The sequence below is a fragment of the Lepisosteus platostomus genome, chromosome 28, assembly GCF_059453375.1.
Source record: "Lepisosteus platostomus isolate fLepPlt1 chromosome 28, fLepPlt1.hap1, whole genome shotgun sequence".
NCBI classification, from domain to species: Eukaryota; Metazoa; Chordata; class Actinopteri; order Semionotiformes; family Lepisosteidae; genus Lepisosteus; species Lepisosteus platostomus.
The window spans coordinates 168861-240766 of record NC_142638.1 but is presented as its reverse complement, the minus strand read 5'-3'; the positions used below and the strand labels follow the sequence as shown (position 1 = coordinate 240766).

At 40.9% G+C, this 71906-nt stretch overlaps 2 protein-coding genes across 6 annotated transcripts; one reads left to right on the top strand and one right to left on the bottom strand.

Moving 5' to 3' along the window:
• Positions 1 to 11973: 11973 nt before the first annotated feature.
• Positions 11974 to 61363, bottom strand: LOC148638497 (breast cancer type 1 susceptibility protein homolog). 3 transcript variants are annotated; one of them, XM_088622719.1, is made up of 21 exons: positions 61269 to 61363; positions 60537 to 60635; positions 58503 to 58556; positions 58031 to 58111; positions 57480 to 57568; positions 57050 to 57198; positions 56433 to 56520; positions 55636 to 55675; positions 55097 to 55242; positions 51501 to 54656; positions 51309 to 51391; positions 47503 to 47653; positions 36225 to 36490; positions 33857 to 33944; positions 29745 to 29822; positions 28788 to 28828; positions 26444 to 26527; positions 23261 to 23318; positions 16665 to 16738; positions 15010 to 15070; positions 11974 to 12606 (listed from the first exon to the last, which is right to left on the bottom strand). In XM_088622719.1, exons 2-21 carry the CDS (start codon positions 60614 to 60616, stop codon positions 12494 to 12496), a joined length of 4980 nt encoding a protein of 1659 aa, XP_088478845.1. In that variant the 5' UTR covers positions 60617 to 60635; positions 61269 to 61363; the 3' UTR covers positions 11974 to 12493. The 3 variants fall into 3 exon arrangements, with proteins under 3 accessions (XP_088478845.1, XP_088478847.1, XP_088478846.1); XM_088622721.1 differs by having other exon boundaries at positions 56433 to 56516; positions 57076 to 57198; XM_088622720.1 differs by having other exon boundaries at positions 61138 to 61275.
• Positions 61364 to 62845: 1482 nt separating this feature from the next.
• becn1 (beclin 1, autophagy related) lies at positions 62846 to 71269 on the top strand. 3 transcript variants are annotated; one of them, XM_088623245.1, is made up of 12 exons: positions 62846 to 63050; positions 63907 to 63949; positions 64485 to 64549; positions 65610 to 65668; positions 66050 to 66140; positions 66657 to 66793; positions 67543 to 67737; positions 68321 to 68467; positions 68926 to 69075; positions 69317 to 69377; positions 69814 to 69992; positions 70457 to 71269. In XM_088623245.1, exons 5-12 carry the CDS (start codon positions 66051 to 66053, stop codon positions 70623 to 70625), a joined length of 1128 nt encoding a protein of 375 aa, XP_088479371.1. In that variant the 5' UTR covers positions 62846 to 63050; positions 63907 to 63949; positions 64485 to 64549; positions 65610 to 65668; position 66050; the 3' UTR covers positions 70626 to 71269. The 3 variants fall into 3 exon arrangements, with proteins under 3 accessions (XP_088479371.1, XP_088479369.1, XP_088479368.1); XM_088623243.1 differs by having other exon boundaries at positions 63907 to 64040; positions 69850 to 69992; XM_088623242.1 differs by having other exon boundaries at positions 63907 to 64040.
• Positions 71270 to 71906: the final 637 nt, after the last annotated feature.

Sequence of the window (71906 nt, the reverse complement as noted above, 5' to 3'; positions counted from 1 at the left end):
GCGACTGTGCCTGTATTAATGCCACATGATGACGCAGATGCTCCACAAAATCAAAGTGCTTCTGCTTGCAAAACAATTTATAATTACTAATAATCCGGCTGCTCAACACCAGCCACAAAACCTTCAGAATTGTGATTTTTGTCTGCTTTGATTTTTTTCTCAGAGATGGGCTTCCAAATACCTAGTAATAAAATGTATAATAGAATGTACAGATGACAAATAAACTGAAATGACATTGAATGAATTGTTACCCTTTAAAGTGCTAGATATTCTCTTCCAACTCGTACCTTTACAATCTTTTCATGAACATATCTGGCATTGTATATCAGAACCTCTGTCCTTTTACCTACTGTAGGACAAAGTCATTAATTTAATAAGAAGGAGACGAAGAAGAAGAATAACTGCATCATTTAAGTTGCTTCCTCTTAAAAAAACTAAATTGCTTAAGAAAGGTTACAAATGGAGACCATTCAGCCTCATTTTGTTCTAGTAGTGAAGTCATTCAAGGATTTAATCCAACCCTTTCTTGAAAGCAGCTAGAGCTGGGTAACTTGTTCCAGACTCCCACGACCCTTTTTCAGTTTGTTATACAAACAACTTTATACCAAGTCTGAGGCTAACTCATGTCTCACACATGAGACTCAAAAGAAAGAGAAAACAGTGAGTAATGTTTCTGCTGAGAGACATCCATCTGTGCTGTGCTCCAGAGAAGACACGTGTGTGACAAACTCTTTTACTGAATTCAGAGAAAAAACAGCGCTTAACTACCTTAACAGCTCTCAGGCTTGTGTTCAGGCTCACCCTGTCTGAATGAGTGCTCTCGAATCTGTGAATGGCAGCTGGTATGATTAAAAAGATTTGGCTGGCAGGCCTAAACGGAGGGTAGACAAGGTTGTCGAAGATGATAAGCAAACTCTGTGCTTAGAAAACATTTTCCTGGCCTGCAAGGCCTAAAAACGCCTGTCTCCTCTGCCCAGGACGACAAACTGGTGTCAATACTAATTAACCACTCAGCAAAATGTGACGCCGGTCACGAGGAAGAAATCAAATATACCCCAGAACACAATGAATATTTCATTGGATTTGATGTTTTTCTTTCCTTTGGAGTTATCTGACTGCTGAATTTTTACTGGACCTCAGCAGTGGGTTTATGGTGTTCAGGAAATCTGTCAATCACTAGTTGTAAAAAAGGGTAAATCATTTCTCACTTTAATCAATCTCATTTCCCTGTAATAAATGCTTGTATCAAGCAATAGTATTTTGCAATGGTGGAACTCTATTATTAAATGGCAAAGGTTAGTTTAGCAGAGATCTGAAAAATGTTATTTAACTCTCCACAATGCTAGTGTCTTTCTCTTTGGTTTATGTTAGTTTAAAGATGTAGTTACAAAAACATGTATCGATGTCTTGACAGCAGCAAGCCTGTTTAGCACTGTGGAGCTCAGTATTCAAAATAGTTAAATCTGTTATTCAGCAGGCATCCATCAGCTGAAGAAGGTCTCATTCCATCAGCTCATTAAAACATCAGCAGGGGAGAAGGGGGAATCGTTAATCTTGATTTGTGATGATTATAATGAGTGTTGTAAGAGGTCTAACTCTAACAAATCGAGGGTCTTACTGTTCCCAGCTTTCCTGTTGCTCTCCCTCTATCTCTGTGTCTGTAGTCATTAACACCTGATGACGCTGGAAATCAACCAAGCCTTGATGGGATGACCCCTCGCCAGCAGCATGACTCTGAAAAAACAGTTAAGACTCAGAGGACAGAATTTAAATACATTCAGGGAAAAACAACATGAGAACATAAACCTTTTATACTTGCCACAAACAGCGCTCTGGACTGCACAATGACTGAGAGGTTGAGGTTTCAAAATGTTTCAGTAGGACATATTATGAACGCCTTCACCTCCAGAGGGATGCCGTGATTTGGAAGGCAGATACTACTGTTCTCATGCTCTTTAATCTTCTCCCCAGATCATCCGTTTTCAATACCTGCAACACACTTTATATTCTATAAATGCCCGAGCTAGGGTTAGGGTTAGGGCTTCAACAACACCTAGACATTTCTTGATGCTGTGCTTTAGGATGCATCTGAAATGCAGTTAAAGTGTTATTTTGTTGTTTCCTCAAAAAATAAATGTTGCCTCAGTTTTTGCTCACCTGTGAGCATGCCAATCAAAAATGGTCAAAAATCAAAAGTTTGAAAATAGACATTCTACAGTACATGCTAAACTCTTCATTATTTTTAGCATTTATAAGCCAAACTAAATGACACATCTGTGGCTCAGGATCTGCGCCTGTGGCTAAAAGGTTGCCGGTTCAAATCCCGCAGCCGGCAGAGGAATCCTGCTCCATTGGGCTCCTGAGCAAGGTCCTTAACCCCAACTGCTCCAGGGGCGCTGTACAATGGCAGACCCTGCGCTCTGACCCCAAGCTCTCTCCCTGTCTGTGTGTCTCATGGAGAGCAAGCTGGGGTCTGTGAAAAGATAATTCCTAATGCAAGAAACTGTAAAGGGTTAATAAAGTAATGTAATGTTAAAGCAAAAAACAAAATACTGGAAATGTGAAACAGATTCTCAACAGATAAATTTAAAATACCTTTAAACTGCTACATTAAAATGTTTCTGTTGGATTTGCAATAACGGTTAACTTTTTGAAGTTTTATTAAGCAGAGTTTTGATCATTAGAAAGTGTTAATTAGTCATCCTTGAGTTCAAGGGATTTAGTTGAAAACTTCTTCCTGAATTTGTGTTAAATGCTTTGAAACAGTTTTACACAGGGAGCCCGAGTCCTGGTTGTCACAGACATGAGGCCTCCAGGTTTTCAGGGTCTGATTCCATCACCAGCAGCACAAGACTTGCAGAGATGGATTACACTGGTTGAATGAAGCCTTTATCAGACCAATTCAACCTGCTGGTAATTTGCAGGGATTTAGGACCCCCTGCCCTCAAAGATATTCGCTTTTATTGGTGATGAAAACAACATGTTCTACAAAAGGCCACTACTGTGTAACACACTGCATTTAATTGTTTGCCAACACTGATATATAAATTGTGCTGTCAATTTTGAAAATAAAAGAGCAAACTGCTGTTTGTTCTTGCTTTTAAACGTGAGTGATATTAAAATTCACTCTATCTTGTATCACAGGAGTAATTACAACAGCTCTGTCCCTCTTCCCTGCAGCCTTATTACAGGAGAACATTATTCATCCCCGGGTGTCATTATCGTCTGCTCGGCAGATAAAGCCCCAACATGGGGCAGAGAGATAAGACGGCAACATAACCAAAGACCAAGGTGACGCCGTCCTTCCTGCGCTTCAGCAGAGATGGAGCACATCCTGCGGCACGGGCCTTGAGCGCAGGTGTTACTCTGTTTTCTCTCGCCAACAGGGTGTTGACGTTGTGGGGGAGCAGTTGTAAGGCCTCTGGACTCAGAATAGGAAGGTTGTGGGTTTAAACTGCAGGGATTAAACCCACAAATGTTGTACCCTTGAGCAAAATACTTCTCTGGAATTGTTAAAAAAAAATACCCAGCTCTATAAATAGTTGCAAATATAAATTGCTTTGAATCAAGTGTCAACCACAAAAAAACTGCCTTTTGTATTTAGTTCTTACTAGTTCATTTTGCTTGCATAGCTTTGCTTCTCAGTGTCTTATTACTTTACTGTACTGTACTCAATTAACCTAATCTCATCACAAATACAGTGACAGATAAGTATCCCTGTCCATCAAGAAAGACTTACTTCAGAGAGCAGAAAGTGATTCACACATAAAGTGAATCACTTTGTGAATGGAAATGTGTCTCTCTGGAATGTAGTGTTTTTTGTTGTAGATATTATGTTTTCAACAACCTATTCATGTTGATATGCAAATTGTGATTAATTCCACTTTTCAATATTCTGCAGGATATTCTTTTGTAACGTTATGGGCTTTTTAAATGTTTTGGCAGCAGAAGTGATAGTAATGGTTGGCAGCTTTTTGTAGACAGATGTGTAGGGAGAGGATGGCAGAGGAAACATGGCCTCAGATCAGGATGACAGCAGGCTGCACAATATAATCCCAAAGGAACATGGAAATAAGGCTTTAATTATGCAGGCACACCACTGTAACAAGAAATCAGCGAAGACTTTGATGCACATAAAAACAAGAGAAGCTGAAACAATGACACCTGCATTAATAATGCTTGGTAGCAAAGTCTCCTCTGCTTAGATATCTGTGGGTGGACTTCACACAGAAACCTCTCTTAAAGCACGAGGAGTGCCATGTCCTGCCCCCCCCAACAGGCCGCTATCCAAGCTACAGTTGTGCAGAGGGAGAAGAAGTCCACCAGAGAGCTGGAATTTACCTCCCTGTCCCAGGACCTGAAACTGGCCAAGTGGCAAGAAGGGGCATTTGAAGTTGCTGTCTGATTTGAACAACTTTTAATCTCCGCAACTCAATGTTTAAAACACCGAGGTGGATGAGCTCGCCACCGCCTCTGAAGAGCTGCAGAGTGCATGGCAGCCCGTCCTGCCGGGGATCGCCATCGACCCCAGCCACAGGGGAAACTCCACCCAGGCCACACAAACAAGCAGGTTATCATTTTAATAAACGTACTTACCTCTTCATTCCATGGACTGGGAGTCTGCTAGGATTTCTTGAGCTGTTGGCACTTCAAGGAACACAGAACTGGGTACAGCTAATTGTGTACATGCAGGTTTTATTTTCTTTGTTCTTTTTTTATTTACCTGCATGTAAACCTTCCTCTCTCCGGCGCTTTCATCTCCCTGGTGCCTGGAAAAGAAAAGCCAGGAAGCTGCAGGGGAGTCAGGACAGAAACAGAAGGAGCAGAACGTGCAGCAGGAAGGCAGGAGGGGGAGCGAATAACGTGGCCCCTCTGGCATCTCACAGGACTGCCACCCCATCGGGTAATGAGACAAAACGCTTGAAGGATGACTACTCTGGTGAACTGCAGGACGGCAGAGCTGGGCTTGATTCGAGAGATATGAAGCGAGTGTAGAGAGATAAGGAGCTGCAGTAAACACTTGACAGGCAGGAAAATTAAAGCCGCTGACGGTTAAGATGTCACGGGAGAAGTGTTACCTGGGAGTGCTCTCGCATGTTCGCAGCTGCAGCCAGAGAATCATTGTTAATTCAAACCTTTTTTTCTATTTCATTAACCCTCGTTCTCTCACAGGGAGTTTTTTTTTTCCCCAAAACTACACATACAGTGATGAATGAATATTGCTTTTGAATCTCCTTGGTCTAGGAAATAATGAGAATGACGTTTGAAAAGCAATTCTGAACAAATTGTTTGAACTTAGTGCTGGGCTACATCAAAATGAAAATGATCTAATATTCTTATTTCCTGATTCCGTATGTAAGTGGTTGTTATTAGAAGTGTAAAGATTCTGTCTAAAATGTTCTATTTTTTTTTATTTGTAGTAAAAGAGTATGAGTAATTTTGGACTAAAGCAAAACAGGCACAAAAAGGAAAGGTTTTGCTGACTTGATGTTTTGTTGAGTTACAAACAAAATGAAATAAGTTACAACTCCAAATCTGATTCTAGGTCTTAGTTTTACAGGTGTGTGGATTTAATAATACAAATATCTTGAGGAAATTAAATAGTATGGAGTCCTGTGAGGATTGAATGTACACGGGTGGTGACAAGAGAGGAGTACGTGTCCCCAGTACAACTGGTATTCTAAGAGGAAAGGTACTCTTGTAGCTAAAACTCATATACAGTATTCTTCATCTAAACAAGAGCTTTTCAAAGGGAGTATAGTGAGCGGACGACTGTGACTTTACAGTTATTTCATGCCCCTCACCTGTTTTGTAGGATCCCTTATTAGGAAAACTCCCTCAAATGTAACCAAAAGATGTCAATGTGCTGGAAGGAAAAAAATGACATTTGAAATCAGGGCTGATTCAGCAAAATACAGAAATAGATTTTTTTTTAAAAAAAATAACAGAGCAGTCTCTCTCTCTGCAGAAACTATTAAAGCATCAGATCCCTCAATTCTACTGTCGACATCATTAAAGTAACCCAGCTAAATTTCTCAAGAATCTTTTCAGCTCACAGTGTATTTTCTCCTGGAATGCTCACGTAGTAGGGCATTTGGGAATAGTCTTTTTATTTCCACAAGAGCAATCTCTCAAATGAAGACCTCCTCACTTCGATTTCATCCAGTTTCTTTCATTATGACAATGTCTAGACATTGTAAGAGTCCTGCACATTTGCAAAGCCTCACACAATGCTGAGGGCCGCTCTGTGAAATCATGGGTTAACATTTCTGTTCCCGTGCAAAAGAAGGCTGCCTTGCTCAGACTGGTGTGTGCAGTGCTGGACTGGGACAGCACAGAGTGTCAGAAGTGTTTGAACAGGGACAACCTCTTTACTAGCAGGAGGTTTCTAGCAGTTGAATAGGTGATATTACGGAACATTGAATGTTGTTACTACACATTGTAGTATTCATGCTTTGACACTTACTCGTGACCAGCATAATAGTAATTCATCACTGATATAAGAAGATCTGAACAGGAAACCAGGGGAGATGTGTCAAGACAGGAGTTCATCATTAAAATGATCTGACTTTGAAATCGCAAAAGCATTCCTACATTTTTGTCATGTGATAAACTATCATTATAGTTTTGATTTCCGCAAAGTTCCATAAGAAAAGAAGAAATATCTCAAGAAGCGTCTAAAACATATTGCTTAGAGAACAGATCTTGATGACAAATAATACTTAGTTCTTTGATTTTATACTTCCAGTTAACAGCAAAACCAGTTAACAATTGTGTTATTAAAATTGCTGAAATTGTGAAAAGGCAAAAACCGAACAAATCAAGAATAAGCCTCTGTAGAAAAGACTGAGGTGTTTTCCTCAATATAAAAAAATCAAAAACCTACTGGAGAGAGGACTGAAGCCAAAGCAATACATACATTTGACAACCCAACTTGTTTTTCAAGATTACTAATCAAAATAGAATGGTCAATTGTATTAAACGGTGCGATTAGATGTAATAATAAACAGGAGATGCCCATTACAAGTCGCTCTGCTGTACTCCCTTTCTTACTAATGTCGTTAATGTATTAAGAAACTTCATATACCACCAATTCACTGCACTTCCGTCTCTTTTCAAGACTCCAAAAGGTAGGTGGTTCATGGATTAGTTTGTTCTGGAAATGAAAAAAATATATAGTACACAGCAAAATTTAACATTAAAACATTCTTCTTCCTGAAGACAATGCTGTTAGACTTAGATTATGAATTATTATACCCTAGTATAATGATTAACATAATATAACATAACAAAGTTGAGTTCTTACACCATGCACTGTATTGCTGATCCAACTAGTACATCAAGCTGCAATCATGCTCAATTTAAATGCATGAACAGTGTGGGGGAAATCTACCCTGAAGCAGGGAATGACTTTCTTGGTTTTGACAAGACCACAGATTGAAAGGTGTAGATAAAGCTTTTTATGGTAAATGCTTTTAGGTGAATTGCTTTTTATGGATAACCGTATGGATATAGATATTTATTTATAGATTTAGAACCATAGGATCTAACCCACTTTTTAAGCAGTGACATGATAACAATAACCACTGGTAGTGATGGAAATATTTCCAGATGACCTTGAAACATAGACAATACTTAAAGTAAATTATTAATTTTTAAGAACTACAGCCTTGAACAGTTGTAGTACATTGAATCTTCATGACTTCATATTTCTGAAAATTATGCTTCTAAGCTAAGTGTGTTTTGGTATTTTGCCATGAACCCTCTGATGTGCAACAGAGATGTTTAAGACTGCAATTGGTAGTCAATGCATCAAGTCTTTCAGAAGTCATTTTACTAATTACCAACTGCAGTACACTTAGAGTAGCACTGTAATTATCAAACCGTTATTCAACTGAGCCTGAAAGTAAGACAGAGTAAGCTGTTCCTCGGGTCATTTTTCTAGTTGATGAACTATAAGACCATGTCTTATTGTAACAAGCTGATGCTTAATGGGGCTAGGCAACATTCACTCGGAAAGAACTTTGTAATGATCAGACAAGGTAAGTTGGCAAGTAAAATAATCAGAATATCTAAAGAACGGGAAATTAGTAAATCATGGTAATATACATGATGTACAGTATATAAGTCCCCATCTAGTATAATTCTATCCTGTATAACTAATAATTAACATGTTATAAGATTGCTAATTTCATATTAAAAAGAACTTTAGTGATACAACATTAAAACAGGCTCCCTGCCCCAGACACTCCTGCTCAACACCTCCTTCTCGCCCTGTTGGATGGGCCCATCTCACAGAGGGCAGGACAAGCACCTGCCAGAGGAGTGCTCAAGTTCTGTCAGTGTTAGAGAGATGTTCTTTATTATCGCCATTTCAGTCACCAAACATATAATTTAACTTTTTTCGCTGTTACCTTCGTTAGCATTAATATCTCTTTGTATTCAAAATAAGACAATGCTGTAACAACCCTCCCTAGTAACTATTGCCCAGGTCGGCTTTCGAAAAATGTTCGCTAGACTGTAGAAGCTGGTAAACAGATAAGCAGGTGTTTCATTAAGTGACCAAGAGACTTATGTACTATTTGACAATATTGGATTCTAACAAAATAATTGTTCTCACTCTCACACTTACCAGAAAATGATTAGTCCCTAAACAAATTCAGAAGAGCAAGTGTTTCTTCTCTTCTTATGCTTGTAAAAAAGAATAAATAATAATTAACGAAAGTAATACAGGAGAATAAAAATGTAATTCTTATTCTTCCTGGGCACAAAGGAGTCTCAGATCCTCTGAAAGAGGCTTTCCAATTAAGTTAATAGAAACACGACCTCCTTTGTGTTCAATGTCCAGTATCCCAGTGAGTATTTCAAACATACAGTACATCCAAAATTCAAAGTCCATGGAGTAAAAGATTCCCTCAGTGTAGACATACTTTTCTACCAAAACAGGACTCTTAAAAAAAATCTTTATTGGAAGACAGAAAGAACTGACCTGTCTCATTTGGTTCCTTCTCTCCAGGATCCAGCTTTGTTTAAGAAACAGGCTATTTCTGCTCTTACCTGGGCTCAATTATCACTGATACAAATCAGGTGCAAACAGGGTGACCGAATTACCTTTTTAATTAACTGAAATGTCTTAGTGATACGTGCCCTGGCATTATTATAGGATAATAAAATATTTTTTATTTAGTGGCTGCTGTCATGACATAACCATGAAAAGTCAGAACCGACACAAGATCAGTTTGTTGTGATAAAACTATGACACACACAGCGCAGTAAATACATTCAGCATCGGCCGGCTGCCTGCCTTGCCAGGCTAGCGATTCCCCATTCTGTCTGGGAATCTTCGGGCCTGTGGAGACAGACTCCCTCTAACGTCCCGGGGCGGCATGTCCCCCCGTTTTGATCCGGAGTCCCGTCTGCATCTGGGCTGAATTCTCCTTCCAGAATGTGGGAGCTGGCAGAGTGACCAGTCGAAACGCACGTGCAACTTTCATGACCAAGTTGGAAAAGTGATAGAACCTCTAACCTCTGTCTGTGGAAGAGGCAAAATTTAACCTTAAAAATAATGTATGTCCGAGGTAAGAACTACAGTAAATTAAAATTAGATTCCAAAGTAAAATCATTGATTATATTTCCCTATTATAGGGAAATTATTGTCTACACTCACAAGACATCGATTCAGTGATTGTGAAGGTAAAGCTCTGCTTGGCGCATTGACTATCGTATTTATAATGTTAAAGTTCTGTGGTGAATACGTTAAAAGGTAGCAATTAAATTAAATCACTCTGCAACACGTAAAAACACAAAAAGCATAGCCTTTTGAGATTTTGGATTAAAATAAACCTAGCGTCAGAGAGTTTTATCAAAAGCTTTATCTGTATTTACATTAATCAAAAGTAATAATAATGGAATGGAATAATAATTCTTCTTGTACAAAGTGTTCATTTTACCGAAGCTGTATGCAGAAGTCTGAATTAGAACCTTCCACAGCCTCACAAATACCATCCTACTTCTTTTGCTCCTTCTAAAGCAGCCAAGTCTGAAACCTGCAGCAAACTGGACAGAATATTTGTCTTGGTATCAGCTGTTACAGGCCTTGATCTAAGACACACAGAGCACAAAACCTCAGCCTGATGAAAGGCTTACGCTCTTCATTTCTGTCTCACTCGACACCCATATCTCACCAAACGCCATGGCCATCAGCTTTTGTTTGTTAGAACTTCAACGCCATTGAAGCTGCACATATTTGTACGCCCTGGCAGTGAAAGAGAAGAAGGATCCAGATAAAAGTCAGTGGTTTCTATTATCAGTGACAGCTGAGAACCATTCTGAACTGAGAAACTCTCCTATACTGTAGGTCCTCCCTGCTGCCCAGATACTGTAGCTCTGACTGGAAACCCCATGGAGGAGATCCTTGCACTACAGAACACAGGGGTTCTGTAAGGCTTTACGACAGACCTAGCCTAATTATTCCTAGAAGTGAACATGAAATTCAGACCCTTCCTTTTCTTTTTTGAATGTCCATGTGACAGGCAGTCAACATGTGTCACTACCTAAGAGGAGCCAGCCATTGATCATTCCACTCCCTGACTCCTTCCTTATTCAATGTGCTGCATTTCCTTACCGTGTGTGTGAGGTAGCTGGTGGGAGGCACAGTACTGTGAACACCAGGAGCTCTGAGGGAAAGTACTGTGAAAACCAGGAGCTCTGAGGGACAGTGCTGAACACCAGGAGCCCTGAGGGACAGTGCTGAACACCAGGAGCTCTGAGGGACAGTGCTGTGAACACCAGGAGCTCTGAGGGACCGTACTGTGAACACCAGGAGCTCTGAGGGACAGTACTGTGAACACCAGGAGCTCTGAAGGACCGTGCTGAACACCAGGAGCTCTGAGGGACAGTGCTGAACACCAGGAGCTCTGAGGGACAGTACTGTGAACACCAGGAGCTCTGAGGGACAGTACTGTGAACACCAGGAGCTCTGAGGACAGTGCTGAACACCAGGAGCTCTGAGGGACAGTGCTGAACACCAGGAGCTCTGAGGGACAGTGCTGTGAACACCAGGAGCTCTAAGGGACAGTGCTGAACACCAGGAACTCTGAGGGACAGTGCTGTGAACACCAGGAGCTCTGAGGGACAGTGCTGTGAACACCAGGAGCTCTGAGGGACCGTACTGAACAGCAGGAGCTCTGAGGGACCATGCTGAACAGCAGGAGCTCTGAGGGACAGTGCTGAACACCAGGAGCTCTGAGGGACAGTGCTGAAAACCAGGAGCTCTGAGGGACAGTACTGAACACCAGGAGCTCTGAGGGACAGTTCTGCAATGTGGAGGACCAGCTGTATGAGTGATCAGACAACTGGCCAAATGGGCTGATAAGAAACAAACTGGGAAGTTTCTGAGGTGCAGAAGAATTAACTCAATTTCTACTATTTAAACATTTTTCCTCTGAACTATTTTGTTTAAAGAATAAAGGGTGCTACAGTAATCTCTTATTGCTCAGCTTGCAACAACCCATAAGCAAAACAAAACAACTTTTTCCAAGGTTTATGTATCCGAAAAAAACACTTTGGTACAAAACCAAAATTTCAGTTGTGCAAAAAGACTAGTAGAATTAACAACAGTATGCCTGCTTTTATCCAGCCATATCATAAAAAGAGGAATATTCTGAAAAGTCGCATTGGTGCCACTTTATATTATTTTTCAAAATGACTGATTGTATATTCACAATGAGGCTAAATAATTGTTTTTTGTCATTGTTTATGATTTATTTCAGCTAAGCCTACGGCATCTCCGACGTTTAATTAATAGAGGGCTTGGGTTTCCTGCTGAGTTTTCATTAACTCCCAACAAAGCACACTACAGGACTGCAGGATAACAGGCATCCCCAGGTCTAAATGTACAGCAGCACCTCTTTTAGGCAGATACTATCGCTGATGTTTCTTCACTGCCTCATAACACATAAAACAGACATTAAACCATTTTACAACCCTTTATTCTCAATAATTAATTTTAATTGGACAATTATACATATTTTCACATAGTGTAGGAAAAAAGGATAAAAATAAAATTCTCCCCAGATGATCTACTACGTGAAAGGTCCAAGATCACAACCGAAGGATTTTTTTTAACCTTTTTTTTTAAATGCACTAGGTCTGATAATAATGAAAAATGTTTGGATTGTAATGCTATGAGTTGTACAGAAATATCACAACAGCTCATGAATGTGCATCTTCTACAGTAGAATACAATTATTGTTAGAAGATGTACAGAAGTACTGGATTCAACTACTGAATATTATCAACTACACTGAGGCTGAAAGAAGAACAAAAGCAGTCTCTTACCTCTCTTCACAACCAATTTCACTGGACTACTGGACAAGAAAAGAACTCTTTAATTGCTAACTGGTTTAGAAGACTCCTAGCCCAGAGCTGGCTTGAGCTGCTGTATGTGCACTGTGCTGGGGTCCAGGCAGCCTCTCCAGGTCTCACCAGTTCCTCAGCTGAGTGGCTTCACCAAGTAAGAGTCCAAGGCCTGGCAGCTGTAAAGAGCCACACTGTCCAGCACCCACTCCCTTGTCACGACTCTGGCACTGTACTTCCTCTGGAGAGCTGTGGAGAGTCAGAAAAACAGGGGTCTGATTTTCCACTGTGAGAAACTACAGAGCTGCGTGTGTAAAGAGATGCCCCCTCTACAACTTCTGAAATCAAGTTAAGCCACTTTTATGTCAATATTTTTGTTTCAACTTAGGAATCAATCATTTCTCCCAATATGGTACCACCAAGCTGCCAATCTAGTCACCTCACTGCAAGTGAGTCTCATCCAGCACAGAAGCAGTGAGGACAGATCACTGCCATTAAGCCACCTGCCATTTTTTACACTGTGAACCTCACAGCCACACTTCAGACTGGGCACCGGTCACGGGAAGCATGCATTTCTTATAGACAGCACTTTACAATCTTTAGAGTGAGCACTGGCTGAAGAGGTGATGCAGCTCCCATAAGCAACACTCCAGGGTCAACATGTCCTGGGAAAGCTGCTCACTCTTGTGGAACGTCAAGGTTACGTTCTACCCCCCAATTACACTGGGCTGGAGAACCCCCGTCAGTACCAGCTGCTGACAGAAGCTACACTTGAATGAGTGGTGTCTGCACTGTAGGGTTCAATCTAAGTGCTAGTGCCATTACAGACTGAGCCACTTCAAAGCCACTAAATATACTTGAGGCCTCCATAAACAAGAGATTCTTGTTTAGGCAGTTTCCTGTTAAAGCCAGCCCCAGCACTCTTAAGTTATGCATTGGGAAGTGTCCCTTGTATTCAAAGCTCACTGTTGAAAAGTGTGCCAATCTGACCTCTTATCACTTGAACAGAAGAAAAGGTGACTTGAGATCAGCAAAAATTGAAAGCACAAGCTACCCAATCTATTTCTACAGAGCGTAATCATAGAAGTATAACCCATGAATATGGAACAAAAGACATTGAGGATTGCAGTGCAGAGCTACTAGTTCATTACATATTTATCATGCTACAGGTTAGTGCTCTGGTTTGACAATGAAAATATAAATTATACAGCAGGATAATGCAGAGTGCTCTGACAAAATAAGAGTGAGAGCAAACAAGGTATAAATGTCAATACCCAAAGGGTAGGTGAAATTATGTAAGTGGCATTTGCCCACATGAAGAAAATCTGTGTGTTTTCGTAAATTCATGGAAAGAAATGCACGGAGTAAAAATGTCACCTGCTGTAGACAGACAACAGCACATTCCCCATGGCTGATCCCAGAGGTGAAGTGAATGTGGGCAGAAATTGAAGATTAGTGCCAGGGATACATTCTGCACCTCCCAGCATTGTACTTGTGTTTAAAATGAGATAATTTCCCTTTGTGTCGTTTTCCCAGCTTGTTCTTTGGCCTTTTGGACAAGAGAAGAGACTGAATCCATGTCCATGCAGCCCCTCTGTCGTCAAGCCCCGCTGAGTAAGACAGTAAGACAGTAAGACAGTGATGCCTGCAGGCCGCCCCCTTGGCTGGGCTGCTGCTCTGCTGGGGCTTGCTGTGAATGTGCTTGGGATCATGGATAGAAAGGTATGCCTTGACACAAGCGGTTTACAAAAGAAAGGATGAAGTTGAATGGTGACTAGTTTTTAATGTACTAGCTGCCCTGAAATGTGTTTCTTTGACATACTAGATGTGTAGCAGTGTGTTACTTTTATATGCTAGTAGGCCCTTTTTCGGTGTCAACATAAATCATAGCAGTCTGTTAGCTCTGATGTCACTGTGGTGGATTTTACCAGCTACACCACACAGAGGACTGACACAAATTGATGTTAATCTCATTTTGAGAAGTATGTCACGTAAAATTATAGATGCTCCAGAGGAATAGCAATGGCCTTTTTCTACTTTGTCTTTTTTTGTCAACAAGTCTTAATTATCAATGGTCAGGTTTCACAGAAACACAAATGAATATAATCTTACTCACTTCTAAATATGAAATCTTTCAATTGGTTGTTAAACTTAAAAAAAAGAAGCAGTGCTCCTGAATCCTGTTTGGGAAGCTGTTTTTTATAGTCTTATTTTCAACCATTTATTCATCAAACAGCAAAAAGAGTCCTGAGATGCATATCAGTGAGCTGACTGGATACTGCTGGGAACAGAATGCAGTGAGCCCTGACAGATCGCACTGCGAGAAAGCTTACATAAGTCAATGGGTCACAAGGAATGCAAGAACCAGCAGACAGCTTTGTACAACAAGGGCCTTAACTTTAGATCAGACCACAAGCAGTCAATTCATTTAACAGTGGTTTGCTGTAATTGCTAAAAAGCTGAGCAATTCCACATGTTGTTTTTGGAATACTTAAACCTGTTGGCTGTGAATATGGTACATGGAACAACTGAGAGTGCTATCCGTTAGTCTTTGAAGGTCCTTTGTGACATACTGTAAGCTGCCCAATTTGCCAACCCTTTGGGAGCAGAATGCTGAAACTAGGAAGAAGGGTGCATGAACTTACTCCTCACCTTTGTAATCTGTCTGTGATTCCTCTGCTTCGGGCTGCACCACAACCACTTGGATGAGCTCCTGGAGCGGACATGGTGAAAGAGGTAAATACACACAAGCCACATGTCAGACCCCCAAGAAAACATAACCAGCTGCAAAGCACACAGTCTCATTGCACACCCAAACCTGTATGGTATACTAAAAGGTTACTGTCCCTTTAACGTAACATTAACAGGTGTACTGTTGTGTCCTTTTCTGGGACAGAGTTCAATTTCATTCCAAAAGTACGCGGGACTGAGGGAGCCACTGACAGACCCTATCAGGAGTGAAATAACCAGCTGAGTCAGTATCCAACGGCTAAGACCTTGTCCACCTGCAGGCGGTAAGGAGCACTCACTACAGCTCCCAACCCTGATGATAACTCAAATAAACTAGTTCAAACATCTCTCCACGTTCGGCCTTTTAAAACTAAGAGTTAACTTTAGTTATGACCTCTAGCACAAAACTCAAGACAAAATGACTTAAAATAATGTGTAGTAATTAAATACGACATGCAGGAGGTCACATCAAGAACCCTGTTTATATGTAACCTTTCTTCCTCCCAATCTAAGAAATGCTGCATGAAAAGCACCATTAGATTTTTTTCTGGTTTTATTTATTTTTTCTTCCCTAAAACAAGTAAAACAAATCCCTTTGAAGTATCCCTTAAATCCATTTAAATCAATTTCGCCCTAAACTGCAAGCTGTCTTGGATAAAAATGTTTTGGTGTTGCTTTTACTTAGTTATTGCAGTATTTGTAACATAAAACAAATGTATTTACTCATGAATAAGCTGTGCAGCTCAATACATTCAGATTTTTAAAATATTTTAATTTTAAATACAGAAATGTTCTAAAGTTATAATTTTGTTCAGCAAACCTTTAGAATACTAACAAAGGTAATCAGCAGTTTTATTAACTTAAGATGATTAAATAGCCAGCTTCTATCCCAGCACATCATTTTTAAAGTGCAGAGAATGGTCCCTTTCTGTGTCATTTAATGTTGTCTTACACATGATCAGTCCACTGACAAGAGACCTTCTGTAAAGATCCTCAAAAAATGTTTGCAAAGCAAATTAACAATCCCTAATGTTCTGAATCATTAGAATTAAAACCTGCTCCTTGATTTACAGACCCTACAGTACCTAGCTATTCTCACCTAGTCTCAAAGTATACATAAGGAGCTCATTTCAGTAGAACATCTATCATGGACTAACTAGACACAAACAAGAAGGGGTATTCACAGCGAAGGAGAAATACATATTATATTCTAATTATATTCTATATTCTAAATATACTATTTAAGATTTTTTTTAATAAAAAAGCTGTACAATATCTAATAATTATCCCCAGAACATCCAGATGTCCAAACAGAAACTTATTTTTAAGAGTAAAAGTTAGAGATTTCATAGAACTCTATAATAACTCCTTTTAGAATTCCAACTTTCCCCATTCACTTAAATCTATGACTAAAATCCCTAATACGTATCCTAACAGAAGCACCAGAAATTGCTATTGAAATAAATAAACAGGAGCTCAGTTCTCCCGGTGACTGGCAGACAGATTTCTTTACAAAGCTGGGCCCCAGCTAAGGGAGGGCTCTGCAGGTGGGAAGGGTCCCTGCTGTGTGGGCTTACCGGGTTATAGGTGAAGAGGAAGGGTTCTTTAGCCACAGTTGCTCCACAGAGCTCCACCATCCACTCCAGCTGCCCTGAAACACAAAGAAGCACATGGCTGTTACAAACAAGGGATCGTAAGGAGCTTAGCAAGCAAACAGGAATTCCAAGAGTTAAGCCAGAGGGTCTGTCAACAGGTTTCCAGTTGATGTCCTGGCTGTGCCACTGGTTCAGTGTCACCATGAGTGAGGTACTGGACCCTGCTGTACCACATTCTTCAGCTGAGATCCAGAACAAAGCTCCTGTTAAAAGTGTCTTTACTGCAGCACTTACTACTGAATAGAATATTTCATGCTTTATCATCTGGAGCGCTTGCAAAAAAACAAGTATTATTAATACCAGACAAAAGTCTGACTGGAATACAGAGTTCCACAGCCTGGAGAGTTTTAATCAAGACTCCACGTCCTGTCACCAGCGGTTGGGAGATCCTGTGGGTACTGACTGGCCGCGACAAGACAAGAATGTCTCGTGACCAACATTAACTCCTGGCTCCTCCAAAAGAGTAGAATGAGGAACATGTCTATTAACTCGCTAATATAATTGGAGCACATGATGCTGCATAACAGTGTATACTGTAAGTAATTCTGAGCTTCTGAAGTGTCTTCTTCACCCATCTGGAGATTCTCATTAGGTATCGGAATTTCTGGCTGCACCAAGCTGGTGTGATTTATTGCAGTCTATAAAAAAAAACACTTTCAGTTCAAAACAGCATCAACAAGCATGGAGTTAAGATGCTACTCAAATATATGTGAATGTGAAGTATCAGTATATTTAATTCAAGATACAGAAATGTTCAATTTATCTTTATATAGCGACTTTCACAACAAGGTTGCCCCAAGGCACTTAACAAAGCTAATATCTCCATCTACTGTGAAGTTGGACTCCCACTTTTACACCTGTTTAGACTACTGAAACTCTGCCAGCCTCTGGTGTGCCCTTTGCCCACTATGAGTGTAAAAGTACAGCTACAGGGAACCCTATGGTCAGGGGCATCCCCAAAACATTCACCTCTCCCTATGAATAGTTTGTGGGAATAAATAAAGGAACAGAGAAGCTAGTAATGGGCAGCGCTGGAGAAACAAAGCGTCAGCATGCTTGAGAGAAGGATTCCATTTATTTTTTTAATATATGAGACTTAACTTTCTATTCCATGGCTATCGGTCAAAATAGTGCCCCTGGGACTTCAATAATCTACAAAACATATAATTAGTTTCAGCTCTTCTTTTCCTTAAGACCAGTGAAAAATAGAATTTTGAAGAAAGCTCATTATACATAAGGATTATTGATCACTGAAAGAGAAATCCATTGGGAGAATTAAAAATTGTATGGCAGTACAGACATGCTCAGCAATTAAAGCTAACAATGCAATTTGTCTCCCCAGATCTACGATCTGTTTGCAGATTCTCTCTGCATTGGCAGTGACACACTCTGACACCTCTGGCAGGAACTGGGGAAGAGCGAATCTTTTATAGATTATTAGCTACATTTATCTCTGTTATAGCTGCTCTATCTGAAAATAAAAAAAACAATGTCTGTTAAAATCATGTGCCAAGACATTTTCCTTTTCTGGGTACCTACTGTATAAAGATAGAATCTCAGAGATGTTTTAAGTGCATATTAAAATTATTTAATTTTAAGTCAGCTTGCATTTCTACAAAAAGCACGTAGGGTAAAAACACTGAAGAGTAATAGAAATCTAAATGTTCAAATCCAGTCTTGTAGCAATGCTGAAAGGAAAAGTGATCTAACAATTATCCTAATGATAAAGATCACATGTTCTCTTCCCAGGGGGCCATCTAGACTTGCATCTGCAGATAAAGAGCTCCAAATGAGCAGTGTATACTGATCTAAAATGTCTTATAAGAGACCAAAAAGCATTCTAACACAATCCCCAGAGAGTGATCAGCAAAGATGCACATCATTGTAAGAAGATATGGAAAACCTATCTGTATCTCTGCATTACATTTGCCACACTGAACAATTAAAGACTACGTCAAGTTGGGTTTAAGGGCAAAGCAGAAAAATAAAACAAGTCATGACTGACTGTGGACAATGTACAGGCACCAAAAGGCAACCGAATTCTGAACAAAGGTTCTTACCACACCACGTAGGCTGCAAAGAAACAAGTAATAGGTTTATTCCATGCTGAAAAGAGAAGAAAGAAAACACAACGTTTCGGCTGTGGAGCCTTCTTCACAGCTGAAACGTTGTTTTCTTTTTTCTCTTTTCATCATGGAATAAACCTATTACTTCTTCCTTTACATTATTAAATGCTATGTGTGCTTGAGAATGTATTAGCTTTCTGCTATAGTGCATAATTTCAAGGACCTTTAAGCTTTTGAAAAAAGTACAACCAATCTGTAATGCAGACACTAAGATGTAGCATTAGATTCCCTAACATTTTCCTTCCAACAAAATCCAACTGTCCATTTTAAAAGGCGTGCAGCAGCACTTTTCATTCACTTCCCAGCCCCGTGTCCCGGCTGAATTCGCACACAAAATCCATTTCAAAGGCCTGCAGGATCCTGTCTCTGGTGGAGACAGGATTAATTTTTGAATAAAATGTTCAATCCACCTGCAAGATGGCTTTTCATAAATTAATGTACCTTGCTTGACATTTTCAATCTGTGCAAACAAATGCATTATCTCTTTACAGCCAGCACATTCCTTGCATTCATTAAAGTGGTGTTAACAGCTTATACTCAACTCTGCACTATTTTCCATGCAAATAACAGGGAAATTAATCCGCAAAAAAGAAATCAGAATGAAAAAAATAAGGAGCCCATTCCAAAAGCAAAAGAGATTTCTTTGAAAAGTAACTCCTGCCATGTCTGAAACAGTAGAAAATCCAAGTATGGTTGTCAATAGAGACAGACGTGCTGTGAGGCTCTCATGTGCAAAGTGTCTTCCAGTTCCAGATTTTCATTTTTCTCAATCTGTCTTGTTTTGCCCTCTTTCAAAATTGCACAAGCTCAAATTGCCCCTTACTGCACGGCAAAAAACACAAACCCTGCAGAAAGAGGACACTTCAAAATACATGCAGAGAGGCTACAACCTAATTTGGTTTAGTCTGCATTACCCCCAGTCAAATTACCTTCTATGTGATTTCTTCAGTAATCCCCAGTTGTTGGGAATTAAAATATCAAAGCAATCAAAACCTTGCTGATCTGAGCAATGAGCTGCAAAGGGGAACAACAGCGGTCAGCAGTGATTTTGCTGTCATGACCATTGGGAATTCTGTAATTCACTGACCTTTCAAAATCATGAGACTTGGACAAAGATAATCCAATAGGCCAGTGGTGGCCAGCCCCTATGAATACATGATAAACAAACATTCTCTACAGTACCAAAGATTCCTACAATTACAAGTACAGTTAGTTGCATTGCAGCAAACACACCTGAAAGAAGGAGATCTAAAACAGAAAATGGTACAGGGTGGATGTCAATTACCAACCATTCAACATTTTTAAGAGATTAAAGCAAATCTAAAAATCCTTATCAAACACAACAGGAAGATTAGTCTGCACTTTAGAACTCAGCTGAAACAATAATCAGAGGAGACAGCCTGTTGACAGACTATTGCAGTAGCCACATTGAAGTCACGATGACCTGAGGACAAAAATGAAAATCAAGGGAATATTAATTCAGGACACAGAACAGGAAGCACTTCTTTATACAAAGCTGCCCAGTCATGTTGTTCAAAACAAGACACTGACATCCCATAAGAATTGTCTGGATGGGATTATTAGTTCAATAATGTTTTGGCCTTCTGCTCATACCTGAAGAAAACTCAACCAAAACACTGTGTTTTCCTTTCTATTTACTTTTCAGTTTGACTGGAAAAGCAGGACTTTAAAGGTATGTGAACATACGAACATCCTGTGGGATAACATAAATGTCAAAACTAATTACATACTGTAAATGCACACTACTTAAAATATTTTAACTTTTTGAAAATAAATCCTAATGTTTTTATTTAACCTAATGTTTTTATTTAGCCAGTACTTACACAAAGCCTCAGAAAGTAGAACCTTCTGGTAGTCTTTAACATTGTTACTGTGCATTAATATCAGTACCATATCATCATGGAGAAAATCAGATATTGTCCACAGATCTAAGGTACAGGACTACCGATCTCAACTACTGTAGTGATCCATAAAATCCATAAAAAGGTATGGTTAAAGTGTGGTGAACGACCCACTGGGAAAAGGAAGAAAGAACATTTTACCCAAGAATTGCGGTCTGAAAAGTGGCTATGGAGGCTAACTCACATGAGGGCCACAGCTGTGACTCTTCCAAGACTCCAACATCACCGAGATACAATCGGCCAAGACCGCTATTTTGAGGCCGAGCTCATGAATCTAGTGAGAGAACACGTGAATTTGCCAGACTCCAGCTGATTGACTCCTGCTCCAAACTGAGCTACTGACTGGAACACGGATTGAGTTTTTGGACATGTGGTGTGGTTAGCATAGGAAGGTGAAGCGAATGTTGGTGAGTACAGAGTGTTCTATTTGGGTGATATTCTGCAACCTCTGGCCACGGGTCCTTGACAGAATTGAGCAATGCGTGGGTTATCAATGTATATCCTAATATCTTATACAAAAGTCTGGTTTAATACTGGTTGCAATGGGACTTTCCAGCAGGCTACAAATCTGTAGGACTAATCCAAATGGTTTCACAATACCCAGACTTGAGAAGTGTATGAACCTATTAAAAGACTGGAGCAAGCACCTTTCATCCTCTCAACAAAGACACAGAGATTCAAAGAAATATTGATTTCTGGGGTGTGAATAATGCTGAATTTACAATTATAAAACATCTACAATTATGCTGTTCAGGTTTGCTTTTGTGACATCCAATTCAGAGAGTCTTTAAATTTGTCATGTTTCATTTATTAATGCAACACATACTTTTCATTTTTCTTTTGCCAAAACAACTTACAGTTTCATTGCCAAGAGTATACAGTAAATGAATTTGGAAGCTACTATACTATGCAATCAATAAGTTCAGACTAGATGAGAGGACAAATACCATTAAGAAACCAGTGAAATTATACAGGCATAATTTGTATCAGCTGCTCCAACAAGACTACCATATTTCAGTCTCCTAGGCAATGTGTTCAATATTTATTGTGTGCATCAGAAAAGAAATGTTTTATACAGTAAGATTTGTGCGTCATTATTAGTCCAGTTCTGGGGACAATACATCAATGAATGCTTTCAGGGCAGTCATAAAAAACATTGCTATGTCTAGTTTAAAAGATACCGTTTGCGTATTTTAACCACATCCATTTATTTTATTCTACGACTCCTCAGGCCTCGTGATCAATACTGTCGCTCTACCATAAGACACAGTGAAGACAATCTGAGAAAACACACAGGCATGGAGAAGCACTGGCTGAGTTCAGCCAAGGAAAGAAGTCCTCTCAGAGGCAAGAAGGATGACAACAGAAAAACAACTGTTTGACAGCAGAATTGGGAAGGCCTTCATCCAGGAGCGCAACCCTCTGCTGGAGGCGGAAATTCATTTGTCCTGCAAGAACGGGAGCTTTTCACAAAGCCTTCAAACACCACAGCTTTTAGGATCACAAATCAAAAATAAAAAAGCATTGTTATGCCAAACTGAAAGGTTGCTGTGGAATGCAAAAACCTTACATAAAAAAAAAATCTCTGAATCTTATGATTCAGAGCAAGAGATGACCAGTCTTGCTCTGATTTTTAAAAATCTATTTGGCAAAAAGGCTTGAATTATGAAGTTGATGGTGAACGTTGGAGTAGAACAGATGAGAAAGATAACACCCTCATCTGTAATAAACTTGTTACAACTACACGTTCAAATACAGAACATAACTGATGGCCAAGTCTCTCTACAGAATATTCCCTCATAGTTTCGCGTGAAATCATTTTTTTTCCAAAACCTATACACTCAATTACACAATATATTCACATGTTCTCTGTAGCCCCTAGTTCTGTCACTAGTGTTCTATTATCCTGTAAATCCATCCACCCTGATGACCAAGTGGATATGTGAGTGAGCTTGTGGGCCCCTGGCCCCGAGGAGCCTCCAGCTGCTCACTGTGAGCCACTGCGAGATGAAGCATCTTCAGCCCTTTGTGCAAAACTGCTGATGACTTTTGCACAATCTGCTGGAGATTCTGATGATTCAGTTTATGTCTACGTTCAACCAAGATAATTAAAAACCCAGGTGGAGTTAAAGTCACAATATCAGGCAGCAATGGAGGCTGTGTTCTGCATCCCTTTCCTAATTACATTAAAGACTCTTGCCACATGGGGTCCAATTCAGGCACTGTGCTGCTCATCTGGGCCCAGTTCTTTCCCTGTATTACTTTCCTCATGGGTAATTCCCAAACTCAAGGTTTTCACATTGAAATTCCAAATTAACTGTGGCTCCTTTAAAACTCTCTCTCAGAGGCTTAGAGTCAGGTATAATACAATAGTGAGAACTGACTGCAAAGTGTTTGGCTTTGACAGGGCAGGTAACATCCCATCTGTCTTTAAAACCTCACAGCGCACTTTCCCTCCAGTAGCTCTTACCTGTGGTCATATCTGTAAATGATCCATGGCAGCAGATCTCATAGTTGCTCAGAAGAAGCTAAAAACACAAAAAGAGAGAGAGGAGAGAGAACACTACATTAAAACTTTATTTGGAGTGGAAATAAAAGTGGGTAATAAACTAAAATGAGATTTAGACTGTTCCTGATCTGTCTGTTCAATAACTCTCCAAAAAGCACTCACTGCTCTGGCTGTATTTCCATTGCAGATAAATTATAGTCTCGTACGTGCCCGTTAAATTGAGCCCAGATCAAGAGTAAAAAGAAACTGAAGCTCATTTGCTTTCTACTGATATTGAGTATCATATATTCTGGGATGCTGTATGGCACTAAAGAAGCTTAAAACTACTCAAATCATCTTGAGGTTTCCAGATCACGTCCCTCGGGATGTGCAGTTTAAAACTTTTCAGGTATTTTTTACTGTGTTCATAAGTCAGATAGCAGCCTCCTAGACGCATATCAATAGGAATGCACGCTGACAAACAGAACATTAGGTATTTTAACTCATAGTCTGCAAAGTTACAAAGGGAGTAATTATTTAAGGTGTGTTGGCGGAGGAAGTTAAACAGTCAGGATCTGTGTGAAAACAACTTAAAGGTCAGAGGGAAAAGACATCTGGTCTCGTTTTGCTTCCGTGCTCCTGAACAGACATCTGACTTGGTGACAGATAGAGCAGGGAGGGAGGATAGAGAATAAAGTGCAACAGTCATAAGTGAAGCCTGATCTCAAAGCCACTGAAAGTTCACCATCCTGGATACAGAGATGTGCAGCCCTGGGCACAGCTCGTCACAAATGGTGGCAGAGTGAGATATCGCCCTCTAGTGGTTTGCATAAGAATAAAAAAGCCACTGATGGTCTGAACTAAAGCAGTGGTTCCTAGTCCTGGTCCTGGAAACCCACACACAAGTTGGTTTTTAGTCCAACTGAGCTCTGAGTTACACGATCATACCGTTCATAGACTTAATAACAGTAAGGATTGATTACAACTGCTTATTCTCAGCTCTTAAACATCTTCGGAGCTTTAACTGCTGCATTTTATAAGTGAAATAAAACCTCAAACTTGTGACTGGAAACAAAAATATTATAATAAAATATGTACATATTCAATTAAAGCAACTTCCTAAACCAAGCAAGGCTTCTGGTATCTACTGAAGGTGGTCGAGAATGAAAACCAGCAGGTGTGGGGCACCAGGACTGGGAAGCACTGCTCTAAAGCAGGCCCACAGAGTGCAACAAGTGCAGCAGCACAACCCACAGGCACCAATTTACAGCAATGTGTCAGTAATTAAGATTGATAAAATTAAAACCATGAAAAACTCTAGTACCTGCCAAAAATCCATGTAAACATACGAAGAACAGGGAAACTCAAACAACCACCTCAAACTGCAATCGAACCCGAGATACAGGTTTTCCAGCTGGGCAGTGGAGGTAAGAGAAGAGCACAGATTTGCTGTACACAGGCACACGGCACATGCAGAAAGAAACCAAAGCAAACGCCAGATGACATCAGATAACTATTAATGTGCAGACAGGATGAGGAAGCTTAACCTTAAAGTCAGACTTTTAACAGAGTGTGTGCAAATACAGGAGCATGTTTCTGTGTATTGAAAGGTTTAACAGTGACAAAATAACAAACCCAAAAAAATAGTTTATCATTTATGTCATCAGCAGTGTTAAGCTTCATATGCCAGTCACAGACCCAAAATATTGTTTTTGCTGTAGATTATTTCAAAAAGTCATTGCAGCAGTCATTTGAGCAGAGTCATTGCAAAAAGGCATTTGTTTGGCTCTAGTCCATGTACAGTATATCCCTAATTCCCAAAAATGGGATGTTTTTTAAACCGCGCACAGCCCAACTCAGCTCAGAGAAGCTTTTGTGGCATAACAGTGGATTTATACCTGATTCTAAATGTTTCTCCAAAAACAGGCAAAAGTATTAGAATTGAGGATAGTAATTACCAGGACAGAAGATGTTTATATCTTTCGCTGCTTATGTGCAATATTGTACAGGACAGTCAATTCCCAGGACAATGGTACTTTTCTTCTACAAAGCAGCTCGCAACTCCCACATCCTCCACTTGTGCCTTGTCACCTCAGACTGAGCGTGTAAACCACAGCTCCTGGCAGCTGTTTAATGGCAGGATACCCTCCAGTAACAAACTCAAAGTGTTGGACTTACTTAACAGTCCAAGAAATTTTAACTGACTTTGATGTGGGACTTAACTGACTGCTTTGTCTTCGTCTTGGTACACAAGCTTCTCTGCTCCATCCAAGAGTCGCACGCTAACCATGAAATAAATACAATATTCCTGCCTTCTCTTTCCACCCCCTTCGCCTGCACTCAACAGAAGACACTAGAGACTCGCCTCTCGTGAAATGCAGGATCAGTCTGCAAACACACACAATCCAATCTGTCTTGTTCTGCACGTTGGGTTTTTAATCATCTCCTTCATAGATAGGAGGACCAATTCCAATTTCTAAATTCATTAGCTTTCAGATATCAAATACAAAAAAACCAAATACCAAAATAATTTTTCATATCAGAATGCCTGATTTAGGCAAGGTACTTAAATAAAGTAAATGCCATTTGTCTTGCCTTTACACTAACTATAACAAAAAAAGGCTTTACAACATCTTAACCTAAGAGCAAACATTGTATTTTAGATCATGGAGCTGGCTTGTCAACATAAAAGAACCTTTTATGAGCTGAAAACCTAACTGATATTTTGATTTGTTTTAAAATATGGAATTATTTAATCAAGAAAACCTCAAAGCAATTATGCATTTTCCTTTGCTTTTATCTGTAATTTCTTCTAAACTGTTGGGTCCATATGAAGATTAAGAATTCTGTTTGAAATATGTAGGAAGAAGAACAGACAGCTGGCATCAAATACTTTAACTTCTGTATCAGTGTGACTAAAAGGAAGACGGCAGATTAAGATCAGCTACATATCTCTGATATTTGATTTACTGATTATTGTGTCATTTTGAGAACACAGACTTTGTAATGATTAAAGTTTACACAGCTTTTCTGTCCAATTAATTTCTGCTACAGAATTAGCTAAAAGATCCAAAACTGTCTCTATGGTGATTCTTGAAACAGATGTATTTAGATATTTTTATATTTACAGCTAGATCCCACAACGCAATACTCTGAGGTTCTTACTTCTTCCCTTGTGGCTGTCCGAGCTCTTCTGGGTCCCTGGTGATTTCTGCCATTGATCACGTCTCCTTTCACCTCGAAGGCAGCCTGCACCACAGAGAGAGCAAAGGATTTCACTTTGCAAGGAAAGATAGATGTCAGCTTACAAGCACATTCTTCTTGTCTCACAAGAAGGCCCTGATGTGGGCGGCCTCCATTTTGCACCAGAGCACCAAGCTCTAGCCAGCACATAGAGGGAAATGGGAGAAAATTACTGCAGCATTTCTAAATATCAGTCTACTGCATTCTTAAAATGTCACCTGAAAAGCATCACCTCTTGTTGAGGCAGTGTTTTCTTTTCAACAGTATAGTCTGTGGTGATGGTCCCTCTAGGTACTAGCTAGGTCTTTTCTTCTCACTTCAGGCACAAAGCTGGCTTTTGCTCACATGAAGCAAAGAAATGCTGGTGACATGTAAGCATCTTGCTATGATCCAAAGACTATTTTCGTTTTTGAGGAACACAGCATAGTGCAGAAAGCAGGTTCTCAGCAGGCCCAGTTATCTCTCTATTTCAACCTGAAACCGCCCTCAGGCCATTGTCAAAAGAACTACACAGTCTTTTTGTCCAAGCTCTCCAGATGCTACATGACTGAAGTGACATTTTCCGTACTGATGGCACTGTGGAGCTCAAAGATTCACAGCTCTTGGAGTCGAGAGCCTGACTGTGTCCTTGCCACCTAAAGTGACAGGAAAACAGGTGTATTTGTACAGCCCAGTGACTTGTTCTACAAACCACTATCCAAATAAATTGTGAGCAGGGGTATTTACTGGTTAGTTCAAATAAAAATTACCTATATTAGCAAAAAAGCTAAACAAAATAGATGTCCTAGATATCTAAATTAGATGTAGCATGGGGATTCATACTAGAGGCACACAGCTTTTACTGTGTAACTGTTCATTGTATTAACCTTCAGCAACTCTATGTAATTGTTTCACCTAAAAGTGCTTTCACTGTGTTCTCTTTTTGTTTCACTACTGACATTTTGAAAATGTCCAATGGGTTGGCAATATCTCTGAAGATTTTAAATACACCTAGTGATCAGAAAGGTTATGGTTTTGTAGCCTGTAAGTACAGGACATTCCTTTAAGCTCTCAAATACAACTGGTTACTCTTCTTTTGATTATTTCCAAACCAGAAGTAAAATTATTCTGAATGAGAAGATTTTACTAGTGCACTGCATTAAACCAACCTTTTAATTAAATTCAACACCTTTGACTATATAGTCTAACATTGTTTGCCTCTTTTATTGCTTCTTCACATTGTCCAGAAGATGAAAATTATGTGGCAACCTAAACACCTATGATTATGAACAAATGCCTTCTTTCATGAATAACTTCAAGCTCAGCCTATCCCATCTTTTAAAGCTCATATTTCTGTTACTAGTATATAACACTCTGCACTACATTAAATGTCAGCTGGCAGATATTTATGCAGTCTTGAATTTTCCCTAAACCTCTTCGAATTTCCTTTTCAAGCCTTTATACTGTTTGCTGATCTTTCTATTTTGTTATGTGTGAACCTGACTAGTATACTAACAGAATCTACATCAATGGTGTAAATTAGAAAGAGCTGTGGTCCTTTACAAATCCTTGTGATTCTCTACTAATCACCTTATTTCAGCATTTTTATGTGTACTCTGCTTATTAACCATTGAACAGTTTTAATCTAAACAGATGCATTACATTAGAAGTCTAACATTTTCACTTTAAGAAATAATCTTTTGTGCAAATCAAACCCTTTTGTAAAATCGAAATGTGCCATATCACATGTTCTATGTGCATCTGTTTGTGATATTGATTGTAAAAAGTACCAGCTTGTACCAGCACAGAAGAAAGACGCAAAGTACATTCCTCTCTGAACAGGTACACTACCTGGCCCTCTGCTGCTGCGCCACACTGTGAGAACAGGACAGCTGGACACGTGCCGCAGTTGGACACCGGCTGTGTCATTTGAGAGGCCCTGACAGACCAGTCTAACACACGCTGTAGTGCAAAGGCTCTCTGGATCAGGACTGTTGACTACATATTAGTGGATCAGGACTTTTTTCTTCACACAAATGGTAGTAAATTAAAACGATCAATGGGAACTAGCGGGGGGGATCTCTGGTTCTGCATCCCGAATACTTAAGTACAGACTTAAACCAATACTCCCTGCTGTGAAGAGTTTGACTGATTGACTAACTAGACATCAACACAGTGCAAGTCTTGGAATGGCAGCTTTGGTCTCTGAAGGTCTGGCTCAGGTGCTCCTAATGTAAAGAGAGTTTTGCAATTGAAAACATCACTACTCTGGTAAGCAATCACCCACCTCATCCAGCAGCTGTCCTTGCCTGAAGCACTCCCTGATCCCTGAGAGGCAGAACACAAGCAAAGAGTGAGCAGGACACAACCAGCGACATCCTGCACTACCAGGCAGCAGGACAGCAGGCACCTTACACAGAGGAATTAAGGGCTCTTGCCAAATGCATAATGGAGACAGTTTTTAAGACAGGAGTGGTCTCAGTTAAAAAAGCAACATGCTCTGCAGTGTCATCAATATTCACTGAGCTAAGACCAAGGTACATACTGTATTAATCAGGCCAGACCCTGCCAGGTTATCATCCCTATAATTTACACCCCTAAATTATTTGATTGAAGAAGTTTTTTTACTTTTTTATTTTTATTAAATAAATGTTATATATTTTAGATTCACACTTTTTATAAAGGGGAGGCATATTTACCTAGCACAAAATGACTTTGCTCAATTCTCATGCATATCTCATGCTTTTTTGAAGACTCACATTCTCAAGCACAGCTCACTGTTGCAACATACTGTGTTAACAAACTCATAGCCTCAATTGTTAAACTCCTTCCTGGGGATTAAAATATTAAACTGCGCTTTCATGGGACATTATCATCATGTTCCAAAGCTATGGACAGGCACCGTGTGTTTTGGAAAGTTGTGAGTAAGCGATGGGGCACAGATCTGGCACAGACCCGGCCTGAGCCGAGGAGCTGGGGAGGCGGGAGGGAAGAGAGAGGAGCTCTGCTGGGAAGATGGGTCTGTCCTTTCACTCTCACACACTGTTTATTGATCCGCCATTTCATTTTGTGATGAATTTGCAGCCGCGCTGCAGAAGAATGGAAAGTGAGAAGGAAAGATTGCAGCTGGCCTCCTGGGTGGATATAGAGCAGGCGACTAGAACAGCGTGGATGGGGAGCGTCCTAGGAGACAGTGAACATCTGCTGGCAGGGCAATGGGACGCAGAAAGCGATTTTTACTCACACAGGAAGCTGACCACCCACATCCGCCCAGCGATTCCCAGGAAGTACTTCAGTGTCCTCTCGCAGACCAGCTCCGGATCTGGGAAGACCAATCAGCAACTCTGGTTAGCAAGGCCAGTAGCCCACAGCAATGACAACTGACAATAGTCACTTCTCTATTCATTCTGAGAGGTTCTGAGAGGTCAGACATTAGCGCCCCCCTGTCTCAGGAAAAACAGGACGTATAGTCTACATCCCTGTTAAAAATGTTAACATTTTGGTGCCTTATAGCTTGGAATTAAAATTAAACATTTTTCATTTATCTACACATCCCACCCCATAACCTCAAGTGAAAGTTTTGTTGGATAAGAGACCACCTCCCTTGTAATAGTCTTTCTAATTAAGCTTTTGTATAAGCAATTGCTTTCAAAATCACAGACTAAGTTAACTGGTCTTCATTTATGTTAAACTGCAGTGAGCAACATCTCTTCAGGATTAATTCAGCATCAGGATTAATTCAGCAGTTCCTGTAGGTTCCATGTGCTGGGAAGTGTATTTCAAAGATTGCAAAGACGCAACCATGAGCCCCAAAGAGCTTTCAAAAGACATCTGGGACAAAGATGTGGAAAGGCACAGATCAGGGGACATATTTCCTGAAGCATGGTCATGACTATTATTAAGACTTGGCAGGTATATGGCATCGCCAAGACCCAGTGCAGATCAGGTCATCCCTCCAAACTGAATAACTGAGCAAAGAGTCTACCAAGAGTACAGTTTTCACAGGCACCTTTGAAAGAGTTACAGGTTTGTATGGTCAAGTCTGTCAGACTAGTCAAACTCAAAGTGCATTCCAAGCACTGTATAAATCTGTCCTCTATGATAGGATGGCAGGAAGGAAGCCGTTACTGAAATACACAACAACAATGCATTTAAGTGATACTGCCAGATTAACCTGTAGGCTCAAAGGTGGACTCTACTCTTTTTACTTTGATAACACAGTCACTAGCAAAAATGACAATTTTGAAATCTGCTGTTAAATACTTGTGGGCAAAAGAAAGAGACTCCTCTTTCTAGTGTTTCCCCAATCAAGAGCGAGAAAATACACTTGCCTGTTGCCACGGAAACAGTTCCGCAAAAAGTGCATAGAACTTAATGCCGTCTGAACAAATGTGTCTCTGTAGAAAACAGCATTAAAAACCCCAGACAAATTAGTATGGAAGTCAGCACTGTAACAGAAGAGGGAGGAGGTTCATCAGGCTTTAGGCACAGGACTCACTGAGCTAAGGCACTGGACAGAAGAGTAATGCAGCTGTCCATGATAAACTAGGCTGTGCTGGAATCTCTTAACAACATCCACAAATGCTAATGAGTTAATTATTATTAGGGCGAGGATGTTTATCACAGAAAATGTGGAAGAAAATCACAAAACAGTTACAGCAGATTTGCTGAAAATCACTGAAGATTCTAGTGGGAGAATAAAGTAATGGGAAAAAACTTTTTTTTCAATAAAACACAGGGCCTAGAATATGCAGATTCTACTTTTTAAGAATGAGATTTCTTTGGGGTCTTTATTTGACACTGTGATTAAAACTTCTGACTTACACACAGTGCTGAGAAGTTTGTAAATCATATACTTGTACATTTTGAACCTAAAACATAATTAGATCTTCATGAAAGTTTTAATAACAGAAGGCGATAACCTGATTAAACATTATAACATATAAAAGGCATAAAATATAGCTTTTTTTAATTTTATAAATCTGTTACAGCACTGCTTCTGTCTGTCTCACATCTGTGACATTTGAGGGCATCCTTGCTTGAACATCTTGCTTCAGGTCCTGCCATGACACTTAGGCAGGGGTTGGTCCAGACTTTGCCAAGCCAAAATGAAAAAAAGTCTTCTTTTTCAGCGATCCTGTTGTAGATCTTTGTTACAGGAACAGTGAAAGAAATTGTAGTTTTATTCATTTAAAAATAAATCTTCCCCACATTCACACTATGAACTGGCAGACAACCTCTTCATCTGCCTGGCACCTCAGGTATCGGGCACAGCGACTCGGGCCATCAGTCTGTTCGTCCACTCTCTGGCCAGCCCCTTGTCCCTTTCAGTCAGACGCATTTCCTTCCAGGCTCATTGCCCGTTTCACTTGTTCGGTCTCAGCTCCTTATCTCTCCCGCCGAGGCCCGTCAGCGGCCGACTTGCGTGCGTTCTAACAAGGAGAGCATGTTTAAACGGAGAGGAGCTCTGCTGTCGGGCACCGGGAAGGACCTGATCCCTCAGACGGTGACCAGGCTGACTGGCTGTCTCAATCTGCTCCAATGTTTAGGAGTGCTGTTTTGAGGAGTTACCCACTTTTGGCTCAGCTTCAGGTGACCTTAAATTCCCCTCCAGAGTTTGCTGATGCAGCTCTGAATTCACGGTTGCGAAGCGGCCAGGTGCCATGAGTCTGCCATCAGCGTGCTGGTGTACTCACAGCTATGGGCTCCTGTGTCTTATTATTTACGTTGTGCTACACTGCCGTCTTCAAACAATGGAATGTCCCGAAACACTTGAACATCCACGTTTAGGTTTCTTGCTCCAAGTGGATCAAATACTCGACAGTCTTTCAGAAAAACAGAGGCAGTTGATAAAACTGATTGAGCTGTACAGGGCTGAACTGCACGTTTAGATGCTTTCAGTGCTGTCACGAAGTGCTGCTTTTCTAGTTGGGTGACCACATTCATTGGCATCCTCTCAGAAGGTCTCTCATGTCATTTGTGACAACATGTTAATGAATAAGACTCTGTTTGGACAAGCCTGTGTGATGTGAGGTGTACAGTGCTGCAGGATGCTCTGTTGCTCATAAACACCAGGTGACTGCAAAGAAAAACTGGTTTCGCTGTGCATGAACTGTGAGACTGATAATATTCTTTAAAGAATGAGAGACCATCCTCTGCATGGTGTGTGTGTGTGAAACAAGGCTGCCTTGAAGCAGATGTTCCTGTGTTATTTCTGGAAGTGGTGGAATGCAGGACAGGCTTTAAAAACTTGTTTCACATCTACAGCCAGGTAGTTTGCTATCATTTTTTTATACGACAGGTGACCAACCATGTGCAACAGATCAAGGTGCCAAGAAAACAAGGGTGTCAAACCCCATTCCAGAGTCTTTCCTCATGTACGTAAGGTGCATTGTCTGGCACAACAGCAGTGATTCAGCGGAAGGAAGTCTTGTATTTAGTTAATGTTTCCTGTATAGCATGGCTCACAGTTTTAAGGTTCACCAGCTTCTAGAACAGAAGCACATCCAATTTCAGTTCTTACTCACACTCCAGTTCACTCAGAACTGCTGGTATGTTGAAAACCTAGGTGTCTTCTGCACAATTCTCATCCCATCGCAGGATTTACATTTTTCCTTTAATTCCATTATATGCGTTTCAGAAACCTTCAGTAAATGTAATTTTTGCAGCTGAGAAGCAGTTGGCACAATTCAGCTGTTTTTTAGATTACATTTAAAACACTCTTTTAAGAGCCAGCTGTCAGCAGTGTACAGGGGAATGTTTCCTGCACAGAAAGTTTCAGTAAGTTTTTAAATGTCTGTTCTCAAGTTATTCATCAGTTTTGGTCTAAAACATCTCTGACACTGTTTTCTGCAGTTTTCATTCACTCCACTTGCAGATTAAAGCACTCCTGATTCATACTTATGGGACTATGCTTCTAAGCGTTTGTCAAAGTTTGTCATCAACTGGTGCATGAAGAGAACAGCAGAAAACCTCTCCTTTCATGGAAGGTATTTGGGGAATGTTGTGCAGATCATGCTTGTATGCAGATATTTGCTGTTTTACCCATTTAACAGGTGTCAATGTCAGACTGCCATTAGCTCAACAACAACAGTAAGTCTGTTGGGCTGGTTCACAATATGTAGGCATAACTGCTGGATTGCAAAACACGCTTCTCTTGAAAGCCATGGGGATGAAACTGAAAGTCATGGACACGAGCAAAAATCATGGTTTTCACAAAGTCTGTGACCTCCATGCCAATATCCCAGCCTTCACCATTATTCATATTCAGCAAATCTAATTTTGGGTATCTCTCATGTTTTCAACAACCGAAAACTCAAAAATCAATCTATGCAAACTACACACACAAGGACTTACCAGTTTTCATGATGACGTGTGTGGTCCCAGGGGTCACCTGGGCTGCGAGGGTTCCATCCATTTTCCTTGCAAATTTCTGCACCATGATCTGCAGTGTGCACAGAAATAACACTTATGTACATATACACTGATTTTGTTTCTGCTTTACACATTTCCATGGTAAAACCCCCCAGCCTGCTGTAACTCCTAGCTGCACAGGCCTTTGCGTGCAGAGCGGATCCTTGTCCGCTGAGCTGGGAACAGCAGGGGGATAACGACATTAGCGATAAAGTCTCATCATCGACGCATCAAAGCTAACGATGACAAACTACTTCACAGCATGCAGGAACATAGATATAAAATGTATAGAGCTGGCTTTTTAAAGAAGTGACAGTGAATAACTGTATAGATAAATACTGCGTGTTATTTGAGACAGAAGAGCGTCTTACAGGGTCAGTGATGTTTATACAACTGTGACTCCTCAGACCCACATATAGTCTTGCTCATCAGTTGCACTAAGAGGTTGGTTTTAATAAAAAAACAGGACATATCCTGAGTACATTTTACATTTATAAAACGGGGTGGAACCTTTAGTAAATGAAAGAACAAAAGAGGTTTAAAGTAAAACATACATAAATGTACATTTTTACACTTTACCATTTCACTGATTTATAACAGTAACCGTTACAGTAATAGTGCTTTAACAACATTATCTGTTCAGCTGGCATTCAAGTTTTATTTTAATAAAGACCTACTAGATACTTTTTACTTGATTTCCTTAACATGTTTGTTTAAAGACTTAAGTTTCCCACTGTATTTCTGTGCAAACTGATTAAACAGTTTGAACCGTCACAAGCCTCAAAACTGCAAAAGCTGCATTTGCAATGAAAAAGTACTGTAGATTATTTGAAATAAATGCTGTTCTTCATTTTTGTGAGCTCAGATACCTGCACATCCGCTCCGGTCACAACCTTTTCAAAATAAAGTTAAATAGTAGCATCAATTAATTTTGAACACCTAGGTCAAAGCAAAGAAGATTTTACTTTTATGTTTAATTAAAACCTGGCTTTTAATTTGGAAAAAGTACACTAATTTACTAACCAGGTTCCTCTCCTTGGTTGCCTTGTTTAAACACCCCACGTGTCAGGTTGAGGAAGTGGGTAGGGAAATCTACATTGACTTAACTCTGCAGTCGACATTGACTGAAACCTTTACCTGTGTCAGGTTTTATATCATTTGAACACAGAGCATTGCTTCTAACTTGCCTCTAGTAATTATGCTCGTATGTAGGCCACCGAAGCATAATTCTGTTTTATTAAGAGTTTTTGGCTCTGTAGTCATATTTGGTGCATGACTTTATAAGGATTATAATTTTAGGTGAATTTAATACTAATCTGGACTCTCAGTACTGTTCTCTGGCAGAAGTTGAAATTGAATGTGAACTTTATTGCCATACAGTATGTAACTGGTACATGTACTGGTACAATGGAATTGTTACTTACAGAAAGTCTTTTGATTGTTAAAACAAGTGTAAAAACACAAAGTGCAGACAGTCCATCAAGACAATATACAAACAAACAGTAGACAAGTTTGTTCCTTGATTCCGATTTGTGTTACAGCTATGGAAGTGTCTCTAAGAATCTAGATACAATAGTTCATTTAAGGGAAAACAGCAGACTTGCAACTTACACGCTCTCAATTTATGCGGTTGGCTCTGGAAAATAAACAATATTGAAAAAATCTTTATTCTCTGAAAAAATTTGTCAAGAACACCTATGAGAGCAAGTTTGTGAGCCTATACAGTCGTCTTATTTACTTTTATTTACTATTTTGATACTGATATTTTACATCTTATCAAAGGTCATCAGAGGTCAGAAGGGTTTTTTTTTTAATGTTAATAGGGTAATATTTTAGTATCCGCAATATGGCAGCTCATTCCAGGACTTCTGTGGGAATCCATCTCCGTAGATTTAATCACCGGTTATCCCCAGTCTTGAAGCCATTCTGTGATTCTCGCTGTTGTTCTCTAAAGCCCCACACTTCATTCCCAGATTTCCCTCCAGGCCCTCGAACGGCAGGCACTTTCACCAAAGAAGTGTCCTGACTTCACGGGTTCACGTCCAACATCTTCTCTGACCATGAATTCAGAGAAATCGATAAACACTAAACAAGCATTTAGTTGAAAAGTAATTGTTTTTCCTTGGGATTTCAATTCTCTGGTGGAAGTGCACTCATAGAGCACCCCCATATTCACATGCAACTTTATATGAAATTAGTTCTTACAAGATTTTGATTTATAGACATCTTGCAGGAACAGAGCGGCTGTGTAAACTGAGCACTGCCTTACTGATTCACAGCGTGAAGGAAGAGCTCAGGTCAGGAGACTCACCAGCTCACTCCTGTCCAGCCCGGAGCCCACAAGCACCATCCTGCCCCTGGCGGTGCCCATGTCCGCAGAGACCCCGCGGGCAGCCAGCCGGCCACGTGCCTCACCAGCCCCGGGACTGGTCCTGCTTGACAAGACTCCCGCGGCAGGGAGCGGCAGTGATCCGGCTCCTTCCCCGGGGTTCGGAATTGGGCCCGAGGCATCACAAGCTCCGCTGCTTCCAGACTGCTTGGTGGTCCCGATTCCCAGCTTTGCCACACTCAACAGCCCTTCAAAGCAGGAAGAAAGAATAAAAACTGAGAAACCAGGACTGCTCAGAACTCAGGAAAGCTTTCCACCACAAAGGGATGTTATTCCTATTTTGACAAACATCCTTACTTGAGCAGACCAAATGAGTAAAAACTGGAGCCCTTAGGTCCTTTATACAGTATATCTCCTTTCAGACCTGTGAAGAATTAACCCCACAGAGCCTGGCACTGGAAAACTACATCACTTTAAACTTTTGTGAGGATTCTCGGAAACAGGAACAGAAACATGTCTTCAAATGAACTGAAGTCTGAGCTCGTTTAGATTTTTCCAGCAGCTATGGAAGGAAAGTCTTATCTCCACTGCTGCAGCAAATCTCTCAAATTATTCTGTGCTCAATTATCTTTGAACAGTTTGAGAAGATGTCAAAGACCCCATAGAAAAATGTGCCAACATTTAGAGGCTGCTAGTAAAAAGTCTGTATGTTTTACTTTGTCAGCAATAGTTGCTTTCACTTGAAAATATATTCTTATGAGAAGAAAGTACAAATTTGTTAATAACACTGGGCAACTAATGAACATTTTGTTTGTGCTATTCATTTCTCACAGATTCCTCACTAAAATATGTGCTTTCCTGGTTTAATGTTTGTGTTCTCATTGGCATGTTAACAGACAACCACTGTGCATACATTAAAAGGGAAAAGCAAATATAGAATATCATGCTTTATAAATATAGTACTTTAATCCAAATGTAATCCCTGTACTGCATAAGCTATAATGACAGATCAAAGAAGCAAGAAATCTTGACAGGACATGCAAATCAACAAAATTTGAGCTATCGGGATACACACAATATGAGAATTAATGTAAATACAATTTTATTAGTGAGTACTCATAGTACAGTTAAAAAAGGTTACAAAATGGCAGGAGGCCATTATAACTAAGAATTAAAATAGCACAGTGCGAACTATTATTTCCTATTCCATTTACTTTAACTAGTTATCTTCTCATAACAAAACATTTTGATCCCAATATAACCGTTTGGAAATCTATTTACATCCATTTCCATTCAACGACCCTGGGTTCGTCCTTTGAATGGGGCGAAGTGTAGTCAGCACACACAGCTGTGTAAGTGGGGATCTGCATTGCTGGGGTCAAAAGACTCGTTTAACAGTACTGGGAATCAGTTTTTAACATTTCTATAACCAAGAGAGTGATGATTTATCAAATCTGAGGCAACAGCTAAATAATCTTCTTTTAGGCTTCATGGCTTCTGAGCTTGCACACTTAATAAGGATATAGTTATCACATCATGAAATCTTTATTTCTATTTTTGCATGTTTACTGTACTGTATGTCTAATATATTAATGTATAATTATAAACACGCTTACTGGAAATATATTTAAACTCACTCCCTTAAAATATCAGTACTCAAATACAGACATGATTATATAAACTTTTTTAAAAATACACTGTAATGTGAGAACAATGTAATAAATTATTTATACACTTCTATGCTAAGCAAGCTTTTATAAATACTTTACAGTCAAGTTTAAAACCATAAGTAAGCAACAAGGAGGAAAAGTTCTAAAAACTGCTTAAGAAGTGCTTAATTCATCAGGTATTGAAGTATTAAAACAGAAAATTAAAAATGATTAGTTTTAAATGATCTAAAATTACTTTTTTGGGATGAAGTTTTAATGCTCTGGTGAAGACAATTCTTGCATTTGTTTTTAGAAATTATAAACAGAGCATGCAACCAGCTTATTTCAATTGCCTCTATGTAATTAACTGAAAATAATTTTTAAAATCACGTTTACTGACAAGCGTGGCACAATGGTTGACATTGCTACCTCGCAGTCTAGGGTCTTGGGCTGAATGCCAGGTTGTCTGTGAGGAGTTTGTATGTTCTCCCCGTGTTCATGAGGAATTCCTTCCACAGTCCAAAGACACACTAGCAGGTTAATTGGCTTCTGTGAAAATTGGCCCTGGTGTGAGTGTATGTATGTGTGTCCTGTGATGGACTAGCATCACATCCAGAGTGTATCCTGCCTTATACTCGCTGCTTGCCAGAAGACTTAGGATTCCCTGCGACCTTGAATTGAACGAAGTGGTAAGAAAACTGATGGATATTCTTAGCAAAAATCATTAAAGATGATAGTATTTGACCCAGAGACCTTCCAACAGTGTATTACTTCCTTCATCCAAAAATGTCTGTGCAAAAGAAAGGCTACACTAAAAGAGAGCGGGAGCCATCGTGCAGCTTGTGTTGATCAGTCTTGAAATCATCAGGCTCTGCCAGCGCTCGACGGCGTGCTCTCCTTTCGCTCCGGGGGCGTGCGCATCAGGGAGTTGTGTGTTTTCACACGGGATCAGCAGAAGGCACTGCGGACTCTTGCCAGTGCTGAATAAATAAACTGTCAGCTCCCATTACAGGTAATAGGAGATGAGAGCCTGTGTGATAATGACTCTCATTGCCTCTGCAAAGACAAAGGAATACTGAGCTTTGCTGCTCATTCTCAGATCAGAGGACCTCCAGGGAATCTGTTACTGGCACAGTCTGATTACTCACACCTTTAACCCTCCTACCCTCTTTAATATTTTAAGAGAAGCTAGACGCAGTCTTGTCTCTCAGTCAAAACGACAAATTTAGGAATAATAAAAAGTAGAAGATTTGCGCTTCAATACAATGCAGCTTTCAATGCAGACTGCAATTTAGAAGCAATCTGAAAAAATTCCAGATGAAAACAACTAGCAAAATCACATTACAAAAGGAAGAACAATCAATCAGATTTACCAGCACACTGAGAATCACAGCTCTTGACACAGGCCATTGGATGAGCAACTGTTTGAAGCTAGTATGGCATTTCTGAATTTTTAAAGGAAATTTCAAATTTGTTTAGAATAGGCATTTGTTAAACATGCTTTTCATTCCAGGTTTCATATGGCCTACATCAGCCTTTTCAAACATACTTAAATCTTGGCCAAACCTTTACAATCAGTTCTAATCCTTGGACAGACTGATTGGTCTAGTCCAGTTAAAGAAGCAAACTAATTGGTCTTCCATCACCTTCATTCATGAAAGGGTGAATATTACCCTGTATTGATGCACCAGAACAGACGTTCTTCACAGAGATGATAATTTCTTCAACAACACAGCAGTAGAGCAACAGTCAAAGACACGCTGGTCCGACACAAATTAAAAACTGCACGCTCCAAATAAACTACTCTTTTTTAACCTTTAATTGGAAAAATACCAGCTCTATCAAAGTGATAGCCTCTTGCATGCTTTGAGCTTTTTCAACCTAAACTCTCAACAAAAGCTTTAATAGGAAACTGATGCAACTACCTTTTCAAGGGGTTTAATCAAGTTCCGCTTCACACTTTTATTGAGCTGCACATGGCATGCCAGTGCAGAATTAAATTGAATTAAGATAAGCCATCAGCTCAGTAGTCTGAGAAATTACTTTGGCTTCCTGATGAAGAGATACACTGCTACACTTATTTTAACACCGCAGCCCAAATAATTTCTTTTAACAACCTTCAAAACGTAGTGTCAGCGTGCTGGCACTGCGCTCATGTAGCAAGTCTCTCTGGCAGTTGGGTTTGCTGCTTTTCATCAGTCAGCACAGAAGTCATTTGACAAGTGATGTGGGGATAAGAATCTAAACCCCTTTAATGTAAAACCAACAGCCATAGCAAAGCCTGAAAAGGGGTTACCTCTGAACTCATGTGAGACAGGTTGTGTTTCTGTGCTTTGCTGAGCCACAACTGTCTGAAGGGAACTCTATAATTAATCAGCCATTTGCGAACAACCTATCAACAGCTGGATTACTGCTAAAGGGAAGCTTCCTCATCTTGGTAAGCTTTTGTATTCATAATGAACCTTTTACTTACATGATCAGAAATAGTGACAAGACCCTTCTGTCGCTACAAAGCTAGGTTGTTAAATACTTATCAGCACCAAACTGAAGCAATCCATTAGGCTCACATAGTGAATGCTTGTCAAGTTTTAAATACTACCATCAAGCCACCTTGAACTCCTCTGATTAAGACTAAAGAGATTCTTTTTCTTTATCTCTGAGCCTGTCTTGCCCACTAAAATCATTGAAACTGCACAGTCTCTAAAATCAACTTTAAAATGCAGTGCATAATTTTAACATTTCTTTCCTCGTTCTAAATTCTACACTTTTTAAAACTGCAAAACCTCTTCATTAACTGCTTCCTCACAGAGTGTAGATAAGGACCATACTGGCCCAAGATCAGCGCCAGAGTCCTACAGCATGTAGGCTAGAAACACAGCAGGATAATGCTGTATTCTCAACTGATCCAGATAGACGATTAAGGGTTTAGTCCAATTTAATTAAGTGTGAGTAACGATAATTCATCTTTTTAATTATATATTTTAATGGATTCCTTAGGTTTCCTTAACCAGTGAGTACTGGCAGATTGTCTTTCCCACAGATGCCAGGAGGGCTGAGTTGAACAGAGATGCTGCTCTCCGAGAGGTTAGTGCACTTGTGTCACAGGTGGATGACCGATATGCGAAGGCTGTCTGGTCAGGTGTGTTCACTGCAGGAAAGGCTCTGCTGCAGCAGGACAGTCACCTGTCACAGTGCAGGAAGGACCTGGGGGAAGGACAGGAAGGTTAATTCCTGGCCTTCATGGAATGTTTCACAAAGTCAGATTAAAATTGGTGAATCTCTTTAGTCTTGAAAAGATGGGGCTTAATAAAGTATTTAAGATACTGAGAAGTAGTGATAATACCAACGAAGAGTTGAGAATATGTTTTTATGGCAGTGGGGTTACAGACTAGAGGGTCATGGGTTCAAATCCCAGCTGCCATGCTGCTGTACCCCTGAGAAAGGTACTTTCCTCTATTTGCACCAGTAAATGCACTGGTGTATAAAAAGGTCTACAAGTCATCATGGTATGATCTCATTATGAGATCTTGTTCTCAATTTACTGGTGAAACAAAGGATTAAAACAAATGTCCAAGCAGTGACTGGCTATGCAAAATTAGTTCCAATAAAAGGAGAATATTTGTTGATGAATACCAACCTAAAATATACATACTCCTTAAAGGCAGGGGAGCTTTGGTAAGATAAATGTCAAAATTCTGCTTTAAGATTCATAAATCACACAATCTTTGTGCTTGGCATGATTCATCAGCATTTAATGCGATACACCACTCTGGCAATGCAGAGCCATTTATAATCCTCTATTCACAAACCTTTCAGTGACGCAGTTCCCAAGCAGATCTAATAACAGATGAGATATGGCCAACAATCGCTGGGATTTCTGAGGAAAATCAAACAGCTAGAGCTAATTCTATCTAAACATCAAGAAACAGCAGGAACTGCTGAGTCAGGCTATGCTGCCAGATGCAAAATGGGCAGTTTATTAAAGAAGGTGAACAACAAAACAGCAGTTTTGTTCAAAAACTGATACAGAAGTGCAAAAGACTGCAGGTCTAAGTCTTATTCTGAGCATGCATTTCCATCTGTACCTACTCCAAATTTTGTCTGCCCCAAATATTAGAAAACTGGAAAGAGGAGGTGAATTACTAAAGATGTATATCATAATTTTGCCAAACTATTTAGTGAGGCATTAAGCATTGACAGACTTAACTGTAAAGTCTGAGTTTCAGACTTTTAGGTGACATTATCAAATCAGACCCTTGTTCCCAGACTGCAAAACTGAAATATTTTTATCTGTAAAATAAACTTTTCTAATAGAGGTCATTTTCATGTATCAATGATAACTAGAGGAATAGTTAAAAAGAAGGATCTCGAGACCCACATAGCAAAACTGTTAAAGCTCCATTTGTCTCCTGTCCTTTTCTGTTATTTCTTAACATTCTGTTAGCCCTAGAGATCAAAATGGGGTGGAATCATTACCTGATTAAAAATAAGTTCACAGAATTCAATTCTGCTGAGCTAGCTAAAATAGCCAAGCTGAGTATGCAGTCAATGGAGAAGCAGGCAACACAAGTTAAAACCTGGACAGGGGTAGTGAACTTAGGGTTTGCAGCAGTGGACATATATAAGACTCAGTTATTCAGCAACTGATCTTTGGGTAATCAGGCTCATAAAAGAGGTATGACTATTGTCAGCCCATCTCACAACGTAAGTGTTGGCAAACTGTAGTTAAAGTTAAAATGAAACTCAAATAACTTTTCTGTTAAAGAAAATCAGTCTGGTTTGAAATCAAAAGTAAACAAACCTCAATCAGAAACATAACACAAGAATGATAGCAATAGCAAAACCAAAAAATTGGAATATATCAAAGGAGAATTAAACCATAGGTACAGTATAATTATCGATCAACTAAGAAAAACAAGTTTCCCTGCTCATATGAAAGACACTGAATGGTCAAATCGTGCATTACTGAAATATTTTCTTGAAAAAATGTAATCCAGATCTGAAAGGGTAAACTAGATCGAATGACTCAGGCCATCTTACTCTGACAAAGACAAGAGTATCTAGACTTCATGTGAGTATCACTGTCAGAGAAACTCATTGCCCAGATCCATTCCTGTGCTATTGTTGGCACCTTTCATTAATTTGGTTGTAATCCTGGTTTTGCTAAATCAATTTTCCTTTCCTTTTTCTTTTCTTTTTTTTTTGCTTCCACGTACAGTATTAGATGTGCTAATGTACAACAGCTTTGTGTAATAGCTAGTGCTTTGAAGGTTGATCACAAACAAAACTGTATTATGCTCGTGTAAACTCTGGGCAGTTTTATCGCCACTCGCCACTTGTTGACATCACCTTTCCGGAAAAAGTCGTAATCCCGTCTCCCTCTGCCCTGGATGGGTCATTCAGAATAATGGCTGGGGGGCAAAGGGGGGGCAATGTCTGAAGTGCAGGCTGAGGCTGAGGTCCTGAGCCCCAGCAGCGTCACGGGCAGACCTGCATTCCCCAGGGGACAGGTGGTCCCTACTGTATGTCAGAAGTGAAAACTAGAAAGCCACAGTGTATAGCGAAATAGCGTATAAAGGGGAAATGTGTGAAGGCCTGCAGGCTTGTAGTGACACCAGCGAGAGATGCGCTCTGCCTCCTGTTGGTGCAGTGGAGATTGCTACACACCATGCAAGGCCCCGGAGGAGGATTTGTTACCAGAGAGGTGAGCCACTCAGTAATTGGGGAACCTAAATTTACAGAAAAAAGGCATAATGAAAGGGCTTGAGGAAAAAAAAACTCACAGACATGCTGGTTTAAGAAATTGAAAGAATAGCTGAAATGTAGTATAATATCTGATCTCATTTTTTCATAAATGGGAAAAAGAAATCCTACAGGCAAGATTCCTCTGCCATGAAAAATGAAGTAATTGTATTTAAATGTCTTTGGAAAATGTGGGCTTGGTGAAGTTAAAGATGCGTGAATTGATGGAGGGGAACTAATGATGAAATGGATGGTAGAACACTGACATTTTATCACGCTGGCGGCTGAAGTAGAGATGATACAGCTGGTTTTATCTCATGTTTCTCAAGCTATGCAAAAACATATTTAAAGAGGAAAGTGCAAGTGACAGGACATATTTCAAATAAATGTGTACACATAATTCTACCGACACACAAAACAGATGTACTGTTCGAATGAGAGGCATCCACGTATTATTTTGTATGTACGTTTGAGATTTGAAGCGATACTGTGATATCCTTGTGATTAATCTCATATACTGTATAATCCACAATTCTTATTTCAACTGAGAACACACACAATCAGATTCATCATATATGATCCCTATTTTTAAGATAAAGTAATACCATAATTCTGCCTTAAACGTTTTTGTATTGTGGGCCTTGTTCTTTCCCTGTTTCCCTTATTTTATTTATATATAACAAAAAATATTGTCTGAATAATGAATCCCTCCATCTAGCTGTAGTATTTACAATTATCATCACATTTTTATCCTTGGAATTTGCACAATAGCAAATGCACAATAAAGACACTTTCATGCTCAATGCCACCTTTAATAAAATAAAATAAAATTCACTTTAGGGCATTTTCTCCAGCTTGACTTCACTAAGCAAGTCTCAGAGAACAGTGAAATGCAGGTAATGACACTCATTCATGAAGGCCAAAGATGGCCAGGAAGTAAGTTTTCACCTTGCACACCACAACTGTAGATGCTGGGATTAGTCCTCGGGGGAAATGTCTTGGCTTTCGGGACGCACAGCTCTACGTGTTCAGGGACTTTCTGGCGGCTTGCTTCGAGGATGTTTTTGCCAAAGTGTGTTTACCAAAGTGAAAACCGTCCGCCCCTCTCGGTGAAACATCCAGTCTCACATCTAGCAGCTGGAGGGAAGGACCATAGGTAACCTATCCCCCATGGACAAAGAAAATGAGAGGATGCCTAGCATCCAGGCCACACAGAACCATGACTGTATTATGTAGTCAAAGAATGAATGCAACTACTTGAACTAGCTGGTCAAACTGAAGGACAGAAACCACCAATCTAACCTGTTGCCTGCTGGATGGCTCAGAGGAACATGATCCTATGAACTCTTCATCAAAATTTCAGCCAAAACAGCTAACCTCACTGATCACCACGAGGCAAAGAATGCATTAAGAGGGCACAAAGATCTTGTGATGGCCTTTGACTTTCACTACACTGATTAATGGCTCATCCTTCATGTAGCCAGAAAGTGTATATATAACTTGGTGTGACAGAGTTTCATAGCTATTTTTTTAGATTTTACTACTCTCAACGTACAGTGCAGAAAAATGTTTCAGAGTGCTGCCAGTTACAGCTAGCAACAGACCTTTGCCAACTGGTGCTATGAAGATCAACGTGTTGGGAGAGATGAAAGCAAGCCAGTAATGAAAGAAATCCAACTGAAACGGGAAAGTGATGAGTCAACCTGAAGATTAAGATCATCCCCAAAACTGAAATCGTAATACCGTAATATTAAAAATCTAAGAGGAAGGAAAACTAACCAAAAATATGACTCTGTTGAGGTGAGCGATATTACAGTGCTACTGCTAGTGGCTGAGAACAGAGCACATACGCAGACTTTCAAATAGCTAGAAAGCAGTGATGGGAAATGGTTATCAAGCATCACAAATGGGATATTCACCATCCAAATCAGCACTCTCAAATATGCGCGACTTCCAGAACCCCACTCCCAGCGGACAGGAAGCAATTTATTGAGTTATCTTTTTGCAGATGCTGTTGTAAAATTAGCAACAACATAAATAATTGTTCTGAAATAATTTTAAGTCAGAGAGCCATATTGGTCATGAGCAGCTGTTAAATAGGGCCAGCTGGATTAATTTGGAGCAGTGTGCCAGTGAAGATTTTGGAAGACTCAATAATAAGGTCCTGCCCTGGTATACCTCTACAATATGGCATGAAGCTGTCCAGATGCTATTGACATTATTGTTTGCACCGGTATTTAATGCAATGATCTGGCCAGAGCATCCACGTTTCTTTTTAAAATACTGTACTTAAAGCAAAAGCTGGGCAATACAGACAAAATTTCAAAATTATTGAGAAAGATATTTAAGCAACTCTTGGATTAAGCAATTTACAGAAATTACTGCACCCAAACTAATAACCTACATGGGAGAGGATAAATAGTTAAGATTATGACAAGCAAAGACAGCAACATCTCCTTGAATCCAACAGGCAGAATTGGAGATTCTTAGTGCCAACAAAAGCAGATTCCTTGCATTAATAACAACTTTTAAAAAAATTACTCAAACAACAGCAAAACATCACTGACTCGTCTGAAAAATCTCCAGATTATTATGGCAGCTGTAAAGCAGATTCAAGATAATATACAGCATGGGCCCAGTAAACACAGAGCTAATCACAAGTACAAAGGGTGTTATTATTCAAATCCAAGTTCAATGGACAAATATTTGAAAGCAGTGGCATATTTTAAAAAGCCCTACACATTCCTGCACAGCCTCAAAAGTAAGGCCTGTAGACAACCACTCAAAATGCACCGATGTTTTTCAACACCCAGCCCACTTCAACAGCACCTCCTTCAAATTCTTCCACCCCAGTCAATGAGAGAGGCTGCAACAATGCCAAGAGCTCTTGTGCCTTTAGTCACACTATCTGTGTGCAACTTGTAATATGTCTTCCGTCCATGTGGATCAACTGCAGAGACACATTAGGCAGGATCCTGCTAGAAAGATGCTGCAATTGAAGAGAAGCCATTTATCACTGTATAGTACTTGCTCAGCAGCCTTGCCAAGGCGCTAAAGGCACCAGCAGAAAGCAGCCGATGGAGTCTTTTCCTGTGTCAAACTGTTTGCATGAATAACAGTGTTTGTAGGGGAACTTCATAAGTTGTATGGAAGTGCTATTAGAAATAATAAACATGAAAGTGAGGATATTAAGATGAATACATTTATTACTTCAGGTCAAAATGCAAATATGTGCTTTCTGACAAGTTTTATTAATAAAGCCTGAGATACTGGTGCAGCAGGTCATTGTGGGAAATAGCTGCTAGAAAAACACAAGGAGATCAAGGAGAGCTCGACTGGCTTAACAGTGGCCAGATGTTTAGCATGTGAGTCACCCTCATGGGAGATTCCCACACTGACGGGCTCGGTTGATAATGGGGAACATGCCTTTCAGCGGTGAGAAGCGAGCTAGAAGTCTCGCAAACGTCAGTTGCTGCAGTGGAAGGCAGACTAGTCACGACACAACACGTCGGGTATGTCAACAGTCAAACATACAGACCAAGTGAGGTTTTTAAAGGTGGTATCCTAGAACTTAAGCAGCTATAGTAGATCCATGAAATGGCATTATTTGGATTTAGCCCAGCTAATTAACTCTGCTAAGAGAACTTCCCATTACAAAAACAAACTACAGCATTAGCTACATTCAGAAAGGCTGTAGCCCAGAACTACAATAGCAGCTATGCTATCAGTCCTGTCCCCAAAGCATGTGTTACGTGACTATTTTGTGTGTAATCCAGGCCCCACAGCAGGTGAGTAAGAGCAAAGGCCGTCTGTGGGACTGGCTGGGCCACTGGGCCACTGCGTCTTGCTGAATGACAGCGCCAGCCTACCTGGCTCTCCTTCAGCGCCCTGCCCCAGCAGACAGGCCAGCCTCCTGGAAGATGAGCCGGCCTCTGGACTCCCCTGACCCTTCAGCGCTGCCTCCAGCACAGCCATCTCCTCTTCTATCCTCCTCAGGTCCTTCTGGATGGTGTCTTTTTGCTGAGAACGACACACATAAGGCATCACTGTCTGCGGCTCGTCCGGCTCTCTGGGCGACATCTCACACGTGTCGCACCTCCCGCACTGCTGAGATCTCCTGCCGATGTTAATCAATACAGCTCTGCAACATGGGCTCTGCCAAGTCATCCTTTCGGTTAGCCCATTGACGGATTTATGAGATGGAGAAAACTGGCTACGTCAGCAGGTCACAGCCTGGGGCGGGGGCCGGCTGACTGGTCGTGCAGGTTGTAAAACACTTTTCCAGAAAAGAGCTGTACAAGTGTAACAAATAATTATAATAAACAACTATTATTTGCTTTTTGGTTTGAACCAAAAGTCCTTCTCAGGACTAAATACTGGTTCTCCCCAGTAAACCCTGCTCCCCCTTGCTTTCTCTGACCAAAGGCCACGGTCTGCGTACAGCCCCACTCGAGGAAGAACAGTCCGATCACTAAGAAAGTGATACTTAGCATTTTAGATTTCATGAAAGAGCTACAAGGCATGGCTTTTTTCCCCAAAAATCAATTATAGTATACCATTAGTCAAAGTGTATAAACAGTGATCAATCTAATTCCAAAAGTGGAAGAGAAACCACTGAGACAATGTTTATCATCATTAAAAGCTGAAATCACATGTGTGAGTTAAATGACCACATTTCACACCTCTATCCAGCAATTAAAAAACAAGAACCACCTAAAAGGAATCGGTGTAATCCTTTTATATAAGTACAAAACTCAGCGGAAATGTAACTGAAACCAAGTCTGTGATACCAGTAATGTCTTCTAACTACTGCTTCTTAATGTTAAAACTACTGACAAAAGAAGGCACTGCAGTCAGAAGCACGCCTACACGGGGAAACAGGCTACTAAAGGGGAATCTGAACTGGGCTCAGCTAACAAGCTCTGACAGCGCAGTAGGTCTGACTCATTAAGTCTGTTTACGACGTGGTTTCTATTGGCTGACCACAGTACATGAGACAGGCTCCACGCAGCATATCCTTAAAAAAAGAAATAAAAACTGTTAATGCCAAGAATTAATCCTTGTAGCAATTCCACCATCCATCCGTCATCCAGAGTCCCTTTGTCCTACAGAACAGCGGTTCCCAACCCTTGTCTGGAAGGAACATTGTGTTCTGGGTTTTGCGTCCGCTGAGCTCTTAATCACAGGCTAATCGATCTGAATTTTCTATTTGAGGCTTATTTGTAAATTTGCTTTTAGCTCTAAAAGTCAAATGGGATTTGTAACGGGTACCAATTGCCGAGTTTCATAACTGCCCCTCATTCAGGTGTGTTTCTTGGAATGAAACCAACAGGTCCTCAGCAGAAGGAAAAACAATCACTGCAGGCACGTCTGATAAAGCCTCACTCCCACCTGTATCTGTTCACCATCAGTGGATCAACCAACTAAGAGCTGTTCCAGTGATATAGGACAGTGCTATTTTATAGATGTTAATGACAAGAAATGAGGAGAGACTGTGGACTGAAGATGTAAGGTAGTTTTGACACTCAGGACTGACTGAGGGAACAAGCTTAATAAAGGCCTAAGCGAGAAAGCACACTGGTCAGTTATTGAGTGGCACTGCAGATGTACAGTACAGCTCAGCTGGGACAAAAACCAGCAGACAAGGTCATCCTCCAGGACAGTGGCAGGGAGCCACTGCTACAGAGGCTCATTCACTGTGGATGGGATGCCAGTTCATCGCAGGGCATGAGCATGCACACCCACCCAGGGAATACAAAACACCACTTAATCCAGCCAGCATGGCTTGGGATTTTGCAGACCAGGAGGAGAAAACCCACAGAAAATGCAGGGAGAGCGTGCAAACTCCACACAGTAGGTGTCTCAGCTCAGAATTGAACCCACGACCCAACTGCTGAGGCAGCAGTGCAAATAGCCACACCACTGCCCAAGCCTGCAATTCTACCAGCAAAGCAAAATTTGATATCTAACGCACAATTTCACAGTAACATGAGAGGCATCCAGATCCTGGAAATGGGTTATAATCAAGACCGGGTTACTTGTAAACCATGAGATGGCCACCACCATGGCACGATGAAGTCTTACTTCCACTGTTGTGAAGATCATGCTTTGTAATTTAGATATTTAAAAAGGATTAAGTGCATTTATTGGAAACCCCACATAAGTCAAACCCTCTACCTCTTCTAACTCTCTTTTAACAGTTCATTTATTTTCTCTAAAAGAACATAAAATGAATGAAGATAAATTGCTGAGAGAATGCAAATTATCTACCTGGCTAGTTTTCATCTCACAAAATATCACCCATAATGAACTGCAATTTAAAAGATGCTGATAACTACATTTTTAACTGTATTAAGCATTTGTCACCACACATGGGACAGCGCCTGAGGTTAGTGAGTGACACCTGCCATCTGGTGGCAATGGTGCAACACTGCACTGCCTTCTAAAGACCTCAGAGACAAGAGAAATATTAGCTTTCTGCCTCCTAAACAGACCAGCGTTGCTAATGGTCCAACTTGACTCCTACTCCTGTCACATCAGAAGCATGTACATCAATAACCTGACAGGGCATGTTTAAATCTACTGTGAGGAATAAGAGAGAAAACAATGCAATCTCACCTATTGCCAAAAATCATGCTGTCTCAGAAGTGTACAGTATACATCAATTTACAGATATGCAACAGTCAGCTCGTTAAGACAAGTGAACTACCACTGCTAGGATGATTATTCAATAAACCTGGAAAAATCATGACAAATAGCTACAGCTTAACAAACTGCCATTATCAGACATTCAAAAATGCTGGCAATTGATATGTCTGCTACTATTTGTCATTTTGCATTTACTGTGTGCTTAGAATTACTTGTATACTGAGAGGATTTAATATTATAAAAGTAATTAGGTCCGGTACTCTTATGTTGGGTTCTTAATGCCTCTCTCTCTATATATATAAGCAAACTTCTTACAAAATGTTTAAATCTGTCAAGTGAGTTAAAGTAATATTATGAATTTATCTAGAATGTTATGTCCAGTTCAACTTGGAGAAGCTGCCCCAGAATTTTCACTTACCCCTTGTCTTTCACTGCTGATTGAGAGTCACTGCAATATTAACAACAATATTCAATTATACTTAATACTTTTAACTGCCAAAAAATAATCTCAAAGAATTTACAGGAAGGGACCCACTTCCTCCAACACCTGACATGCACCAGTCAAACAGTCATGCTGCACAGACTCATGATGTGGAGAAGTCTGAGACTACTTTACCAGTTCAGCTGAGGAGCAGGTTTCCGAGCCCAGATCATGCAAAACCAAGGCAGAATCTATCCGTAACACCAGGGTCCTGCCTCCTGCCCCTTCAGCAGCCAATGGATCTTCAAAGACCCTACTAAAGTACCAGAGATCGACCCCTCCTACAGCTCACTGCCCCTGGTCACTGCAGTCAGGCACTGTTGATAGGAAATCCATTCTGCTCTTGGTGGAAGAGCACAACTGGTCCCCCAATGCCACTTACAAAAAGCAACCAGGTTTTCCTTGGAGGTTTCCCATTCTAGTACTGACCAGGCACTGCTCTATTTAGTTTCTGGGATCTGACAAGATCAGGGGACACAATAATAATAATCCGCCCTTTCACAATGTGTCACAATGCATTGTGTTCCACAGTGAAGCATTACATACCTGGGTGGTGAGGATTTCACTCTGAGAAGACTGTGGCAACTCTCCAGTGTGGCTGCCTCCATGCAAGCAACCCAGGGGCTCACCTGCTCATTCAGAACAACAAAAACAGTGCGACAGCGTCAATAAAACACGAGAGTCAGTCAGCTACTAAGAGATTCATTCAACTGTTTCTAAAAGAAGAATCCTCATTACCTGTCTTCATCTCTAAATCGCCTTCGTCTTCCACACTGCTCTGCTTGCCACACTCTTCTACGCGGTTCCTATCGGGCAGCTCCATCTGGCCCTGGCTGCTGTGACTAGGAACCTCGGTTTCTACCAGGTCTATCTGCTCCATGCGATGGCTGGGACTGTCAGACTGAGTTGAAAATAGATCTACAGAGCCCTGACTTGCAGGAACGCTCTGCTGAACAGGTAAAACCACAGATGACTCAACAGTACTAGAAGGAGAGGCTTCGAGGTCACGATTCTGAAGGGGATTCCATTGGTTAGAGTCTTCTTGAGGGGTAGTAGCTGGCTGCTTTGGCCCAAGTAGCTCTGCAAGGGATGGAAGATCTTCCTCAGTATTTGAGTCTGAGTCTGATGACTCCAGCATTCGGGCCCTTATTCTCTTCCTTGGGTTGGAATTCAGTGACCACTGGCTCAGCTGCTCTTTGCCTTCACCTGGTAGACACTGCTCTTCATTGTCTGCTCTGTCACTAGCAACAGCTCGTAAGGGCAAAAGGCCATCAGGGGTCATGGATGACTCCTGCGAGATGTTTGGCCCAGTGGAAAGTTCCTTCCTTGCAAGTGGAAAACTTTGCACAAAGTCACTTTGTTCTCCGTTGCCCACAAAGCTTTCTTTCATTGTCCTCTTTACTTTACAGTTTTTCACTAATGACTCATTTTCCTGGGGTATACCGTCAATGGGAATTTGCCTGTTCAGAGGTGAAGCACAGAAGAGCTGCTCCGTGTTAGGTGGGACCTGTGAAAAATGTATCGAACTAAGATTCAAATTTTTCTTCCTTCCTCTCACACTACCCAGAGTAGACTCATCCATCTTTGTCTTCTTCCGCCTGCCATTCCTGTCTCTGGGTCTCTGACTTTCCGTGCAAATCGACGAGAAGGCGGAAGTGGAGCCGTCACTGATCTTGTCAGCTTCAGAAACATCAGCAGAAGTGGTCTGACCAGATTTTATGTCAACATTTCTGCAACTGTCAAAAGACACTGGCCTGGGGGAGGCAGGTTTTGTTGGTGGAATTATATCAGTACAGCCAGAGTTCTCAGTTTCAACATGTCTGGATGCAGAGTATTGCTCATTCCTTAAAGTCTCAGGTTTTTCTGGCTGTTCCAAGTTTGTCCCAGGTGTCTCTGCTGGCTCTTTCACACAAGATGAATCCAGTTCTTTCTCAGACTGCAGACTGGTCCTCTCAACTGCTACATTTACTTGTCCTTTTTCTTCTTCTGGATTTTCATTTTTTTCTGATGCTTTATTGTCACAAAACTCGCTCTCCTGGGATGGGTACTCAGGACTTGGCAGCAAGTTAAAGGACCTTCTTTTCGATATCTTGAATGTTTTCAGAATCTGTTCAGTCTCCAGTTCACTGTCATTTTTTCCTTCCGTCAGTTCCCCTGGAAGTAACTCGTCCATCACAGCCACATCAGATCCTGTGTCTGGTCCTTCTGAGATATCAAGAGCGGATGGAACTAATTGGTCACCTTTGAATGCTTTATTGGAGTTGCAAGGAGATTCTGCATTGCGGATGATGGAAACCAGAGAACTCTCAACCACAATATGCCCGCTTTGTTGCTGAATGTCCTCATAACCTTCTGATACTTTCAAAACTTCTGTTGTCTCATTCTCTTTTTCACTACTTTCACACAGCTGTTCAACTCCCTTACAAGTCAGCATTCCAGCTTGATCTGATGTGAGCAAACACTGACCGTTTTCAGACTGATCAGGAGCTTGGGGATCCCTTTCCAACTCAGAGTCTTCGGTTCTGAGCCTTCTGCCGGTACACCGAACCTTTTCTGTTAAAAGCTGGAGTCTTCTGCTTCTTCGTGTAGCATGGGGCTCTCCAGCTCTACCTGCAGGTTCCTCACTGCTTGGGTAGCTCTCAATCTGTGCTTCCGTCTCATTAATGGTAGGTTTCCATGGGCCAGCACTGTCTGCATCTTGACCAGTATTGTTTTGCTGGCAGCTGACTAGGTCTAGGGGTTTTGCTGCCTTGATGGACTTCTTTCTAGTCAGTGCATTCCTCTTCCTGTTATCCTTTGTATTGGGTTTGCTTTTCTTTCCTTTCCTCTCCTGACGGTCTGGCTGCAAATCCTCTTCCTCATCCTTCCAGGATCCTCCTGCCTGTGTTGTTTCAGCCCTGGCAGTTCTCTGAGAGGGTGAGGGTCTTTGTTCTATCTCTGGCTGATTTCCATCTGAGACAAGCACATGTAGACTCTCACTTCGAACACGGCCCCCTGCATCGCTTCTTGCAGGCTGGGATGTGGCGTCGCTCGTTTCAGCCACGGGGGAAGGCCTCTTTATGAAGTCAGCTGGTGTCAGCTCATTGGACTTTCTCTTACACACTTTCTTGTTGGCCTGATGCTCTTTGCTTGAGCTTGAAGAAAACACTTCCACACCTTTCCTGTCAGACGAAAAGCTCTTGTTCAGCTGAGCACTGGTTCTCCGCGCTCTTTTGTAGACAACCCCAAAGACCTGATCTTCTAGGGTGCTCCTGCGATCAGTCTTTTTAAGACTCTCAACACACTCCTGGACCAGCTCATCACATTTCTCAGTAGCTGAGGAATCCCCATCAGACTCATTACTCTTTACTTCTTCTAAAAGAGAATCTGCATCAGAGGGCGTCTCAGCAGGTCTGTTCTCCTCTTCTGGAAAACAAGCCTTTTCATCGATCCTGGAGAGCCAATCCATGACCTTCTGGACACTGGTCTTCCGTCTCTTTTCCAAGATCTTATTGGAAGAGACCTGGGCAAAATCGGACGCTTTTAAATTCTCTGCACTTTGTAGACTGTTGTCTTTGTTGTTAGTCTTACTTTTTTCACTCACGTCAAAGGTTTTATTTTCACCTGAAGGGTCCTGGTCATTAGAAGACAGATAATTCTTCTTTCTGCTGCCTAGGTGTTCACTATCCTTCACATCTTTGCTGGCAGAAACGAAACTATGCTCTTCCTCTTCCCGTGAGGAGGTGAGGTCCCGGTTATTACCCATGTGCAGACGGACCGGGATCACTGGGTCAGTCACGTCGGCAGCACTCCTCTCCCGGTCTTGAGTTGTTGGCTCGGAGGAGCCAGCTACTGCCGTCCCAGAGTTCGCAAAGTAAGAAGAATCATCCAGATCCATAAGTTTTGCAAAACCCTCTTGAGTTGGAAAACAGAATAAAACACAGTTTTATTTGAAAACATCTTTTGAAACTTTGAAATAAAAAATGTTGAAAACAACTTGGTCATTTTAAGAAATCTCATTTTTTAAACAATTAAAAACTGTTACTGGTTTTCACCATTCCAGAAAGAGTTCAGGAAAAGTCATACTTTAATCAAAGAAAATACTAAATACACTTTTTTAGCATTTCTTTCAGACTCAACTCAAAACATCTTATTTTTCTTGCACTATAAAAGAGAAAACCTTTCTAATTTATGCACACAGTATCATCTCCTAAATTTTTAATTATCATAAGCATTCTCTTTCATTGTTGTATTTGCCCACTGGTCATTTTTCCTTCATCTGCTCAGCTATCTCATTCCTGTTTCATACAGTATGTTCCAGCTTCACAGTGAGTCCCTTCCGCTAGACTGCCTACCTGCAGCAGCAGAGGAAATCGCCGCCTCAAGCTCCTGCTGGGACTCGCTGTCGGTGATTCTACCACCAAGCCTCTCGCAGGCTGAAGACTCGGCCCGAGTCTTGGTCCCGGTGGCCTGTGCTTCCGTGAGCCCGAGGTCAGGAGCGCTGGCGCATGGAGGAAAGAGAAAGCAGCAGTTGGCACTGTCGCTTACCCTTCAGTCAAAGAAGCTACAAGGAATGAATAAAATCCCCCTTCATAGCTGTTTGATTAGCTGCACGTTAAACTTGATCCTGCACTCATGATTTTGTGAACCTTGTGCACTTTAATCATTTTCTCTCTGAACCTACTGGTACAACTTTGTAAAGATGCAGAAATACATTAAAACAGACTGAAATGCAGTTATTTAATACTGCAGTGAAGGAAATGATAACTGGAGAAGCAAAATCAAAATATAAAATTTGGCTGAAGACTGTAGCAATCATAAAATATCCAGCAGCTAAGCAAAGTCATTTTTTTATTAACACCCCAGAGTAATAGGATTAAACAATCTTTCTTACCCCATTCCATTTTTCTGCTCCAAGAGCACTTCTGAGAAGTCTAAACAGAAAGAAAAGGTACTCAGTATAGTTTGTGAATAAAAAAACAAAAGTTTTACTCACCTAAATAAGATGACCAAAAATAGCACAGCTCCATCGCCAATTCTGTACTACAAAGATCAGTGAGAATATCTGATATATTTTAATTTAATATAACAACTTGAACCCCAGTAGATACAACAGGGTTCAAATTCAGCAAGCAACCTCCACTTTTCTCTTTAAACAATTTTATCAATATTGCTATTTCTCAAGAGTTGCTTAAAATGGAAGCAATCTTACTAAGCCTTGTAATTGCATAATAGTATCTACTACAACATTTTTAGTTCCTATTCGTACTTCATAATGTTTTCCAATGAGAAATGTCAAACTGCATAAACAGTCAGAATAAATGCTTTTTTATCACGTGTTCCCTTATCCATGACTGTCCATGACAGAACACACTAAATTTAAAAAGATTAATGACAACACTTAGCCTGTCTCTATGAGATGAGAGGAAATCGGAACACAGGGAAAGCACCCAAGCAGACGGGAGAGGAACATGCAAACTCCACACAGACGATGCCAGAACTGAGTCCAGGAACCCAGAGCTGCAGGGTAGAAACACTAACCACTTTTTAATGCTAACTTTAAACTTTAGATTTTGCCAATGTTTTTATTTAATTTCACAGACTATTGTTTTTGCTTCAAGGCTTACAATACTACACACAATGATAAGAGAAGTAAAGGAAGAGAGTATGATGGAAAGAATATCTGCCTACCGAGCTGCAATGGCAAGAGACTCCCCTGTGCCTGCTTTTTACTTGTCCCAGAAACGTCCTGACCACGGCTAGCGGCAGGCTGTACTTCCTGAAGGGAGAACACAAGACTGTCAGCTGCAGGTCCAGTTCCAAGCTTGACGTTCTTCTGACTGAAGTTTCTCCAAATTGGAGCAGTAAAAAACAACAGGATGGGAAGTGTGAGAAATAGAAGGTAAAAGACTGTAGAAACCTGGCCTGACGTGGGGCCATTCTTTCTCTGCCTTGAGTGCATTTTAAACAGACACTGACACTGCTTTATGTGACAACATTTCAGAAATATGTGAAAGGCAAGGTTATCAGAAATAGTCATTGGGTCATGTGTAGAAGTATTGTGTATAGTTCTACTGTTTATGTAACGGACACTTCTAAACACAAATTTCCTGATAATGAGCTGTACTCAGACTATAAAACCTTCTGCAACACAGCTTGGATTCGGCCCGCATGTCTCTTCTTTGGTGCTCCCCAGAAAAGGCCCTTTTCACCACAAATTAAAAATCATTTCAAACATTCGCTGAACTACGCTGTGACTTTTTGCATCTCTACAGAGGATTTAGAAATGGGAGAAGGCAAGAGCATACCCCCTCTGGTCTTTTAGAAGCTTTACTTGCAGTGGCTCTCTTTGCCCTGTTCCTGCCGACCGGGCTCTGCGGAGCACCCTTCTCTTCCCACAATTCTTCACAACGTTTTGTTTCAGGAGCAGAAATCAATATCCTGGGGCTGGTGAAAACTAAGACAGGAAAAAAACAAGTTGGGCCAACATCACCGCTGTGTTTTTGTTATTTTTCAGTTGACAACGAAGTAAGTTCTACAACAACCTTGTGGAGCTGTGGTTTACTTATCACAGGGGCTTATTGAAAAGCAATAATTTTAGCACAAACAACACTTGATTGCTACAGCTTCATGAAGACCAGCAAACAACGTGCCCTGTGGACACAGGACCACACGATGTCACTGTACCCCAGACAGTGATATTCCACTACACTTCCTAGGAAAGACAGCCCCACTCACACTTCGTCCCAGTGTCCTGCTCAAAAGCATGGATAGTTCTCTGCAGGGCCTCCACAAGCTGTTTAAAACGAGAGCTGTCCTGCAAGCTTCTGCAGAAAACAGAAAAACAAACAGCAAGTAAGCGTCTCAATGGTGGTAGCTTCTCTCCAATTCACGGCAACCAACGTGGCTTGGAAGTTAATTGTTTAATCTTCAAATATGGGTTAATTTATACAATGGAAATACAATGGAATGTGATAAGATCACCTTCAAAGAAATTAAGGGAAATAATAAAGAATAAAACTGGAGATCTTTTAGTTATGCATCAAAACCAGAGATGTAAGCAAGGTGTATTGTTTAAGTGTGCAAATGGGCATGTCCAGCTAAGGTAAAAATTAAAATTGTAGACAGCAGATAAAATGAAAAACAATTATAAATTATAACGGGCATCTAGCATGGCAAATATTTGTAGAACTGCACAAAAAAAAAGAAATTATTAGGAGTTAAATCATATGTAAAAACTGTTATTTTAGTAAAACTGTTGTAAGAACTAAGTAAACAGCACAACTCGCCTTTTAGTGACTTCAGCCTTGCAGAGCGGGCACTGTGCCCCAGCCCTCTTGCTTCCACTCAGGTGTTTCAGCATGCACATCCTGCACAAAACAACCAGATAAACTCAGAACCAGAGTGACTCTGCTGCACACTGCCACAGCCAATCAAATCACATCCGCTGTGGGATTCGGTAGATTGATGTTATATATTTACACTGGATGGGACAACAATACTTTAAGTATTGGACTAGTTTACCACCGAAGTCTGAACCTTTCAGGAAAACTGAGATAGAAATCTGCATTCTACCCAATGTTGTTCAATGACATTAACAACTGAAGCAGGTCTGCCACATAATAAGTAAAAAATAGGAAGACTAGTTCTGGCAAATGCATACTGTTAATTGACTGAAAAAGTTCAAAAGTTATAATTCAAGATTATAAAAAGCGGCAATATTTTATTTAAACAAATGCTACAAATGCTGTTGCTCCTCACCTGCAAAACTGGTGGTCACATCTTGTAGAAACCGGGTCTCTCAATAAGTCCAGGCTGAAAACAGAAAGAAGGGGGTTATATTTCCAAATTATCCCCAGAACAGTGAACTGTGGCCATTTTTCAACCTCAACGTTAGTAATTTCTTTTCAGAATGTTAGAGCACTTTTCTCTCATTTGGAGGTTGTATCTTACAATGTTTACATAAAAGTATAAGAAATTCTGAATTAATGGGTCTTGATTTACAAATTGTGTTACCTATGAAAGGGCGTGTATATGACACTGCTATGAGAAAGACACTGGTATTAACACCCAGAACTGCTTCAAACAGTGGTCTAAGGAAATTTAAGGGAGGTCTGGTAGATGAATTTCTTGTTTGAAACCAAACAGGAAAAAAATCTACATCTAATAAATGCTATTTACACATTTATTTACTAGAGATGTTGAAGGTATACTAGAGACATTTCATCAACAAAAATATGAAAATTATATTTAAAATATGGAGATGTTTTATTTCTTTTGTGTTTTGCTCTGTAATTTGTACTTGCCTCTGGAAAAACTGGCATGTCTACAAGCATACAATTTTTTTAAAAGCAGCAAGGTGACAATTTAAGATGCATTCAATTAGAACTCACTTTTAACACTAACCCTATTAAATGGGAAAGTACAAAAGATGGGTCAACCTCCAGAACATAAGAAAGGATATAAACAAGAAGACACCATTCAGCCCATCTTGTTTTGCAGTTAGCAGATAATTGATCTAAGGATCTTATCCAGGCTTTTCTTGGAAAGAAACCAGGCTAATGTCCATTCCCAAATTGCACAGTCAAAGCTCACAAATGAATGTGGACAGGAAGTGCAGCAATGACTTTGTAAAGCAGCAATTTCATAGCAATCAGCACAGGAGAGGACAGGGAATTAAAAATCAATAGAAGCCTGCATCAGGTTGGTATTTCCATTAATCTCATTTAGAAAGTCAGACACAGAGAGTGTATCAGTTACCACTCTGATATTCAGGGATAGCGGCCCTGAATCGATATGCACTACATCATCTTCACTTGGTGAAGACACAGAAGAAGAAAAAATACAGAAGACACAAATAAGAAAAATAAGCGGGACTGCATTTTAAAGTGAGAACATGAAACACTTTACACAATGGGTGGCAGGTGTATGGAACTAGCCAGCTGTGTTGCAAAAACTGACAGCTTGGCTCGAGAAATGTCTGGATGCGAGAACATCCCAAGAAAGGTTATAAATAAGAAGAGACCATTGATCACAGATACTAGCAACCTTGTCAGGCTGAATGGCCCCTCTCATTTATAATCTTTAATTTTTTTTACATTCACTGTACTCCATCCAACTACAAGGGAGAAACTTGCAGAAGGACATGCTGGTGACCTTAAAAAGAAAAAGCAGATTGATTCCTGGTGTGACAGCTCACAGTTATGGGGTGTGGCACAGCCCAGTGTCCAGCAGTGGGATCCTGTGAGTCAGCCTTCAGTAAAGAGCAGATATGTGCTGCAGCTTATCCAACTACAACCTCCACACAGCCTGTGCACCTTATTGGTCAAGGAATGTTAATATGGTCCTGTATCTACCAGCAGGATGCCTCCTGCTCCTGCCTGTTCATCATTCATCTAGTTTTCTGAGCCATGAAATGCATATTGTGGTGGTTTGTTCCAGTTCTCCAGCAGGGCTTGTTAACATTTTTTTTAAATAAAGTTTGCAACTCTACCTTGTCACTACAGAAGTGATTTCAAAAGGGAAAAAACACACTGGGCAACACATTTGCTTTGAAAATGGAGGGCTGAGCTTTTAGGTCAAAGGTGGGCAACTCGAGCACTTGAGTGCAGCATGTATTTCTAGCTTACTTTCTGGCTCAGATTTTAGCAACTCAATTTCAAACGGCTGTGCTGATTTACCACACATACCTCAAGGAGCCCAGCTCTCCAGGAATGGTGGTGCCCTGCCCTGAGTGACCACTCTATAGCCCACTCTAATGACCCTGATCTCACAGGAGGGCCCAGTCCCACTCACCAAATAGGGCACTCCAGGTTCCTGCGTATCATTGACACCACTTGCTTGACATCTTCAACTTTGCATGTCGGAGCCGCCATTGACTACTTCTGCAACAAGCTGGAGGAAAGTGTTCATACAGAGCAATTGGGTTATTCTGTCTCCAAAGCAACGCTGTAAAAAACCAAACCTGTCACTCCGGGCCATTTTCAGTTCTGCACACACAGTTGCAGCACGGAACGGGTTAATGAAAGCAGGATCGTAATTGGCTCTCACAACCAAAATGTTTTTCTCAAGTGCCTTAAAGCTGCTCAGCCATTAATACGAAACGTGTATTGTTTTACTGGCGGGCCGTGCTGTTCCGTCTTCTACTCCAGCAAATTCCTGTTTCTTTTTAACTTGCAGTAAACTTCTCCGGAACTAATATTTGTATCATATTTATGAACATAAGACTGACACCCAGCTGGCTAAGTCGACATCAAGCATAACAGAATTATAACAGAGAGCACCTTTTAATAGCAAATATATAACGAGCATGAACTCTACAGCGACAGGAAACTGTTTTGAATGAGGTCTGATCGCATTTTCGCCTTGTGTCCCACCGGGCGCGTAAATAACTCACCAGTGTCATTTCTTTTTACCCTTATACCAACGGAAACAACACAATCGGGCAAATAACGTTCCTAAATATGAATGATATGTAAACAATCAGACCCCATGCTGCTCGATCGCGATGACAAACATCAACACTACCTCTGCAGCTGCAAGCCGCGCGCCACTCTCTCCTTCCGATTTTCCCGCATCCGGGGGCCACGTGACCCGGCTCGCGCGAGGACTCCGGGCTGGCGCACCGCCCCGCGCGCCGCGGCTCCGGCTCGCTCTGCTGCTCGTGCCAGTGGCCGTGGCCGTGGGTCTGCAGCACTGTGTGCACCCCCAGCGTTTCATCCCGTTTGCACGTTCAGGCGCCCTGCCCCGGTGCGCGGGATCCCCGTTCATTATTAAATAATAATAAACAACTTTATTTCATATAGCGCCTTTAAAGGTGGCTTCTCACAGCGCTTTACAGAACGACAACAACAATAAAATAAAAAAAATACATAATACATAATACACAGTGAGAGGAGACAGTAGATGGGGTTAATAATAATAATAATAATAATAATAATAATAATAATAATAATCCTTTACACTTATATGGTGTTTTTCTGGACACTGCACTCAAAGCGCTTTAAGGGTCACGGGGCTCGCCTCCACCCTCACCAGTGTGCAGCCCCACCTGGATGATGCGCCAGTGCGCTCAGCACACAGCAGCTCTCACTGGGGAGGAGAGCAGAGCGATGAAGCCAGTTCCGAGATGGGGATTACTAGGAGGCCATGACTGGTAAAGACCAGGGGGACATTTGGCCAGGACACCGGGGTAACACCCCTACTCTTCTTGAGAAACACTCCGGGTGTTTTTAATTTTTAATGACCGTGGAGAGTCAGGACCTTGGTTTTACGTCTCATCCGAAGGATGGCGCCTTTTTACAGTTTAGTGTCCCCGTCGCTAAACTGGGGCATTAGGACCCACACAGGCCGCAGGGTGAGCACCCCCTGCTGACCCCACTAACACCTCTCCCAGCAGCAGCCTCAGCTTCTCCAGGGGTCTCCCACCCAGGTACTGGCCAGGCTCACACTGCTGGGCTTCCGTGGGCTGCCAGCTGAGAGGCGCAGGGTGAATACAGCAGGAGCAGAGGGGTAAAGAACAGATCCCGTTCAGTAAAAGCTCTTCTAAAGAAGAAGGTTTTGAGTCTGGATTTGCAGGAGCTTAGAGTGGGAGACTCTCTGATGTGCTCGGGGAGGGAGCTCCAGAGCTTTAGGGCACAATTATTTCTGTATCCTTTAACAGGCATCATCATTGTCCATCAAGAGCGTTTCGCATTCGACGGGCGTCGCTTGTCTTGTGTATTTTGTGGAATTAATCGCCACTTGTTCTTTTGCAGCCAAAGCACGCTGACGAGCAGTTTAAATACGTAGGGTACTTTTGTTTTAGAAATGCATATAAGTAATGTTTTATATAGGTACATTATATATATTATATAGCGTATATACTTTATAGCTACATTTCTAGCAGCATCCTCGCTGCATTCCGTACGAATATCCGAAGAACTATCGTGTATAAGAGTTGAATGTAATAGGAATGACAGAGGTTTTCTATTATGGGGGTAATGTTCAGAATATTTTCGCCTGTTTTTATTCACGTGTACATTGTACGAGGCTTTAGTTTTTATTCTCCACCGCAGACAGCAGACAGCGCTCACGACCAGCTCAACATTCGCACGTGCCCGGAACCGTGTCGTCATTTCCTGGAAAACACGGAGAAGACGGAAGTCCGGGGCTGCAGAAAAGGGAAAGCAAACTGCTGTCTGTTGTCAAACTGTTAGCGATTTATTTATTTTTGTAATTATAAAACATTTGTGGGTTTTCATATGTTGTCATAACGGACGTGCCATTATTGGATCTACATGACAGTGATCCCCTGCTACTATAAGAAGGGTAAGGCTGGCCAGGGTGTGATTGTTGTTGTTCAGTGCAGGAAGTGAGTTTTGAAGCCGCGACAGTGCTTTTCCCAGACACAGAGACCTTAAGGCGAATAATCTGCAATCTGTGTGCTAAATACAGCGACGACAGTGAGTATTTCAGTATAATTCACGACGTAAGAGTTGTGAATACTATGAAAATACAGGCAAAATATCCGAAAGCATTCGCTGAATTAATGCATGACCACAGCACTTACTGTAAGCCCCTTGATCTGTTGTGATTCTCCAGGTGTAATTCGTTTAAAATTAGTTCTCTAAGCTTTAAATATTATAAACGGCATATGGCTCGGTGGGTAATATAAGTTGTAAGATTGAGTTATAGCAAGAAATGTTTGTTGCATAGTGAGAATATTCGACAACAGAATACTGTTGTTCTGTTGTTTCACTATTGCAGTATTGTCAGTGGTCTTTTTTTCTATACATGAAATGGTTTTATAATAGCATGAAGCTGTGCTCGAGTACCATTCCACATGCCGATTAATCATGGTTGTGATTTCTAAAAGGGTTCAATGATATTGTAAAAGTGTAAATTGTATCACTTAGAATGTTTTTTCCCGCTATCCAGATCTACTAGGTTTGCAATGTACGCGGCTACAATATTTGTACATTTAACATATAGGTAGTGGGGAAAAAAATAGAAAAACCTGGGTAAATGACGAATACCGAGTATATTGAAATCAAGGTCTTCCAAACTGATGTGGCTGATGCATTACTTAAGCAAATAAGATTTTAGCCAAGCCCAGAAGTGCAAGGATGCGTTTCATTGGATAGCCAACCAGTGCTAAAAATTCTTATTCTTATTATTACTGCAGCACAGCAATGGAGGCCTCCAAATCTTCCAGCTCTACAATGCAGGTGAGCTTTGTGTGTCAGAGGTGCAGCCAGCCTCTGAAACTGGACACTTCCTTCAACGTGCTGGACAAAGTCACCATCCAGGAGCTCATAGGTAACCTTACTGATGGTCAGAGGCTGTTTGTACTAAATGATTTATGACATAAAAAGAAGTTTCTATGATATTCCCATCTTTAAAGGATTATTTTCTTTGAAAATGTTAATTTTCATTGATTTTATTCTGTGACTCATGTTGGAGGAGACAAACACAATAATCCATGTATTTATTGATATTAAGCAGCAAATGCTTTTATTCAAACTAACATGAACTGGAGGTGAATGATACTACACGCTGCTGAGTCACAACCATTACAAAACAACCTGCGCTTCACCTCTCATTGAAAGGAGAGAGCACAAAGAGGTTGCTAGCCTCTTAGATACTAGAAAGTGGTTGAGAAAAGACTAACTATAACAACTTCAGCTCTGTGCTCTGTGCAGAAGTAAAATACAGACAGTGTTTGTTCAGAAATTAAGCTGATGTTTTGCTTGTTGTTTCCAGCTCCATTAGTCACTGTAACCCATATAAAACCTGATGAAAGCAGCGGGGATGACAATGTACCAAAGGTGGGTTCAGCGTTGTTTAAAAGATGTAAGAATGGAAGCAAACGAGAAGTGGTTGGTCAGATTATTGTGAGTGATTTTTAGTTAAGTAGCCGAGAAGCTACTGTTTGTGCTGCTTTTTTTTAAAGAAAAGCCATTGAATATTTGGAGAACAGGTTTGGCATTAATATTTCTAGCCAGAGATGTAAAAAATAAATATTAGCTGAATGGGTGCTGTGCCATACCTGCATGGAAGAGTGTATGCATGTTTTCGGTCGGTCCCTGCAACAGTTTACAGTGTGTCATAGTTCAAAAGGTTCTGTGATTGAATGTGATTTTAGGCAAATTTCTTCAAAGACTTTCCTTGGCTGAGTCTCAGAGCAAACAGCCACTTTTGCTCTTATGTACTCTTTCCCAGTCTATTAAAATCTGTGACATTCACCTGTTAGGCCCTTAGAATTTGTGTTTTGTGTTTGTCGGCTAAGTTTGTTAATTTGTTAATTAACTAGTTAATTTTATATATATATATCACCCAAATCCCAGGCTTCTGTCCAGCCTGTCTTTTGGAAACAATGTGTTGCCATTAATTTGATATTCATCCTTCCTTAGTTGTGTTTTGATTATTCCAATGATGTCATAGTTCCTTGTTAATGCAGTAGCCTTGGGTTTAATTCTTCTTCTCCAACCATTGAACTTCAGTAGTATTGTATTACTGGTTTTAAGTTTGCCGATACTGCTCTGCTGGCTTTTCCTGATCCCACCAGGGTTGGCCTGTTGCCCCCTGTTCCTCATGTAAATACTCCTCTTCTCCACTGCGCTTCCTGGTGCTTTGCTGCCTCTCCACCTGTCTGTTGGCTCCTCTTGTCCCAGCAGATCCCCTGAGTCCAATAGTCCCGAACCCATTTTCTGCACCAAGCTTTCAGCCCCCAGTCATTTTTTGCATAACTAGTTAGATCTGGTGTTCAGTTTTTAACATGATATATATATATACACCGTTTACTTAATGGTTCTCTTTGAAAAGTGTTTTGTCTTTTCACTTTGTAATTCACGATGAATATGCAGCGGACTCTGTGCTTGTTTTCAGGAGACATTTGTGGAAAGCAAGCAAGATGGAGTATCCAGGAAGTACATCCCTCCTGCTCGGTGAGCTAGCCCACCTTTATACTGCGTGTGCCTTCATTCTGCTGTCAGCTGCACTCTAGACCATCTTTCCATTTAGATTAATGATGTTGGATGTTCACTGCAAAGGAAAAGGCTCAAAGTTTTTCGAATCCTACTAAAAATGATCTTTTTGTATCCTGAGTGCACAAATGGTTTACATTGTGTAGTCTGTCTTTGTCCCACATTTAGTCAAATAAGAGCATACAGTAGAAAGGAAACGGCCATTCAGCCTGTCTTTCTCATTCTTGTATCTAGTTCATCCAGAAGCTGGTTTATTGAAGGATCCAGAGAAATCCATGGTTTAAAATTGGGAGAGTGCTGTGGTACTTTGGTGAATATGTGACTGTCTTTCCTGTGGTCCAGAATGCTGTCTACAGAGAGTGCCAACAGCTTCACTCTGATTGGGGAGGCTTCTGATGGTGGCACCATGGAGAACCTGAGCCGGCGATTGAAGGTAACAGTTCAGACCATAAGAAAGGTCAAAGGTGAGAGGGGAGAAAGTTGCTCAGCTCAATTGTTTATTCTTACATATTAGATCCTGGAATCTGTTCTGGCTCTTTCTTGACAGTTCTCAAAACTGTCCATTTAACAAAATGGCTAGTTTATTTCATATACCAACTCTAGGCTCCATTCCTCCCACAATTCAAGAACAAGATTTGTGTAAGTCAGTTTTCCATTAACTTTGAGTCAGTAGACATAAAACCTTTTCCTGTGCCGTCAGTAAACACTGGAGTGTGCTGTTACAGTTAAATTTATATAAAATATTTTTACTTCTCTCTGATCAACAGTAGAAAAAAAACTGGCTAAATTATGGAAAAGTTTAATCCTCTGTTTGTATAAATGTGTTTTTAGCAAGATATACATCTGTGGTGGGATCTTAGTCCTCATTTCAGAAGCATCACTCTGCACCTGTCTGCAGAGAGGTATGTAAGCTATGCTTGTTCTCTGCTTCTTTCCCTGCTGCTCTCAGGTGACCAGTGATCTGTTCGACATCATGTCTGGCCAGACGGATGTGGACCACCCCTTGTGTGAGGAGTGTACTGACACACTGCTAGACCACCTGGACTCCCAGCTCAACATCACTGAGAATGAGTGCCAGAATTACAAGTGAGTGCTCTGTTCCTGATGCAGAGCCAGTGGGGATCTGGCATGTTTTTGGCCTAATCTTCGGAGCTGGCCTAGCAAAAGAAGACCCAGAGTAAAGTAAAACGATCACTCTCATGCAAATCACTACTCACAAATCCAGATTTCTTTGTAAGAAGAAAGATAGAAGAAGGTTGTTAACAGCTCATGAAAAGAAATCTCCCAACCCTGAGGTATTTTTTCCAGTTTAATTTAAGGAAACTGCAAATGCTGTTTAGAGGTAGTTAGCAAAGCTCTTCATACTCAACACAGTGGAAATACCCATCGACTGGCAAATTCTGAATGTTCATAAAATGGGCAAACCTGAACTAATTAATAATAAATATGGATAAGTATATTTAGCTAAGAACATGAAACATTTCTTTACACAAAAGGTTGTAAGAGTCTACAACAAGCCATGTTGTTGAAGCCTGGCCTGTAATAGATCACGTTGAAATTTAAAATCATAGGATCAGTTAGCTCTTAAAAACCAAATGAACGAGATGAGCCAAATCATCTTCTTTCCTTTGTAACCTCTTCTTATTTCATGCAAATGATTTTTGCACTGGTACCATACTCCAGCTGAACTCCTGCCAATTTTTAACAGTTTGCCTGAAAATTCTAAACAAAAGAAGAGGAACCCCTTTGCTCTGGGGGAGGAGTCCTTCAACCCCAAAGTGCATTTGTTTTTTAAAATGGTTGTGGATTCTCAGCTGAAGCCTGTGTCCCATCAGGAACTGCCTGGAGCTGCTGTCTCAGATGAGGGAGGAAGAGGAGGGCTCCCTGTTGGCAGAGCTGAGGAAGCTGAGCGCCGAGGAGGAGCAGCTGATCCAGGAGCTGGAGACTATCGAGGGCCAGCGCAAGACTGTGGCGGAAGAGCTTGCCCGGGGACGAGCCCACACAGAGGAGCTGGAGCGAGAGGAGCAGCAGTGAGTAAGCAGCCTGATGCACACAGGGGCACCAGAAACTGCTGCAGCTGCTTCTGCTCAAAACGCATGCTGTTCAGGGCTGGTCGGGCTCTTATTACTACTTTGCCTTTTTTAGATGATGATATGTGCTGAAGTTCCCCAAAACCTTTATGCTTTAACAACACATAGGCAACAATTTCCTGGACAATTTTTAAATTACTGTTTGTTTCACAGCACCCTTAAATTTGTTGCCAGTATGAAGCTTGATTGTCATCATCATTTTCAAAAGCCGCTTACTCCTGGTGAGGGTCACAGTGGTAACAGGCTGAACAGAGCAGACCAGACTTCCCTTCCCCAGCAGCAGTCTCCAGCTCCTTCTGGAGAAAGGGGTATAATCCCTCCAGCATGTCCTAGGTCTGCCCTGGGGTCTTTTCCCAGTGGGTTGAACAAATTATTTTGAATAAGCATGATTAAGATACTGTACTGCTGCACTGACATGAGACTGCGTAAGCACACATCTGTTCATACAGAACATGCACGGTAGAATACTGACAAGCCTGATGTCCCTGGCCTGTCCCTCTCCCTGCCACTGCTGCCCCTACAGATACCAGAAGGAGTACAGCGAGTTCAAGAGGCAGCAGCTGGAGCTGGATGATGAGCTGAAGAGTGTGGACAACCAGATGCGCTACGCCCAGATCCAGCTGGACAAGCTAAAGAAAACCAACGTCTTCAATGCCACCTTCCACATCTGGTAAGACTGCGCTTCCTGTTCTGTTGATCTGAGACTGGGAACTGGATCTTCCCATCCCATATCAGATCTTGCTATTTAGCACTGTCAAATCCCATCTTAAAACTCACCTTTGTACTTTAGCTTTTAATTGTTTAATTTACTGTTTTAATTTCTGTATACCTAGATCTTTTATTTTATTTTACAGTGTAATTTACATATAATGTAAAATGAAAGTTGCCATGTACAGTTGATTCTTATAATAATATCAGTCTTTACTGAAACATTAAATGGTTATTGAGCTGGCACCTCTTCAAGAACGCTGAATTCCTTTGTTTTCCTGAAACTCAGATTGGAGTGCCAACGCCATTTTTAATTGAATAGACTCTGTCACCTATATAAGAGGCCCCAGCTCTGTGCTGTAATTTGGCACACAGTAGTGTTATTTTTCCTCGTCATTGTCTCTCCCTTCCTGCCTGCAGGCACAGTGGCCAGTTCGGGACAATCAATAACTTCCGTCTGGGTCGGCTGCCCAGCGTTCCCGTCGAGTGGAACGAGATCAATGCAGCCTGGGGACAGACCGTTCTGCTTCTTCACGCCCTGGCCAACAAGATGGGCCTGCGCTTCCAGAGGTGGGGATCCCTGTGCAGTCACTTGCGGGGTGCTATGTGAAATCAGGAGCCTGTCATGCAAAAACTGTTTTACTTCATTTTTATTTCTAATTCAGATATGGTGCATCTCCCCATATGTATTAACAAGAAATTCTGTTTACTGAAGGTAGTAGTACAGTTGTCCTGAAAGGATGCATACCTTAAGAAATATTTGAAATCTCTTAACTCCGTGGCAAGTTATAAGTACAATTTCTTTCCACAGATATCGTCTGGTCCCGTATGGCAATCACTCATATTTGGAGTCACTCTCGGATAAGTCTAAGGTAATGGATCTGTCTTGTGTTTACAGCCTTTGATTGACTTCAGGATGCAGTATATGGTCTTGCCCTTGTTGTTGAAAATTGGTCAAGTGTTTTACAAAATAAAAAAGCAGCTTTCCCAGTGGTCAGAAAAGAAGCAAACAGCAGATTCTGTTTTACATTATTACAAAGACCTCTATTACTTCATTAGTTTGCCTGGAGGAGTTTGCAGAGACCAACTGCCAGTCTGTGGGTTTTGCTATCCTTGATCTGAATGAACAGTCATGCCTACATGACTCACAGAAATGTTACCATAAGAGTTTGTAACTACAAAGAGTTTGAGAATAACCTCTTCTTGTTATTGTTGAAAAAACAATAACAATTGTAATAACAATTCTGTATTCTGACGTTTGACCTGAAGCCGGTGCTGTGTCTTTAGTGACTTGTGACCTTTCAGCAGCACCTGAATGAGTCTTTCCTCTCCCTGGGCCTGCAGGAGCTTCCACTCTACTGCTCTGGAGGCCTGCGCTTTTTCTGGGACAACAAGTTTGACCACGCCATGGTGGCCTTCCTGGACTGCGTGCAGCAGTTTAAGGAAGAAGTGGAGAAAGGGGACACAGGTTTCTGTCTGCCCTACAGGCAAGTAGCCTAGCTGATTGAGGAGCAAGGCCTGTCCTGTTAGCCCCTAAGAACTGCAGTTCATGTCATTTTGTGACAAATTCTGATTGAAGACAGTTTGTCTTTTTTTTAATCCAGATACATGACAAAATAATGGCTGCAACTTCATGATGAATTCTGATTCAATACCTTGTGCAGTTCCACACGTTAGGGTTACAATAAGATTGAGGATTAGAGCAAAAATAAGGATTCTGGTTCATGTAAGAAGTATATCTCGCAGATCTTTGGCACTTGACACAAGGTCAGGTTTTACAATAATACCTGCAAATGCATGAAGAAGTGTGGCACAGCTTCACAATAACAAAACTAGAGTCAATAGAATTACGTTGGCCCTGCCAGCCCATGTCTGCCTGACCCATTTGAGCTGTAAACCTTTGGAAGGGGTCACATCATTGTGAAGTAAAACTGTCTTCTTCCTGCCACAGGATGGATGTGGAAAAAGGAAAAATTGAAGATACGGGAGGGAGTGGAGGCTCCTATTCCATCAAAACCCAGTTCAACTCAGAGGAGCAGTGGACCAAAGCCCTCAAGTTCATGCTTACCAACCTGAAATGGGGACTTGCCTGGGTGTCCTCTCAGTTCTATAACAAGTGACCCATTACTCCATCCTTGGACTCACATGCCACATTGCTGCCAATATTGCTGCAAAAGGATTTTGTATCTTGACAACTACATACAGTTCATGGAACTTGTTTACTCCTTATCCAGAAGTTTGAACTTTTATTTTTACTCGGTTATAAAATCTGCCATAAAACATGTTTTCCGAGCTGCTAGCAATCCGTAAGAGATGCACATCTGTACAACAGCCTGCTGCTGCTGCCCGGAGTGAGCTCTAACCTGCATTGACTAGAGCAGGGAAACCCATCCACAGCAGGAAATGAACATGAATGAATTTAATTCAATCTAATACGTTTCAAGTTCTGGGATATCGATTGACATATCTTACCCATTGTAGAAAATGACATTCTAATGGAATTTATTCTCTACAAATCTGGTCTGTATATGAGACTGGATAGGGGTTACACTGTATAGGGGTTGTATTAGTGAAATATGACCCTATCCCTTCAGGAAACTACTGAGAATTTAAAACGGTATGGGGAGCGATCATTTACATCTGTATTCATTCAGCTGAAATGATTTTAATAAATTAAAGATTGATCCATCCCTTTACATAATAAAAAGGAATCCAGAAAAGAAAACCATTAATACTTCAACCTTAATAAATTATATTTCATGTACTGGAAGGCTATGGGGATTTTACTTGTTACTGAATAGGAGGAGACTAAATTTCCCTGCAGGTATTTTCAGTGGCAGTGATGCCCATGAAGCCTGTGGCTGCCATTCCTGGACAGACCTCTGTGAATAGCACCAGGAACCAGTTTTGTGCAAACATAATCACTCTAAAGGTTTTGCTCTTCTGTTCTTCATCAGCTCTACTTCTCTGAACTACAGATTTACTCCACCTGAGTGTAAATAATGTTTTAGCCTGATTTTGTTCCAATACTAGAATACATGCCGTGTCATTGTGTGGCATGGATGACCACGGTACTCCGATGTTGATGCAATGATGGAATCACTGAGTGAGTTGGGAAATAATAATGACCTATCATTTTGTCACTTTTATGTTCTTAGAATTTCACTTTTCCTTTTCAATTACTGTTCTAAGTGTGCCTTAAGGTATACAGCACCTTTTTATGGAAACTACAGAGTAAGAGGGTAATTACAATGAATTTTTGAAAGCTTTGAAACAAGGTGGTGTTCCTACAATATTTTTAGCAAACCTTGTACTTGTAGACAAGTATCTTGGTAAAAAAACACCACTTGGCTTCTTCTGTTATAAGAAAGTTAAAAAAACAGGTTTACAAATTCTCCTTT

Bases quoted from the DNA above. Each gene is read 5' to 3' on its own strand.
- LOC148638497 (XM_088622719.1), bottom strand. From the start codon at position 60,616: ATGGCGGCTCCGACATGCAAAGTTGAAGATGTCAAGCAAGTGGTGTCA. The intron at 33,945-36,224 runs GTGAGTCTCCTG...TGCACACTGCAG, and splicing joins GGCTGGACAGGAGTGAGCTG to ATCATGGTGCAGAAATTTGC. The intron at 26,528-28,787 runs GTGGGTGATTGC...TCTGTGGTGCAG, and splicing joins AAGGACAGCTGCTGGATGAG to GCTGCCTTCGAGGTGAAAGG.
- becn1 (XM_088623242.1), top strand. From the start codon at position 63,914: ATGGAGGCCTCCAAATCTTCCAGCTCTACAATGCAGGTGAGCTTTGTG. The intron at 67,738-68,320 runs GTGAGTAAGCAG...CTGCCCCTACAG, and splicing joins CTGGAGCGAGAGGAGCAGCA to ATACCAGAAGGAGTACAGCG. The intron at 68,468-68,925 runs GTAAGACTGCGC...TCCTGCCTGCAG, and splicing joins AATGCCACCTTCCACATCTG to GCACAGTGGCCAGTTCGGGA.